The sequence below is a fragment of the Aristolochia californica genome, unplaced genomic scaffold, assembly GCF_029961685.1.
Source record: "Aristolochia californica isolate CCGP_79_NKW_82.1479 unplaced genomic scaffold, dmAriCali1.0.hap1 SCAF_9, whole genome shotgun sequence".
In the NCBI taxonomy this organism is placed as follows: Eukaryota; Viridiplantae; Streptophyta; class Magnoliopsida; order Piperales; family Aristolochiaceae; genus Aristolochia; species Aristolochia californica.
In genome coordinates, this window is record NW_027182290.1 from 7759338 (window position 1) to 7831426 (window position 72089).

At 39.2% G+C, this 72089-nt stretch overlaps 2 protein-coding genes across 2 annotated transcripts; both read right to left on the reverse strand.

The window, feature by feature from the left end:
• Positions 1-16222: 16222 nt before the first annotated feature.
• LOC137940609 (uncharacterized) lies at positions 16223-16696 on the reverse strand. The gene has a single exon (XM_068785764.1). It carries the CDS (start codon positions 16694-16696, stop codon positions 16223-16225), a length of 474 nt encoding a protein of 157 aa, XP_068641865.1.
• Positions 16697-25560: 8864 nt separating this feature from the next.
• On the reverse strand, positions 25561-56029 carry LOC137941460 (CRM-domain containing factor CFM2, chloroplastic). The gene is made up of 12 exons (XM_068786892.1): positions 55241-56029; positions 54450-54978; positions 54240-54370; positions 53212-53520; positions 52579-52735; positions 38272-38564; positions 38076-38135; positions 37867-37953; positions 31695-31817; positions 31374-31596; positions 26223-26353; positions 25561-26075 (listed from the first exon to the last, which is right to left on the reverse strand). The coding sequence occupies exons 1-12, from the start codon at positions 55901-55903 to the stop codon at positions 25845-25847; spliced, it is 2937 nt and encodes a 978-aa protein (XP_068642993.1). The 5' UTR covers positions 55904-56029; the 3' UTR covers positions 25561-25844.
• Between the last annotated feature and the right edge of the window lie 16060 nt (positions 56030-72089).

Sequence of the window (72089 nt, forward strand, 5' to 3'; positions counted from 1 at the left end):
GCTCTAGTTGTCATGACTATCTCCCTACCTTCTACCGTTGGTAATGAGGATACAACATAAAGCTTGAAGATGGAAAAAAAACTAGATTTCTCAAGCAGAGAAAAAAAATGCAAGCTAGATTATTTAGGGTGGCTATACTTGAAACTTGCAATAGGCTCACTGTTATCTTGTTGTTATTGTGCTAGTATTGGTATTCTTCTTTTCATGCAAGGATGTCAATAGCAACATATTGTTGGAAGATATGAATAAGTTGGAGGGTCATCGATGTAATTAGTATATTTTTTGTCTCTTCTTCACTCTTACTAGGGTGAAGGGTATAATTATAATATTGGTATTTTTAGCATCTATAAATAAAGTTTAAGGGGGAGGGTTTGGACTAAGGCCATAACCCTAATCCTTCTTCTTCCTCCTTCTTCCTCTTCCCTCTCTTCTTTACCCAAGATGTAATCTATAGAGTACTAAAAATTAACATGGTATTAGAGTAGTAATTTTAGGATTCCAATTATTTGTTTATCTACTCGGATTATGATTCATGAAGAAACTGATCGGCATGCAGGAGTTGCATGACAAATATAAGTTCTTTATCTTGTTCTTGGATCTGAAGCAGTAGATACCCCATGCTTCCCATCGATATTATAACTATTTTTCGTTGCTACTGCTAATCTGCAATTTCTTGCTATTCGTTATTGCTGTTAATCTGTTGCTAGTCTATAACTATGAACTCATATTATTTTCTTCTGCTATCATTTACTACTGTCACCAGCCATGGCTCTTGGGTAAAATTTCCCCCCCTAAGAATCCTACCTTGAATATTCTAATTCATGGTATTAGTTAGTGTCGGTGGCCTCTTTGTTGATCCCCTTGAATAAAATGATGATGATGGCGTCCTCATTGATCCCCTTGATATAACTGGTGATTCTACGTGATTGTTGCTCATCGATTCACAAGTTGGCTTCTAGATGTTGTCGAGTATGATTTGGCTTGATGGAGATCACTCTCTGAGCCAAGGCCAAATGGTTGGCGTCCACTAGCACACTTTACCTTCATTGAACTAGAGGGATATTTCACGCTGGAAAATTAACAAAATGATGTCAAGATTACAATAGATTACAACAAATACCAGCAATAATTGCAACTTCTGTAAAGATTAAATTTCTCAAAGTACTTTCTTCAATTTGTATTCGATAAAATCACTTCAGAGCAATGCCTATATACCCACTACCTAAAAGTATAGGAGTGTGTCAAACATCTAACTTCAGTCAAGCCTTTTATTCTTCACCCAAGAGATGATTTGTGTTTGAGCTACCCTTAAAAAGTGAGTAGTCTCTTTGTTGAGCCCTAAAGTTGGGATATTTTTTTCACCATTGAAATTGAGCGGAGTGTGTTTTAGACGATGACTGTTTTGATAGGTGTATGGAGCTTTGTCGTACGGCTAAGGGTGATTTTTCTTTTCTCACCATTATGATGTGTAAGCTAGGTTTCTTGGTAAAGAACAAAGAGATCTTTAGCTTGAGGGGGATAAGTATAAGAAGAAATACACGAAAGAGGTAACCAACAATGAAGAATTCCACATGTTACGATAATCAAGTTTTATTTGGCTAGAATATCCAAGGGGGAGACAAGATGAGAACAAGATGAAGACTACAAGCAAGATGTGAATAAGAAGAAAATGAATAAAATCAATGATTGTCCAACTTATTTATATCTTCCAACACCTATCTATTTCAAAAGGAAGTTCTTTGATTACGTGAATAGGAGAATATATTTACTTGATATTACCTTTTCATTATCTTGTTGTTATTGTGTTGGCATTGGTATCATCTGTTATCGTCCTATTATCATGGTGTAAAAATGACCACCAAAACCAGGGCTATTGAATGTATTTTTTTGGGGTACTCTCGTACTCAAAAAGGATATGTGTATTACAATCCTTCTCCAAGAGATGTTTGTTTCGAGTGATGTCACAATCTTTGAGGAGCAGTCCTTTTATCCATCCATTGGTACTTGGTTTTTTTGCAGAAAAATGAGTCTCCTAAGCCTATTGTGCCGATTGATGACTCAGCAACTCATGGGTGTGTTGATGTACCTCCTCCGCCCCCTGAAGCATTGCCCGTCTCTGCACTTGTGGCATCTCCAGACCTCTTTGAGGTAAGTTCTCTTTGTCCACCCCCTATTTTTTGTCCTCTATTTGATACATGGTTGATTGCTCTTCAGAAAGAACCTAGGGCCTACACACGACCTTCTACCTCTCACCCTATTGCTTATTTTTTATCCACCCATTGGTTATCCTCATCTTTTTGTAAGTTTATTGCCTCTATTTCTTCTATTGCTATTCCTCAGCCTTATGAGGAGGCCCTACAACATCCAGGATGGAAAACAACCATGTACGAAGAGATGACAACCCTTTATGAGAATCAAATGTGGCTCCTTATTTCCCTACCAAGTGGAAAAAAGCCAATGGGTTATAAATGTGTCTTCACTGTCAAACAAAATCTGATGACATCGTGGCTCGCCTTAAAGCCCGACTTGTGGCTAAAGACTATACTCAATGTTATGGGATTGATTATGAGGAAACTTTTTCTTCGGTCCCCAAGCTCAACTCAATTCATCTTTTATTATCTCTTGTTGCTAACTCACAATAGTTTGTCTTTCAGCTAGATGTAAAGAATGCATTCCTCAATGGCGATATTAAGGAGAAAATTTATATGCAGCAACCACCTAGATATGCGGTTGAGGGGGAGTTGGTGTGCCACCTAAAAAATCATTATATGGTTAGAAGCAATCTCCGCGGGCCTAGTTTGAAAAGTTTAGTCAATGCAATGATTCAATTCAAGTTCACAAGGTGTTATGTGGACCATTCCGTATTTGTCAAGCATATTGAGAATGGTGTCGTACTACTAGATGTATACATGATATTATTTTGACGGGTAGTTATAGCGATAGTATCAGTCAAGTAAAAAACAAGATATGCAATGAATTTGAGATGAAAGACTTGGGAATCCTTAAGTACTTTCTTGGTATTGAGGTTCTTCAGTCCGAGCATGGTACTATCTTATTGTTAAGGAATAGTCCCACATGGATTAGTGAGTAGAAAGATGTTGAGTTTATTAGTTGGAAAAGAGGTTTCCTAAGGGGGTTAGTCATTTTGGGATGGGCCTTGGACCCAACTTCACATAAAGATGACACTGATGTAAATAAGAAGACTTCTCATAAAGATGGCACTAATGTAATTAGCTTATGATTTATGTCTCTTATTCACTCTTACTAGGGTGAAGGATATTCTTGTAATATTAGTACTTTTGATATCTACAAATACAACTTAAGGGGGAGGGTTTGGATAAGTCCATTACCCTAATCTTCCTCCTCTTTTCTCCAAATTCGTCACTCTTCCTCTTCCCCTCCTAAAACCTTCTCTCCACAACTCTTCTTCTTCTTCTCACCCCTTTATCCTCTTCTACATTGATTATACATCATGGAATCCTACATTTCAACATGGTATCAGAGTGGGCAATGATCTGAGATTCAAAAGGATAAAAATATGGAGAAAAAGACGGGGAAGAAAGGGAGGAAGAAGAAGAAGAAGAAGAAGAAAAAAAATAAAAAAAAGGAGTTTCTCATTTTCCTCAAGTATTTATTTCTCAAATTTTTATATTTCATTGGATGTTTCACTCTCTTGCCGTATTTTTCATAAAGCAAATTATATACCATTGGAAAGATATCTAGTTTTAAACTAAAAAATAATCATTGAAATTAGATTTTTTTTAGAAAGATAAATTGACATCTGAAGTAGCAAAGGTAAAACAGCAGAAAAGTTTCGTATAGTAGCAGAAAGCCTCAACGTTCAAGTCATTTTATGCCATCAAGAATGAGACTTTATATGGAGAATTATATATCAAAAGAAATATCTACGTGGATTAGCACTTGAGCTTGCAAAATATTTGTTGACTTCAAGCTGGGATCATTGACATTATCTCCCAGCTTGAGGGGGGAGAATAGAAGGAGAAGTTGGAAGGATGAGCACATTGGAGATTGTTTGATTTAGTGATTATCAAACATCACTTGGTTCGACTTATTATTGGCAGTCTATTACTTGGCTTTACTCACTCACTCACTTTCAAAGCTACTATCTGCTATCTACTACCGCCTTGACTTCAACTTGATTATTACCCTAGATCATTACCTTGGATTATCCACAACTTATTACTTGGTGCATACCTTCCTTATTCAAGGATAGACTTACTGTAAATTATCTTATGTGTCCTTATTGCTCTTAAGGACTTTTACTACCTATTGGTTATCCGCTGCTATATAACTGCCTATTTGGTATGTGTTATTTGGGCCCAGACCCATTTCATCTGCTACTATAGTCTCTCTGATTGAGACATTAATATTGCAGAATGACTTCTTGATTGATGATTTTTGTCAGCATTGGTTATTCTGATGAAGAAGAAAGCACATATTGCCCAGAATATTGTCTTCCGGTGATTACCCTTTATCCCCTTTATTTGGTATTTTTACTCCTACCATTTGAGAGTCGGTCCCTTGTGAAGGGACACCGTGATGGAGGAATTTATTACTACACTTATGAGCAATGCCTATAAGAGTGTGCACAACATCCAGTGTGAGTCAAGTCCACAATTCACCCAAGAGGTGTTTTTTTTTTTTGGCTACCCTAAGAAAGTGGGTAAACTTTGTGCCACACAATAGGGCTACTTTTCCGCCTACGAAGTTGAGCGGAAAGTATTTTTGACAATGACCATTTGACTAGAGTGTGGAGCAATGTCTTACGCCTAGGAGTGATTTTACTCTCTCTTATATTATGCCAGTTGGGTCTCTAGGTTAAGAACAAAGAGACCACAAGCTTAAGGAGGAGTGTTGGAAGATATGGTGAACTGCTATTTTATACGAAAAGATCCTCAACAAGTTGGGCGTTCAGGATGTTCTCTCACCCCCAGCATAGGGGAGTGTTGGAAGATGGGCTCAAGGCCTACAGACCAAGGAGAAGGTCCATAGGCCCTCATAGTGATGACATTATGGTAAATAAAGAGTTATCTCATAAAGATGGCACTAATGTAATTAGTTTATGATTTATGTCTCTTATTCAATCTTACTAGGGTGAAGGGTATTCTTATAATATTAGTACTTTTGATATCTATAAATACAACTTAAGGGGGAAGGTTTGGACAAGTCCATTACCCTAATCTTCCTCATTTTTCTCTCCAAATTCGTCATTGTTCCTCTTCTCCTTCTAAAACCTTCTCTCCACAACTCTTCTTCTTCTTCTTCTTCTCGCCCCTTTATCCTCTTCTACATGATTATACATCATGGAATCCTAATTTTCAACACTTATCACAAAGAAAATTTGTTCTTGGCTTTCTTAAAGAAATAAGAATGATGGGTTTCACTTTGCTAACACCCCTATGGAGACAAATACAAAACTATGTGCTAGCTCGAGAGAAGAAGTACCAAAGGCTAGTTGGCAAGCTTATCTATATCACTGTAACTAGAATAGATATTTCTTTTACAGTCAGAGTGGTTAGTTAGTACATGCATAAACCTCAAATGTCTCATTGGTAGGCATTTGTGAGGATTCTCATGTACTTGAAAAAGGCACTAGGGCAAGGGGTCTTGCATTGACGGTCATTATATTTTTTCCATTGCTAGGCCCCAAAACACTTTTTCGATGAAGGTACTTCGGACACATTTCATTCTCTCGAGCAGGGACAATTTAGGGCCCTATTTAATGAAATTTCTCATTAATAGATTAATGTGACAGGGGGCCATTTTACTCTTTCTCAAACAGTAGGTTTTCGACGATTGATCCGAGAGGCCTATAAGAGAGAATAGGGGCGAGAGCGAGATGTTAGGGATTTCTATCTTCATCCCCAAGTCTCTCTCATTGATGAAGGGGGACATCTTCATCCATTAAACTCTTAGTATGCGTATGTTAGTTGACCCATCGAACGAACCCAACCTTCTATTTCAGATAGATAGATGTTGAGCTTAAATCGTTTTCCATATAAGTGTCATGGTTATTTCAATGTTGAAAGCCTTGCTGATGTGGATTGGGCTAGATCACCAGATAATAGAAAATCTACTTTAGGATATTGTACTCTAGTTGGAAGTAATCTTGTTACATGGAGGAGTAAAAAACAAAATTTAGTTGCAGGGTCCAGTGCAATAGTAGAATACAGAGCCATGGCACGCGCGGTAAGTGAGCTTCTATGGATTAAATTTCTTCTAGCAGAGTTGGGATTCCACAAAGAATGCTCTATGGAACTCTATTGTGACAATCAAGTTGTGATCCACATTGTCTCTAACCCAGTTTTTCATGAGAGAACTAAGCATATAGATGTGGCTGTCACTTTGTGAGAGAAAAGTTGTAAGCAGGAATTATAAGTTTTAAATATGTCTCAACTTATAGACAACTTGTTGATATATTCACGAAGTCAATCAACTCCAAAGTTCTCTCCACTGCATGTACCAAGTTCGGGATATACGATATTTTTCACCACTAGCTTGAGGGGGAGTGTTGAAAGATGTAGACAAGCTTAGGTGTTATTATTGTAAATATCTTATGTTTTTTGTCTCTTCTTCACTCCTACTAGGGTGAAGGGTATACTTGTAATTTATGTACTCTTGACATCTATAAATAAAGCTTAAGGGGTTTGGACATAATCGAAAACCTTAATTCTCTCCCTTTCTTCTCTCCTCTACGTGACCACTTATCCTCCTTTCTCTCTCAGTTGTCGTCACTTCTTTCCTCCTTCTCTTCTCCTCTTCTCCTCTTCTCTTCTCCTCCTTCTTCTCTCCAACACTCTAAGTTATGGATCTTGCTAGTATGGAATCCTGAAATCAACAGTTTTCAATCATAGATGAATAGAAACAAATAAATAAGATGTAAACACAATACACTTATACAACAATTCAATCAAGGCATATGGATACACAAATAGCTCTACACAACATATGTTTCCCTTCATAAAGACTTTAGATTTACAACAAAAAAATGTAAAATACATATACTAGTTAGTCTAGAAAGCATTAGGTGGAACTTTATGCCACTTCAAAATTGTTAAAGAATTAATATCATACTAGCACCACACAAAAATGAATCTCACTTTCAGCTATAATCTCTAATTTTTTTCTGTACATCATTATCTCACAACACATCAAACTAACAAGGTCTTTAAGACTTATGGGTTTAACCCTATAGATTTTCAAATATGAATCATGTATTTCAAAATTATAAGTTCAAATATACCCTAATTAGTCAGCTAAATGAGGTCCTAGTTCGTTTGCCCTTAACAATTTCCTAAATAAGGTTTTTACTCCTCACTGCATATGAGACAAATTTCCCCTAGTCCAATAGTTCCAAATCAAACGCATGAAAATATATTAAGGATTTCAATCATTATCCACCAATCAACATCTAGAAAGAGGTCCATATCATCTCGTTTGGCATCCCAAATGAGGTTCATACATTTAGAAATGCTTACTTGGTACAGTACAAAGTGTTGGTGTATAAGAGATATATTTGGGACAATTATAGTCTTCGGCTATATTTGATAATGACACTTTGCTTGACTATAAAGTTTGAGAATTGGGATCTGCCAACAGTTTGGAAATTGGTAGTGCACTTGGCCTTTGAACCTTGGGTTATGGTTTTGCCTTTAAAGCTGCCCCAATTCAAATGCAAAGCACTCTCCTTACTCTTCTTGGCTTCTCTTTTCTTTTGCTGACAATATTCTTCCTACGATTTGCATTATCTGGATGGTTGCTGGGTATTGCCATTTGTTGCACCTCTTCTCATAAGAGTTATTGCCAATAACTTTGTGATTAAGGTAATTCTATTATATTGCATATTACAATTGCTTTGTTATTGAAATTGTTACATTTTCTCAAGATTGATGGTATCAAGATTGACACTGTTACTACACTCCCTTGTGATTGTTTAGGGAAGGCAATTGAGTGGGTTTTTAAGAATTGAACTTGGCCTAGTACACTCCCTCTTCCAAGGGCATCAGAGAGTTTAGGAATGAAATCTCAACTGCCTGCTCCTAGAGGTACAAAGAGAGTGAAAAGAGGAGAAGGAAGCTCCCTTCCTTCCCTTTTCTTTGCTTTCTACAATGAGGTGCTCCTCTCTACTTGTACTGAGAGTTCCCTCTTCTAGACATGGTTGAGAGAGCAGAGGGAACCTTCCCTCCATTTGAAAAAAAGAAGGGAAACTTATAAATGTTTAACCCCACTTTATTGCCTTAGTTTGGTGAGTGGATACATAAACAAATTAGTTGTACATCTCTCTAAGTACTGCAATTGAGTATAACAAACAGTACTACTGCATACTCAAAATTTAAGTCATACAGGAAAATATGACTTGATGGGTTTTTCATGCGCACAGTAAACTAGCTTCAGCCCATTCTAATGCAATAAGGTGTTTAAGACGTAAAGCTTCTTATGTTAACATATTCATGTCAGAGTTTATAAATTTATACTTGATTTATAGTTTTTGTTTGGGTGATTATAAATTTGATATTGATATTTCATTTAAACTTGTGTGTTTTATTAATGAATAAAATTTATGCATAATACTATGCAGTGTTTATGAATAATTTTATGCAAAGTATATAGACAATTTTATGTAGGGTTCATGTACAAAGGTCATGCCCAATTTTATGTAGAAGTCATGCCAAATTTTATATAGAAGTCATGCCCAATTTTATGTAGAGGTCATGACAAATTTTATATAGAGGTCATGCCCAATTTTAAGTAAAATTTATGCATAAATTTATGTACAATATATTTGACATGTATTTTATACAAAATTTAAATGTAAGTTGGAGTTCGAACTCAATTAAAATTCTTGGCCTCGAGCTCGATTACAATTTTAGGCTCGAGCTCAAGTTTGAAGTATTAAATCAAGCCCAACTCGAACAAAAATAGGTTTGATCTTAGCTCGGGTCGATGCCACCCCTAACAGAGAGACACCCCTAAACGATATGTATATTGCAACATAGTATCTTTATAAAAAAGAAAGCCCTCTTTAACTCTCTTTAAGCATGAATGATTATCTTCACCATTTTGAAAGCCTTAGTATACTAGCGGGGAGGGGATGGTAAGGTAGGAAGGCCACCCTCCTCCCCATGCATACACAACAAAGGAGTTCCCCCATTGTCAATGGTAGATAGGGTGAAGGCTCCTCGTTGCAGAGGGGGGATCGAGGAAGTGATGCTTTTTTCTTTGTTTTTAATGCCATATATAATATACTTAATTATGACATCATAATGATATCATCTTATTGACCTGTGGACGGGAGAAACGTGTGTGTCGCGCTTCATGTTAATGATTCGAAAAAATAGTCTGAATCAGCTTTCCTTGATTTTTGCCTAATTCAATTACCTGACTTGATTCAAAAGAAGTGGAATTTATTCTACACTAACAGCTTAATCTAATTAAGTATATTATTACAAGTCATTAATTCTCTTATTTTCTGTGTTTTTCTCATTTGGGGGCACTAACACTGGAAACTGTTTTCCAGTGGACATGAACTCGTCCACACTAACCCATTTTGAAGATGAAGTTCATGCACATGATTGAAATGAAGATGAAGATGAACTTCAAATTTTATGTTTGTTGACTAACCCCCCTAAGGGGGGGTTAGTGCACATGACTCAGGACATGATCTTCAAGCGCATTACGCAGTTCATGTCCTGATGTCGTTAGGGGGCGCCAAAATTCATGTCATGTACATAAATATACATGAACCAAGAGTTCATGTCTCAAGAGTAACGGGCGAAAAGTGATTTCCGCCCGATTTTGAGAATCATCCACTTGACTCTCTCGCGCGGGCTCTCTCTGGCTCGACCGTCTCTGTTTTTTTTTTTCATTTCGATCGTTTCATCCCCGCACACAGACACTCTCCCGCAGCCCTCTGTCGTCTCCGTGAAGCCCGAGCTCTCTGCTCGCTCTCTCATCTCCGCCATCTCTCTCCAGTCTCCCTCTCTGCTACCTCCGTCTCTCGCTGCGAGCGTCCTTTCGGCATCCTTCTCCATCTCGAACTCGTTCTCCCTCTGAACCTCTCGCTCGTTTCTCCCTCTCTCTTATCCCTCCCGGCCTCCCTCTCTTCTCTCTGTCTCTTCTCCTTCCCCCTTGCGGCATCTCACTCCCTTCTCCCTCTCGCTCATATCTTTTCCCCCAAAATTCCCTCCGATTTCCTGCGATTTCCCCTAATTCAGTTTTGGTTTTCTTCGATTTTGACATTGGGCTTCAATTTCAAAATTTCCACTTCGATTCAGCATCGATTTTCCCAGTTCGGCTTTGATTTCAGTCATCGGCTTCGGTTTTCCCCAAATTTCAGAAGGTATGACTAAACCCTAATTTTTTTCTGATTAAATGAGTGTTGTATTTGATTTAATTTTAGTTCCAGTGTCTAATTTGGGGTTATTTGTGCATAATTGTGGGATTTAGTGTTACGGATTAGGGTCTAAAATTTTTATTAGGGTTAGGGTTTAGTGTTTTTAGGGTTTGGTGCTTTGTATTTAGGGGTTAAGTTTTTAGGGTTAAGGATTTATGGTATTGTTAGGGTTTAGGTTCTGGAATTAGGGTTTAGGTTTTTTTTTCAATTTTTTTCAGCTAAGGTTTAAAGGGTGATAGGGTTTAGGGTTTAGGGTTTGGGGCTTTTAGGGTTGTTAAGATCTAGGGTGTTTTGTTTAACTTCTGGAATTAGGGTTTGGGGTATAGGGTTTAGGAGGTTTTGGAGTTATGGGGTCTAGGGTTAGGGTTTTGGAGGTTTTGGAGTTATGGGGTCTAGGGTTAGGGTTTAGGAGGTTTGGGAGGTATGGGGTCTAGGGTTAGGGTTTAGGAGGTTATGGAGCTATGGGGTCTAGGGTTAGGGTTTAGGGTCTAGGGTTTTTAAGGTTCTCAATTACGGTTTACGGTGTTTAGTCCAATTCAAACAAGGTTGAGTCGCGTACACGGGCGTCCATTAGCCAACGAAATCCAACCCCCATCACTGACGAAGTACAGTTCGTAGTGACTGTGAAGTCATATGGGGCTCTACCAGGGGTGTTCGGTGAATTTGGACTTGATGTGTGTGTGTGTGTGTGTGTGTGTGTGTGTGTGTTTGCATTGTTTTGCATCTCCAATGGAAATAGTTGATTAGTTTTGGAATGTTTTAGAATGTTGTTTAAAAATATTGAAGTGCTATGGAATGCTTTTGCCATGTGGTGAGGAGATTCGGGTATTATAAATATCCACCACATGGTATTTTCTTATTTGTGGTTTTTGTTTCGTGACGGGTAATGGTAGTCTGATAAAGTTTTTTCCACGAGGACAATCTCGGATTTAGATTGAAAATGGCTGCAAGAAAACAACCAAGTGGTCGACCATATGACTTTTGGAGCTTTGAAGAAGACAACAAAAAGCTCGATCTTTTAGTCGAGCAGGTATATATGGGGAACAAGTTGCCCAATGGTGTTTGGAAGCACGTGGTATATACGGAATGTGTCAGTAAGTTCAATGAAGACGCTATCAATAAAAAAACTATTGAACAGCTTAAGAATCGAACAAGATCGTGGAAGAAAACATACCAAACGGTAACGAGTTGTCTCAACACTAGTGGGTTCGGTTGGGATGCAACCACACAATGAGTTACTGCATGTTATTCTGTATGGCAATACTACATTAAGGTCAGTAAATCATGATATATTGTAAAATAGTTTGTATTGTTTCGCATTACTAAGAATGATGTTTTATTCTTGTAAGAGCATAAAGAGGTTGAGAAGTATAGACAACAAGGTTGCCCCCTTTACGACAAATTGGCTATTGTAGTCGGAAACACAATAGCCGTAGGGAATGGTAGTACAACTCCTATAGATCTGTGTGATGAAATTATCCATGATGAGTTGGCTCCTATCCCGATGGATGAGCTCGACAATGTTGACATAGTTATGGGAACTCCACCGCAATTCAATAGTGGAAATGATTCAACAGCGGATCAATCTTGTGGAACTAAAGGGCCATCTTCACGTCGTCGTAGAAAGAGAAGCGAATTGCCCACTCAAGATAATAGACAATTAATTGATGTAGTTGGCCAGATTGCTAAAGCTATGAAATGTGTTATGGAGTATAAGGAACGCGATGTTGAAGAACCTTGGGTCAATGCCCTCATGGAAATTCCAGACCTGTCAGAGGCACTGAAGTATGACGCTCCTGAATGGATAAATACGCCAAGTAAGAAGACCATGTTTTTAAAAATGACAGTGGCGGAGCGGGTTAAGTGGCTTAATTATTGTGCAAACAAGTAATTGTAATGCGTTTTAAGTACAATATCTTTTTTGAAAAGATTGTTATGTATTAAAGACGATGTTTGAATTATAACATTGCTAGACTTATCAGTATGGTTAAAGTTTCTATTTTATATGTTTGTTGTCTTAATATATTATGTGGATAATATGGTGGATGAGTATTGATGTGAATATGATTATTGAGTTTGGATGAATAGGTTATGATTAAAGATTAGCTATTATTTTTGTTTATGACTATTTAGAAGTTTAAATTTGCAGATTCTCATGGATATTATGACAGAAGAAGATATGGATGTAATTATGATTGGATTGGCATGTATTATTGTCGTCATAGTAAAATACTATCTATGCCCTAGCAACAGAGGTGTACCACGTTCTTATGGGATGAATGGTCCGTTGTATTTGCAAAAGGCCTTAGACAAATCTCCTGTTAAATTTCAAAAAGTTTACAGGATGAATCAAATTGTATTTCACAAATTGGCAACAATACTTAATACCAAAGGGTTTTTATCAGCGACAAAGACCATCTCAGTGGAAGAACAACTTGCCTATTTCCTCCTAACTGTTGGTCAACAACAAGCCTATAGTGTCACAGCAGAGATGTTTGATAGATCGAATTGGTCCATAAGTAAATATTTCAACAAGGTGTTGGATGCTATCCTCAAACTTCACTCTGATTATATCAAACAGCCTTCAGAGCGAACACACTCGAGGATTTTAAACAATTCAATGTTTTATCCATACTTCAAGGTAACATCACTTGCCCTCTATTTAGATTACTATACAAATTTAGTCAATACTAATGGCTCCGCTTATATAATTAGGATTGTATTGGGGCTATTGATGGAACGCATATCAAAGCAAACATCCCGCTTGAAGAACAACCAAGGTTCTGGAACAGAAAGGGTTATCTCTCACAAAATGTGATGGCAGCATGTACATTCGACATGCAATTCACTTATGTACTAGCTGGATGGGAGGGATCAGCAGCTGATTCTCGTGTACTGAAGGACGCATTGACTCGCCGAAATAGACTATTTGTACCTGAAGGTAAATAATATATTTTATGCAGTAATATTTTATCTATTTTATCTTTAATATTTAATGTAGAAAATATTTGGTATTGTAGGTAAATATTATCTAGTCGATGCTGGTTATGCAAATGTACGAGGATTTTTGGCTCCATATCGAGGAACTCAATATCATTTGCAAGAATTTGGAGATAATATTCCTAAGAATAAAAAAGAATTATTCAATCGAAGACACTCGTCTTTGCGGAATACTATTGAGAGAACTTTTGGTGCTTTAAAAGCTCGATTTCAAATATTGAAAGGCACTCCTCCATTTTCTTTTAAGGTGCAGACAAAAATTGTCATTGCTTGTTGCATATTGCACAATTATATACGTACAGAGGATTACAATGATATATTTGATTTGGAAGATGATGATTCAGATGATGAGTTTGGTGGAGGAGGTGATGGGGTTCAATTACGTGCAACGGATGATACAGACAACGATGATAGCGATGGTCTTGTGGAAGAGGATACCCAAGTAACAAGCTTTCGGAGGCAGCGTGCATTAGAATCCACAAGAGCCGCAATTTCGAGATGACATAGCGACTTGCATGTGGAATGATAACTGATGAGTGTATCTTTTATTGTATTTGAACATGTGTTGTTCTTATGTACTAAACTTGTAATTTGATGATTTTAATGTTAATCACGAACTGCTTATTACAATAAAACTCTATTACATTAGTAATAAAGTTGTATATTTATTTATATATTATATTTATTAAATTTTATTACTATATTAAACTAGATATTTAAGTTTGATAAATAAAATATAGTTACAATATGTATTTGATCAATTGATTAATTTTAATTTTTTGGAAATATATTATCAATTAATACTATGCATATTTCGTTTTTAATAAAATAATTCTTTATTTACTCATTATATTTATTTTTTATTTATTGTATTATATTAGTGATTTAATAGTGGTAATATTACGTACAAATATATAGTATATTAAAGTTATGATTAAATCAATTTTTCCTCTTAAAACATTCATTTTTAGGCTATATTATAATTAATCATGTGCGTATTTCATTGCTTCACGTAATTACTATATTAATGCACAATAACATATCTAATTCAATTAATAAATATATTAATATATTTTAATTATACATTAAATAAGTTACTCGTGTAGTAATAATGATGGTTTTACCCAATTTGGGGTTTGAGGATTATGTTGTAATTATAAGTGTACTGTACAGGTTTAGGGATTCTCTTGTTTTTTATGTTTTTCTAATTAGTGGGCACTAATCACTGGAAATTGTTTTCCTGTACATGAAGGCGTCAACACTAACACTAATTCTTACCTGATCTTCATGTACATGACATGACATGATCTTCATGTTGGACATTACTTGATCTTCAACAATCCACTTTGGGGCACTAACCCCCCCTAAGTAATGCAGGAGTAATTCATTCTGGTTCATTTTGGACTTAACACCCCAACCCCCCCCCCCCCCCCCCCCCCCCCCACCCCAGTTAATTGACAAGTTACACCATTAATCATGAGTTAATAACTCAAATTCTCATGTCTAAAAAGAGTGGTGATCATTCTCCTCCTTATCTCCCATCTTTAGTGTTGGCCACCACTCATCTATAGTTTGTAATGACGATAGATGAAAGAAGATAAGTTAAGGGGGGTTAGTCCACAATGAACTTGAATTGAAGTGAATAATTGAATTGCACTAAAATGAATTGATTCAACTTCAACTCATGTTTGCGTGTTAGTGTAAATGAGTTCAAGTGGGGGAAAACAGATTCCAATGTTAATGCCCCCAGATGAAAAGTATAATATAAAGAAGAGAATGAATAACCTTTTATAATATACTTAAATATAACATATACCTATAACATATACCTAAACACGATTATTATAGGGGGGTTAACCCCCCTATAAGTGATTTAACGTGTAGTATTAGAATATATTAATATCCTAATTAATAAAAAATTATATTAAATTACTTAATGATTATAGTTTATTATAAATTAAAAAAAATAATTAGGAGTGACTAGAATAAATTATTAAAAATTAATAAAAAATTAAAAAATAACATAAAGAGAAAATAATAAATAAACATAATGGTTTAATTAATTATAGCAATTGTATAATTAAACCAATTAACGATTCCAGTTTATTATAAATTAATATATTAATTACGTGTGACTAAAATAAATTATTTAAAATAAATAAAAAAGTTAAAAATAACATAAGATATAGTTTAACATTAAAACTCACTATTTTAATAAAAAATAAAAAATGCATAATAAATAAATAAATATATTAATTTAACAATAACATAATATATATTTTTACATATTATTAATTAATAAGATATTAACACAAAACGTAAAACCATTTTTTTAATTAATTATAGCAATTGGATAATTAAACTAATTAATGATTAAAATTGATTATAAATTAATATTCTAATTACGTGTGACTAGACTAAATTTTAAACACGTGAAAAAAAGTATAGAATAACAAAAGTGAATATAATTAAAGAATAAATTATTTAACTGAACTGAATAAATAAATAAATAAATTATTTTATTAATAACAAACTATAAATTTTTTACTTAATTAATAATATATTTTTATGAAATAAAAATGAATAATTTAAATAATTTTTTTCAGAATATATATATAACTAAAACTTCAAAAAAAACATGCTTCAAAATGAACCGAGTTAATCCTCATAGTCCTCAATTTACTGCATAAAAGCAAATGTTTATGCCTTGGAATATAACAACGAGTTCGTGTGTTTAAAATCATCAACTTACTAGTTTAGTACATACGAACGACAACATACATGTTCAAAAGAAATAAAGTACAACTATTAATAATCACTCCACATGCTAGTCGTTATGGCATCTCGAAATTGTGCGGCTCTAGTGGATTGTAATACACAACGCCTCCGCATGGTTGTTGATAGGTTGCCTTCATCCCTAAGATCATCGCTATCTTCATCCTCATTTACACCTACTAATCGGACCTCATCACCTCCTCCACCAAGCTCATCACCTGAATCATCATCTTCCAATTCAAACATATCATTGTAATCCTTTTTACGTACATAATTGTGTATTATGCAACAAGCTATTACAATTTTCATCTGGATCTTATAAGAAAACGGAAGAGCGTCTTTCAACATTTGGAATCGAGCTTTTAAAGCACCAAAAGTTTGTTCAATAGTATTCCTCAAAGATGAGTGCTTTCGGTCGAATAACTCTTTATTATTTCTAGGAAGGTTGTCTCCAAATTCTTGTAGATGATAACGAGTTCTTTGATATGGTGTCAAAAATCTTGGCATATTTGCGTAACCAACATCGACTAGATATTATTTACCTACAGTACAAAATATTTTCCACCTAAGATAATTGAAGATAAAATAGAACAAAATTACTACATAAAAATATATTATTTACCTTCAGGTACAAAGATAGGGTTTCAGTGAGTCAATGCGTCATTCAGTACACGGGAATCAGCTGCTGATCCCTCCTATCCAACAAGTACATAAGTGAATTGCATGTCAAATATACATGCTGCCATCACATTTTGTGAGAGATAGCCCTTTCTGTTCCAGAACCTTTGTTATTCTTCAAGTGGGATGTTTGCTTTGATATGAGTTCCATCAATAGCCCCAATGCAATCCTAATTATATCATTTTAATTAATACAAAGTAACTCTAAATATTAATCTAAAATTGTTCATTAGATGCCAAGTGATGTTTCCTTAAAATACAGATAAAGGATTGTTTAAAATCTTCGAGTGAATCCGTTCTGAAGGCCGTTTGATGTAATCAGACCGAAGTTTGATAATAGCATTCAATACCTTATTGAAATACCTACTAATAGTCCAGTTTGATCTATCAAACATCTCTGTTGTGACACTCTACGATTGTTGTTGACCAACAGTTAGGAGAAAATATGCAAGTTGTTCTTCCACTGAGATGGTCTTTGTGGGTGATAAAAATCCTTTTCTATAAAGTATTTTTGCCATTTTTTAAACACAATTTGATTCATCCTATAAACTTTTTAAAATTTAACAGGTGATTTCACTAATGCCTTTTCGAAATAAATCGGACCACCAATCCCACAAGGACGTAGTGCATGTCTATATACCTATGACTGAGATAGTATCTTCCCATCATGTACATAAGACATGTGAATGCTATCATACTTACAATCCTGTTTTTGTTTTCCATGGAAACCTGCAAATACAATCACCACAACCACAATGACGACTACAAAAATAATTCTTGTTTCTTCCTAACACAAAAACATGCCCTTATCTTCAATTATAACCTATTTTTAATCACACCTATATCCAAATCATATCTAATCACACATCCACAATATTCATCCACACAATAAGAAAACAACAATCATGAAAACTCAAATTTTAACCATAATAACATTCATAATATATCAATGATATGTCTTATAATGTCATAATTAAAAAAAAACATAATTAAACTTCAAACCAATCGTCCCAAAATAGATAGTGTACTTGAAACTATTGACTACATTTCACTAACACAATATTTAAGCCAATTGAGTCGTCGTTCCACTGGCAGCTTCGTAAACAATTCTTTCTTCATTTGCGTATCTAACAATAGAGGAGCGCGAAACATCAGCTCATCTGGCAGATCCGGGATTTTCGTGAGGGCTTCATACCAATTATCTCCAACGATTTTAGGTTTTATAGCTTCATGCAATACCGTGGTAATTGAGTTCATTGTATCAAGGAACATGAAACTGTCATTGGTAGACTTTTTCGTTTTCTTTCTACGACGACTTGAAGTTGACGGGTTATGTTATGGACTCAATAACACTGAGTCATCTACTTTACTTTTATTATTTATGTTGCTTTTGAATTTCGAATTTTATTGATTTGTAATAAGACTTAAAGGTAGGGCTGGAATTGGGTTTTATAACCCTAACCTATGTTGATGTTAATTACCCTATTTAAGGGTAAGAATGGAGAAATAAAGCAAGTTCGGAATTAGCATAAACTAGGGTAATTTAGGTTCTTGCTAGGCTCCCTATTCTAGGGTTCGTAGCGTGAACTCTCTTGGTGGTTTCCTGCATCCATTGGGGAGTCTTTGAGGAGATCTTGGAAGGAAAAGGAAGAGGAATCACCCTTCTCTTCCAAGCTGCAAGAGCAATCTATCTCTGCCACGAACCAACAGCAAGAGGGGGAGGTTTGCGTGAGCCTTATCATCAAAGGAGAAGGCTTTTAAGTTGTTGGTTGGAGGAGATCTTCAAGGGGTATTTCTGATTACCTTTTCCGTGTTTGGAAAGGTCTTCTCTGGTCTCTTTTACGTATAAGACAGTAGATGCATGGTTTTAGGGATTTATACCTGTTGACGTGAGTTATAAAATAGGGGTTTCATATCTGAGTGGTTAAACATTCCTTTAACTTGTTGGTTGCATCTTTAATTGAGAAAAGGAAACTCTTTTTCAATCTTAACGTAAAAGGAGAAGTAGAAGAGAGTTCTTTTCACAAAAACGTGTTAAGAAACCCTCAAACAGTGCTGGATCATTATTCAACTCGACGAGTTACTAGATCCATGGCTAGGGACTAAGGGTGGCTTCGAACCGAGCCGGCTCGCGAGCCGCTCGAGTTTGGCTCGGTTTCGGCTCGGTTCGAAACGTTATATTTCGAGCTCGAGCCGAGCTCGAACTCAAGGATGGGCTCGTTTACATTAACGAGTCGAGCTCGAATAGAGCCCGATTCGGCTCGTCGGCTCGCGAGCCGACTCGTTAATATAACGAGCGATTCGGGATCGGGGATCGGGATACCTCTTCGATTCGGGAAATTTCTCTGCGAAACCCATACCTCCGTCTGCCATTTCCATGCCGTTTCAGCGTGATTTCTTGCAGAAATCGCTGTTCGTCGGCAGGTATTCAGGGGAAATGGGGGATTTGGTCTTCAAATCCCTCGTTCTCCCTCTCCCTCTTCGATTCCTCGATTTATTCCTCTACGATTTCTGTCTTCCTTCCTCTTCGATTTCTTTCTCGTCTTCCTCTTCGATTTCTGCATCCAAGCTTTTCCTCGCCGACGAGACGAAATCGACGGTCCGACGGAAGGAGGTAAGATTTTTATTTAATCTTTCTGTTTTTTTTTCGTCGCCGAGCTAACCTAAAAAATCTCTAACTCTCTCTTCGTTTCTCAGCTTCGTTTCTCAGCTTCGTTTCTGAGCTTCGTTTCTCAGCAGTGTTCCTTCATTATTGGAAAGCTTTTTTGGATATCCGAACTGCACACTCTGTTTCTGTAAGCAAACTCAGCTCTGTTTTTTTTTTTTTTTTCCCGATATTTCCAGCTGACAGTTCAAATACACTCGGTAAGAAATCATTTTAAGAAAACTGGTATGAATTTTATTTCATGATTTTGAGTGTTGATACTGTTTGATTTTTTGAAATGCTGAGTTCTTGATTTAAGGGTAAAATGTAAGAAGATCATTTTATACAGATTGCATAAGGTTGACCTATTTTATTCTCTTAATTTATTTTTTTGCTTGAGTGTGCCATCAATTGCATTCTAGCTGGTTGAGAGCCAGGAAACTTCATACTGAGCTAACATTCAAGAAGGAAAGGAAGGGTGGGGGAGAAAAATCCCCCACTTTGTCATTTGTTATGTTTTTGTATATCTCAAAATGACTTACTAAGCTCAATTGCTATAATGTTTGGAAAAAAATAGTTGGTTGGTTGTCAATGATTTTTTTGCTCAAATTCCATTGTTCTTCATAAATGAAGTTATTATTCTAGACTTTCAAATATTTTTATGTTGTGGGATCTTGTTTCTTTTTTGCCTTCTTATTTTTAGGTGTCTGGCCTCTTATAAAATTTTGTATGTTTATCATATATTTCAGCAATAAACATCAATGGTATTCAAATTGTTACTTGATATATTTTAGCAATGAAATTTTATTTCATGATTTTGAGTGTTAATAACATATTCTGTTCAATAATACTCTATTATAGTTAATGGAATCAGGAGCTTTCTTAATTGCATCCAACTTCTCTTTATTATAAAAAAGAATAAAAAAAGTTAGTTTTTGTCATTCTTTCTTAATTCTCATTGAACTTATATCTACTACTGTTCTTGGTATAGTGGGGTATTGAGGTTGAATTTCATTTCTTTTCATTTTTATCATTAATTTCTTGGTATTGAGGTTGAATTTCATCAGAATATTAGAAGAGAATGTTGGTGTGCTTATTTCCTTATCTTAGAAGTTTTTAAATTTATATATAAAAAAAGGATCGGTATATTGGACTGGAAACTATTGGGTGCAGGGCTACTGGCTCAAAGAGACCCCGCTGCATTGAAAGACAAGGGTCGTTCCCGATTGTCACAATGTCACGTACCTTCCTCTAAGAATAAACAAGTATCTTAAATTATCTGTAGAATCTTTGTTGTTCAGATAACTTTCTTTTCTTTATGTTTTTAATTTGTAATTTTGTTTTTTTGTAGAAGTAAGAATGTCAACACCTCCTCAATTGACATCAATAATTAACACTAGTTCTAGTGTAACTATAAATAGTGACTCAACTCCACCAGAGTCACTACCCTCTGTCATAGAAGTGGGCCCAGATGAAATTACTATAAATGAGGATGAAGGTGATTCTACTCATACCTCCAAAAGACAAAAAAAGTCTCATGTGTGGTTGGAATTCAAAGAAGTATCACTTAATGGTACAAAAAAGGCTCAGTGTGTTCATTGTAAAATCAATTTGAGTGTTATTAGTAGTGGAGTGACTACACATATGAGTCGACATTTGAAACGTTGCACTAGTAGAAAAGTGGCAGTGAGAAAACAAAAAACCTTAAACTTTCAACCAGTGGGAGCGGGGTCTAATGTTGATCAGAGTCCATCTGGACTTCCTTTTATGGATTTTGGAGGAAATTATGATCAAGCTAAAATGAGAGTAGTCATTGCTCATTGGATTCTTATGCATGAGCATCCATTCATGATAGTAGAAGAGGAGGGATTTAATTTTTTAATGAAGATGGCAAATATGAATTATGAGAAAATATCCCGGAAGACTATTAAGAAGGAGTGTATGGAGGTGTATGAGGCAGAGAAAAAGAAATTGAAAATTTTGTTAAAAGAGATTAACAAGATTAGTCTTACCACGGATCTTTGGAAGTCTCAAAATCAAAAAATTGAATACATGGTTATTACTGGGCATTTTATTGACAGTAATTGGAAGCTACAAAAACGAGTCTTGAGTTTTGTGCATGTTCCTCCTCCTCGTCGTGGCGTTGATATAGCAGATGCTATTTACAAGTGTTTGAAAGAGTGGGAGATTGAAAATAAAGTTTTTAGTATTTCAGTTGATAATGCTGCATATAATGATGTTTGTATCAGAGTTTTGAAACAAGATTTTTCAAGGAAAAAAAATTTGGTGTGTGGTGGAAAGTTGTTTCATGTGCGTTGTTGTGCTCATATTTTGAACTTATTAGTCCAAGATGGTCTTGTTCAGATTAAAGATATCATTGATAATGTGCGTGAAAGTGTCAAATTCATAAATCTGTCTGAGGCTAGACTTCGCACTTTTTTCTGAAATTGTACAACAATTAGAACTTGGTGAAAAGATGTTGGTTATTGATTGTCCAACTCGTTGGAACTCTACTTATGACATGTTGTCTTCTGCATTAAAATTCAAAGATGCATTCTCTAGATTTAAAGTTAGAGAACCAACATATGATTGTTTGCCAAGTTTTGATGAATGGGAAAAAGTTGACATGGTGTGTGAGATTTTAGAAGTTTTTAATGCAGTTACAAATATAATTTCTGGGAGTGACTACCCTACTTCTAATTTGTACCTTAGTGAGGTATATAGGGTAAAAGAAGTTTTGGATTTTCATTCTACAAATGAAAATGTTTTCATTAGGACAATGGTTAGTAGAATGAAAGAGAAATTTGAGAAGTATTGGGGTGAATGCAATTTATTGATGGCTGTTGCTTCAGTTTTGGATCCAAGGGTCAAATTAAAGTTGATCGAAATGTGTTTTCCAGTGATATATTCTATGGAGGAAGCTACAATGAATATAAATTTAGTTCGACGCACCTTATATGAGATCTACGATGAATATGTATCCTTATATAATGTGGATATTAGAAATGAAGAGATTGTTTCAAGTACTAGTAGCTTTATGGGTGTTTCCACAAGTCGTAGGCCTTCATCAAGTTCAGGTTGGTCAAAGTTGATGAGTTATATGAAACAAAAGGATGCAGTTAATTTACCAAGGTCAGAATTGGAAATTTATCTTGAAGAAGGTGTATATAGTTGTGAGGAAACTTCACAATATGATTTTGATGTTTTAGAATGGTGGAAAGTGAATCATATGAAATTTCGAGTATTATCTAAGATGGCAGCAGACATCCTTGTAATTCCCATATCCACAGTAGCTTCAGAGTCTACATTTAGTGCTGGTGGTAGAGTAATAGACTCATATCGTTCTTCCTTGGCACCAAGTACAGTTCAAGCTTTGATTTGTGGCAGTGATTGGATTCGGGTTCTTCACGGTGTAAAGAAAAATCAAAAGGTGAATTTCTTTGATCAATTATTTATTATGATATTTTTTAGTATATTTTTTAGTTTTATTTATTAAAATTTTGTTTTATGATTACAGCCTGAGAAGAAGAGTGTAGAGATAATGCTATCAGCTACATGATTTTTCATGTTTCTCTCATCATGGTAATTTTAATATTTTTAACGACATTAAGTAACTAGTAATGGAAGAGTATTTTTTTATCTGACAATAACTAATTTTATTTTTTTGTTTTTGTCGTAGGTGGAGATTTTGCTCATGCAGGGATGTATATTATTTTCTAGCATTAAGAGAAACAATTATAATTTGTAATTTTATAATGGATTTATAGTTTTTATTTGGGTGATTGTAAATTGATAGTGATATTTTATTTAATTTTGTTGTGTTTGATTATTGTATGAAGTTTATTTATAATATTATGCAGTGTATGAAGTGTTTAGACTATTTTATGAAGTGTTTATGGAATGTATAGATAATTTTATGGAGTATTTATGGAGTATTTATGTAGTGTTTATGGAGTGTTTATGGAGTATTTATGCAGGTATTATGTACATTGATTATGTCCAATTTTAAGTAGAGGTCATGCCGAATTTTATACAGGTATTATATACATAGATTATATTCAATTTTAAGAAGAGGTTATGCCTCAATCTTATACATGTATTATATATATAGGTTATACTTAATTTTTTGTAGAGGTCATGTCCAATTTTATGTAAAATATATGTATAATTTTATATATAATTAATTTGATATATATTTTTTGAAAATTTTTAAATGTATGTAGAGGCTCGAGTTCGGCTCGAAGCTCGGCTCGAGCTCGGTTAAGATTTTTGGGCTCGAGCTCGATAACAATTTTAGGCTCGAGACGAGGCTCGGCTCGAAGCTCTGCTCGAAATATTTAAATCAAGCTCGGCTCGAACATAGGCAGGTTCGGGCTCGGCTCGGCTCGATGCCACCCCTACTAGGGACCATAACAGGTTAGCACTTTGAGACTCATCAGGTGCCGACTCATTCTCTATAAAAAATGGTGAAAGAGTATCTCTACCTAAATCGACATCCTCGAGCATGTCCAAGTGTGAATTTTCTTCCTCATGTTGGACATCATTGCACATGTCTTTGTCATTTTGACTTACTGTCCCCATGGCTATTGAGTTTCCCTCTACCAAAGCCAATTTTTCATAAAATCTATACTTTTTAGCTTATTTATGCTCCTACAAGAATAAAACATCATTTCGACAGCTTGGAATAGAGTTCTAGTAGTGCGAAAAACATACAAAATGATTTACAGTACATCATAATTTACTGACCTTGACATAATCTTGCCATACAAAATGACATGCAGTAACTCGATGTGTGGTTGTATCCCAACCGAACCCACTAGTATTGAGACAACTTGTTATTGCTTGGTAATAACTCGTTTTCTTCCATGATCTTGTTCGATTCTTGAGTTGTTCAACTGTTTTTTTATTAGTTGCGTCATTGAACCTATCGACACAGCCCAAATACACCTCATGCTTGCAAACCCCATTGGGCATCTTGTTCCCCATATTGACTTGCTCAACCAAGAGATCGAGCATTTTGTTGTCATCATCGAAGTTCCAAATGTCATATGATCGAGGAGTTTGTTGTCTTCTTCCAGCCATTTATAATCTAAATCCTAAAAGGTCCTCATGGAAAAAAAAATTATCAGACAACCATTACCCGTCGTAGTAACTAGGGACACACGGAAACAACACCAACAAAAAAAAAAAAAATACCATGTGGTGGATATTTATAACACTTCAAACATATTCAACAACATTCTAAAACATTTTAAAATTAATCAAACTAATTTCATTGCAGATGACTAGAACAATGCAAAAACAAACTCATCAAGTCCAAATTCACTGAACACTCCTGGTAGAACCCCATATGACTTTGCAATCACTACGAATTGTACATCGCGACTCAGGCTTGTTAGAACTGGACTAAACCCCCTAAATCCTAAACCCTAACCAGTAATACTACTGTCTTAAATCTAAGAGGGGTGAATTGCATTGCGTGGGCACACTAAAGGCTATTTTTTTTCTCCTATTAAATATTTATTTAAAATTCTTTTAAAAATTTACTTTAAAATATATGAAATTTTAGATATATTTTACAGAGGACTGATCCAATACGAAAATCTATTTGGTACTAAACATGTAAAACACTATCTCAGGCCGTTCAATCATGATCAATAACTATCTCAGCCATCCAATCAATGAATCGGACGGCTGAGATAACCATTTCACATATTTCGCACCAAATAACTTTTCTTATTGGATCAATCATAATATTTTACATTTGCATATATATATATATATTGATTCAAGATATGCGGAACTCACCTGAGTTGTCGATCGCTATCTATTTTCTCTCTCCATTTTTCACTTTCCCAATTATGCACTTCATGAAGATGTTATCTTGAAAATTTTAAAAAACCTCAGACAAACTTTTGGCCCAGTTCTCATTTTGATTTCCTCGACGAATTTCTGAGAAATATAGTTCTTTGCCCACCTAACAGTTTCTGGTAAACCGTGAGATGTAAAACTTTGAGGGGAAGATGAATGGTACAAAATATACCCGGCCGAGCCATAAACCCAATACTCAATTAAAAGAAGCCTGTCTTAAAATTAATTTTTACATAAAATTGAAAACTTCCTAAATTTTTAACTTTTTCCAAGGCTCATAATACAAAGCCTCTATCTAACAATAGGATCCAAGAGCCCAACAAATCGACATGCTCTCTTATGCTAGCACAATCTCTCATTCCATCTGGTGCACAGTGACGAAAAATGTCGAGAGCCCCACAAGAAATGGCCAAAAAAGATATCTTAAATCCAATATTATCTCATAAATCACCTGCGTTTCTCCTACCTGGATACCTTGGCCTCCTCTTCATTTGTCTGCAATCCACATTCAAATCTAATGGCAGCCATCAGATCAGGAGAAACAGCATCCTGCGCCAATTTGTTCCCATCAGTGGATGGCTTTCTTTGATTTTTCTTTTCCTTAAGACGCCTAGGCTCTTCCTGTCCTCCCCCACCCCTGTAAAGTATTACTTTACTGGGCTCTTGGGACACTAGCACAGCACCCGTTGCTTGCTGCAGAAAGAGAAAAAACCAGTTATTTTCTGTCGTGACATGTGCAGGCAGAAGATAAAAGTAGTTCCAGTGATTTATTCCACAATACTCCAAAAAGTACTTATCAGAATGAAAGTGATGAAAAGTTTCGAATGCTGAGCAAATAACCTCAAGTTTGAAAACAATTTCCTTCACAGAAGTTCCCTTTGCTCTGCCTTTCACATTCACTATAGCCAAAGGGTTCTTTCTGAAGTGAGTTTTGATGGCTTTGGCAACTCCAGTAACGACATTGTTCCTTCCTGATTATGGCAACAGAAAACAATCAGAATAATTCTGCTCTCACATTGAAAAGGAGAGCAGTTAAAGTTACATAAATTCTCACATGCACTAATCACATGAAGAGCAACACTAATTTCTGAATGATTATATTCATCACCAACATTATCAAAACAGTTGATCACCAACCCAGTGAGGTGACATGGTTCATTCAAACTCGGTTGAACTGGATTCAAACTGCCGATGGACTAGGAATGACATCATATGATGTCATTTAAAAAACGAAAAATTGGGGTATAACTTCTCCCCACCCTGTCCCTTTCAGCTGCACTCCCATGTTTGTGAAGGTGAAGAGGGAAAGCAGAAGACCTGGTCGAACCAATGAAAAGACTAGGTCAGCCAGATTTTCCCTTCAACATTCATCAGACCTGGACAGGAGACTCAGTCTAGCTGAACCTGGTTCAATTGGCCAGTCTAGTCTGGGTTTGATAATACTGTTCATCAAAATGCAAATAATAGAATATGATAAACAGAGAAGTTTGATAAAAGTCAACTAGGAAGTAAAAATTAGCTACCTATGATTTTGAGTGTTCCCAAAAAGATCTATAAAGTAGTTGAGGTTAGTTGACCACCAAGTTTTCCTCTTACATTAGTGAATATTGATATATCCAGTGAAATATAAAAAGCTGAGAATAGTAGCATGAATAACTGATATGCACATTTTTTTAATGAATGGGGAATGCAAATGATATACATAGACAACTGAGCACAGATAACTCCATCAAACTTACCTGAATGAAATCATTCATTTTAAGCCAGACATGCAAAATGCTGACTTATACAGAGTGGAATTTTTGCCAAACTGGTAATTCTGTTTACTATTTTGTGCCTATATATATATATATATATTTGAAATAGTGTTGAGTTATATAAAAAGCCTCAAAAGATAAAAATTACATGGAAGGGGAACCTTCCCAAATAATGAGAGATTGCAGGGATGTTCCAATTTTAGCTAATGTATCAGCCGAGGAATTAACTGATCTAGGAATATGATTTCATGTACATGAAATAGTAGATAGAATGTCCGATATAGAAGAAATGGTGGGCCAATGACGCCAAAGGGGGGAGGCCGTGCTAGAGCACCAGCTAATAACAACTCTGGAATCCCTTTCAATAAGTAGCTTTCCATGAAAACAGTCCTTGAAAATTTTTAACCCATGGAGAAGGGCAATCACTTCAGCGGTGTTGGAGTCAGCAATAACAACCAGCCCCGCATAGGAAAGAACGGTTTCTCCTCTGTGGTTTCTGAAGACTCCACCCGCACCCGCCGGTCCCGGGCAACCCAAAGCACTCCTGTCAAAATCCAACTCGATGCAGTCGCTAGGAGAAGGCTCCCATTCTTGCATAGAAGGCACCTTTTGGGGATCCGCCATATGAGCCAGGAGACTCCAATTCTAGCAAAGGGATACGCTTGCATGGGGGGCAAATTCCTTCTTGGTGTGAAGCCAGCTAGAGATCATACCCACGACGCAAGAGACAGTGCTTTCTAGGTTGCTGAATTTGAGGTTGAATCGCCGTTTGTTTCTCTCTAGCCATAGACACCACATGATATGGGCAAGGCAAGCAAGAGAAGACGGTTGCGGAATCTAGGCAGTCGAGTCCCCAAAACCATCTGGAAAGTGCCGAAAAGGTCCTAATGAAGGCCCAACTGAATGACAATTTTCTGAAAGATCTCCATCCAAACCCTCCAAGAGTAGCAACAGTGAAAGAGTACATGTTGAACGGATTCCTCACAAATGCCGCAGAGAGGGCAGGTTCTATTGGGGGCGGTAAAGCCCTACTTGTGGAAGTTGTTTGTAGTGAGGATTTGTTCCCTAATGGCTGTCCATATGAATTTTTTTATCTTATTTGGCGCAGAGAGTTTCCAGGCAAGTTTGGCCTTGTGCTCAGGCATGCTGGGGTCATCCTCCCTAATCTGGGAATAAGTTTGAGGCAACCGAGAAGATACTGTTGATGCTAGGCTTCCAGACCAACTTATCGTGCACCCGGTCCCAAATGATGACACTGCTAAGGCTGGATCGAAGCGAGTAGAAGGTTGCAGCTTCTTCATCATTCAAACCCCGACGAAAGAGAAGGCTCCAAGACTGATTATTCCACGAATCAGCCACCGAGCATGACAAATCCAAAGCAATCCTACATAGCCCATGGTAATCCTCAATAAGAGGGCAGGGACCACACCACTCATCAGACCAGAAGAGAAGAGTTCTCCGATTCCTAGGATAGAAAGATGTCGCAGTCTTTAAAGTGGGGAGCAGCTTGTAGATGAATTTCCATATTTGGACAAACAGCATGGAGCTTCTTCCTCTCTCCACCAACAGCCCGATTGTGCCTATATTTTGTTCCTCACATCTCAGGCTAGTTATCTAAGAGGGGAGTTATTGTTTGTGAGAGAGAAGTCAAACAATACTTTGGGCTAGAAAAGATCGTTTCTAGTAGTTGTCCCACTACAACCAATAATTTTGGGAGAAACTAGCCCAAATTCAACATGCTATGAGAGTAAGTCTGGGCCTACTTGTTTTAAGTGGCCCACATCTATTTGATTTATCTAGGTGGGTAAAAAGTCCCACTATTTTGTGTGCCTTAGTATGCTTGTTAGTTGGCATAATCTGGGCCACCCAAAGTAATGTGGGACTTTCCTCCCATCTTAGATAAATAGCATGAGATGTGAGGAACAAATATAGCCACAAAATAGTAAAATATTTTACCAGTTTGGCAAAAATTCCACTTTATCAAGTCAACATATTGCATGTGGGTAAAAAGTCCCACTATTTTGTGGCAATAGTATGTTTATTAGTTGGCATAATTTGGGCCATCCATGATAGGTATTATTGCCTTTCACTCATCTACGAACTTTTTTTTTGAGAAAGAGATGAATTCATTAAACCTGAAACAATAAACAAGATTAGGCAAGCCTCCCCCTTACAAGAGGAGCATGGAGGGAGGCCCCTTGCTTAGAACAACCGTCAGCAATAGAATTTGCAGATCAGGAAACATGGGACCAAATATAGGTAATATGGGGGAGAATGGCCAAAATGGAGTAGTAAGCATCCTAGTGACGCCATGGCGGGGGAGAGGGAGAGGAGAACTATCCAATGATCACCGCAGAGTCTCCCACAATGTGGAGTGGCCCAGAGAAATGCTCACGAAAGATGAGGCCTCTGAGGAGGGCCTGAAGCTCAGCAATAGTGGAGTTTGTGATGCCCATAGGACCGGAATAGGGCAAAAGCTAGGTACCGTCCAAGTCATGGAAGACCCCACCATAACCAACCAAACCAGGGTTGCTGAGGGAGTAGCCATCAAAATTCATCTTGATGTAGCCCGGGTCAGGGGATCGCCATTCCTGCATCACTGGAGGCTTCGACAGGTGTCCCAAATGGGCCATGGTGCTCCAATTTTCCCTGAGCGAGAGCCCATAGAGAGTAGAGAACTCCTCCCTGGAGTGGAGCCAAGAAAAGATGTGGCCTATAATAGAGAAGATGACCAATCACGAGAGAGATGTTTGGTGTTAAAGCGCTTGTTGTTGCGTTCAATCCAGATGCTCCAAGGGATGAAAGCAATACAGTCAAAGATGATCACTCTCCCCAATTTAGGGAGGGGAATCTCATGAAGCAAACGCCCAATCGAGAGAATGTCCTTTGGCAGGCAAAGTTGGATACCGAACCGATAGAGGATGCTCATCCAAACAGACCATGAATAAGGGCATGCAACAGATAGGTGCCGAGAGGTCTCCTCAAAGCCACACAAGGGGCAAGAGGTGCACACTGTGAGATTGTTGCGGCGATGAAGGTTGACAGCAGTGAGGATTTTGTTGAGCCTAGCACTCCAAAGGAAGAATTTTATCTTCAGGGGAGCAGAGAGACGCCAAATAAACTCCACCTCATGCTTGGGGGTATCTAAGGTCCAATCCTTGATGAGGGAATAGGCGGATGAGATTGAGAAAATACCACTTGCTTCAGGCCACCAAATCATCGAGTCCTCCAAAGAGTCACGGAGTCTAGAGTTGGAAATCACCTCAAGGAGTCGAGAGGCAAGCAAGGCATCCACATCATCCAATCCCCAACGCAATCGGAGATCCCAATTACCTAGACTCCAGGCATCCGCAACTGACATACAACACTGCATGGAGGCCCACAAAATACTGCCAAATGAGCCCTTCAGAGGCCTAGAGCTAACCCACTAGTCTTCCCAAAAGCGGATTGAGCAACCATTTCCAACATGAAAGCAGATGCCCGAGTGGAACAATGGAAGGAGAGGAAAATACCATAAGATTGGACTGCTCAAGTTCGCATCTTACATTTACTCCCTCTGCCAACATCTTTAGTTGGATAGATTTATTATAGACCCTAACATTGGAGAGGATGAGACATCTAGGCTTACATTAGGAAAATGCATGCAGCATAAAAGTTGAAGAAACCCACCTTTAAATAAAAATCAGCTGATATTCTTATATTTGCAATGATTGATCCAATTTTTTTATTTTTTTTTTAAATGTAAATGATTGATCCAATTACTGACTAAGTATGAATACATATCCCAATAGAAGTAGTATATCAAATTTAACAAGAGCAACGAAAAGAAACTGGAGATGATAAATGTTGACTCTGTGATGAAGTCAAATCTACTAGGAAATTTCAGAGACATAACTAAAACCAAGATCAATGGTGGTGGCAGAAGCTACAGACTGAGAGGTCAGGATAAAAAGATTCAGTACAGGACCAGAAACTATTAAAACATGCAGCATGGAAAACTAAGCATAGGCTCAAGATTGTGATTATATGTAACACAAGATTTTCATGGTAAAAAAGTTGTAAATCTAATTAAAACCAATGGAACAAAACAAAGTATGATCATTTAAAAAAATAACAGAGTATGATAATTATTTTTTTCTCTATTTTGTTGTGCAAGTAAAATGCTCATTTGCCCATCTATTTTTTAAACTACATTGATTTGCTCATCAGTTACAGGAGGTTCCACAAAAATTACCAATTGCAAGAACTGGATACTTTTTTATCTTAAGGGCTTGCTTTCGTAACAGAAGCCTTTCTTTATTGGAAAGAGGTGGTGCTTGGAAGGGCATTTCAACATCAGGCTCGTCTCTTTGCTGCTCAACGTAAAACTCAACTTTATCATTGGGAACATTGTAGAGGGATTCTCGCAACTTGTTTGCACAAGCATCATCTTCAACATCGTTATCAGAATGTTCTTTCTGTTATTCCAGGAAACATTAAACCGAAATAAAAAACTGAAAAAGGGGTAAAAGACAGTGAGGGAAAAGAAAGAAGAATTATGGCATGCTAGTATTACTTCCATATTCGGAGAATAAGATGTATGGGCATGGTCAGACTGGCATTCCACTTCATCCAAAAGCAAAGATTCTGCCTCTGCAGACTCGCCTTTATCTCTGGGAAAAGAATTCTGCACCATTTCCTGTCCAGAAGAGAATTCAGAATTTTTAAAAACTAAAAGACATGGAAAATTGGCAGACATTCAACTGCCAGATATTTCCAATCAGGATTAATTATTCTCACTGCCTTGAAAATTGAAAAAATTACTCTCATGCCCCTTGATTTGAAAAATTAATACTTTTTTTTTTTTTATAAATGATGAGAATTTCATTTAACGAAAAAGAACAAGAGAACAAGAAAAAGAAGAACAAAATACTGGCCCCCCAACTTGGGGCAGCAACAGACAACAATCACTATAAAATGTTCAGCTTCAGTAGAATCACACACCCATGGCAGCAGAAAATACCCATAAGATCTGTCTCGAACAGACCCAAAGGCTACCCCACCTCTCCTCCAAGGCCTGGATTCCCCCCAGAACTCTTATCAAAATTCATCTTCAGCCAACCCTCCATAAGAGGTAGTCCCGCGCCCAACCCCCCCCGCCCCCGTTCTACAATCTACAAAGCCCAGACAATCACACAAAATGCTGGTAACCATAGCTCCTTCCCAAACTTGCATAAAGTTCTTGAGAAAAACTCAAATAACAAGTCTAAAAAAAGAGTTTTTTTTTAAAATGATTAGCGGATCTCGGAATATGAGACCAAATACAAGAAAATTGAGAGGCAATATCTAGAATCTCCCGAAAAATGTCCCAATGGCGCCACAAAGGGGCAGATGCACAATTACACCATCCAATAACCACCTTCGACTCTCCTTCAATGTGAAGAGGGTCACTACAGTAGTCTCTAAAAATACAAAGCCTGTTTTTTTTTTTTTGAGAAGTAAGTGTGAATGTATTACTGAAGAAAAAAAGATTACAACCTAAAAGCTAAAGAGACATTTCCTCCACAACAAGGTGTTGGAGGGAAACGCCTTTTTTAGCTTGAGCATCAACTAAGTGAGAAGACCATGAAGCTCAGCCGATGTTGAGTCAGAAATACCTAACGGGACAGCATAAGAGAAACACTAAATACCAGAGGGATCCGAGATAACTCCCCCAAAGCCAGCAATCATGGGATTACGGAGAGAAGAACCATCAAAATTCAACTTGAGGAAACTAGGCTCCGGAGGGGTCCATGCCATGCCTGGGACCTTGGCGTCAATCCGCATCCTTGCCAAGTTGCTCCAATTATCTCAGATGGAGGAACCCAAAAAGGAGGAGAAGGGCTTCTTAGTAAAGAAGCCAAACAGAGATTTGGCCCGACACACGATCCACAACCTCTCACCGGGGATTCACATTTAGCATCAAAACGCTTGCGGTTGCGTTCATTCCAGAGTCCCCACTGAAGAAAACCAGTACATGCAGAGAGCATCAACTTTCCCAGCCCAGGAAGGGGAATACTAGCAAGCAATTTGCTGAAGGTGATCAGATCCGCCGACATACAGAATTGCAGCCCTACCTTACAAAGGATGAAAGTCCACACTATCCATGTGAAAGAACACTAGAGCAGGATATGGCTGGTGGTTTCGTCTTCTTTTTAAATCAATACTCTTGTCCCTTGGTTTTATGACCAGATTTGACAATTAAATTAACCAATCCTTTGTAATAATTAACTAATTAATTTTTTTTGTTAGAGTTAGGGATATTTGGTGATTGTACTAAGATATTATTATGTCTTGATGTGCTAGTTACCAAGAGGTTAAGGTGGGAAGCCCAATAATGTAATTTCTATCATTTTTATTACTGTTTATGGTTGTAAGTTGTATTAGTGTCATGAGGGCAATATAGTCTGTTAGAATCTACACACGAGTATTTTAGCCATTTCCCCTCTCTGATATACACAGCTTAAGTTAGGTATAGGATATGTATCATGTTACAAACATGTGGTTATGTTTGGATCAATTCTGAGTTGTAATACTTAAGTTATGGCTGTGGAGGTTATGAGGGGTATCATTTGTAATCTTACTATGATTTCACTAAAGGGAATAAAATAGAAGAGGGAGCTTGATTTTCTGCCCCAATGAATGCCACTCACACACTTGTCTCTCCTCCTTTCTTTTTTTTCTCTTCTTCTCCTCAAGCATACTCTCTTACATGGTTTAGGGTTTAGGGTTTCTTTTGTAATTCACTTAAGCTATTTAATAAGAAGGATTGGGGGTCAACTAGACACCCCAATGAGACGAATTAATGCAGTCTCTTTCTCCTCTCTTCTTCTCTCCTTTTTCTCTCTTCAATCTTTCTCCTTCTCTCTATTTACACAGTATGAGAACTGTGAATCCACCTGAGGACGAGTCTAATTAGAGCTTCATCGAGTTCTCTAGAGGGAAAGCTTCAGCCTTTTTCTGTTGATCGGTCTAAGGATTGTTTCCTCACTGTGTACCAGAACCTTCAAGGTGATGGCATGTGCTGCAAATTAGGCAGCTCTATGTGTTTCAATGACTCAACAGAGTTGTTTTAAGGTCTTCTCTTAGAACTATACCTGTGCACCTCTCCAAGTGTTGCTATTTTCTTGCTTGGATCAACCAGTATTGTGCCTATGGCTACTCTTAGAACTATACCGGCACACCTCTCCAAGTGTTGCTATTTTCTTGCTTGGGTCAACCAGTATTATGCCTATGTCAGCATGTTAGTGAGTTGAAGGTCATCTTGCCTGCATTAGTTAGTGAAGATTGGTCTTCCTGTGTATGTGCTGAGGTAATTAAACCCCAGGTGCGCTGGTGTATAGGACCTACAAGTGGCTATGCAATTGTAGAGCCTCAAATAGTTTACGTGTCTTATGATGTGAGATTGGAAAGGAGCTCCGGTAATGTTAGCCCAGTTGACATGACTCGCACTGAAGTATAAGATTAGAAGGATATCCTGGAAAGACGAATCAGTTTTGTCGTCGAAGGATGACCTAATCGCAAATGTCATTGGAATGGGGTAGCAGATGTATGAAGTGCATGTAATCTATTATTTAGGCAAGTGACTCTCCAAATAATACAACCACCTCTCTCACGCGCAGAACCAATTGTCCTCTTTGTTGTGAGGTCCTGAAATAGACAATGAGTAGGATAAAAAGTTTGAGAACAATTCATAGACTTAGTTAATTGGTCCACTAACAACAGATTTAGAGGAAATTTAGGAACTAACAAAATAGACTAAAGAGACAAGAACGATATAGAGATAACAATACCAACACCCTGGACTGAGGAAATAGACCCATCAACTAAATTTACTTACTTTAAATGCGATGTCACTTTCATGTTAGAAAACAAGGAGGACATATCTAACATATGAGCAGTAGCTCTAAAATCGATAACCCAGGTAGGAGAAGAGGACACATGAAGAGTGGACATACTTGAAGTAGCCAGAGTAGTAGTAGGAGTAGGAGCATGAACCATAGATGTTGAGAATGAACCAACTGATAACTAAGCTAAACGATGCATAATTTGTTGTTGTTGCTCAAATAGTTGTTGTACCTCATCAGCTCCCCCTAAGGGGACAAAAGCAACAACCTCTGAGATTGTTCCACTAGTCTCATGGCTGGTAGAGTTTACCCAAGCAGGTTTTCCAAATTTTATCTAACATCTATCAAGTAATGGCTATTTCATCCACAATGGACACACTTTCGCTCGGACTTACCATCACCTCTACCTCGACCTCTGCTTGAACAGTCTCTACCTTTACCTCGCCCAGAACCTATCTGACCTCGAGATGAATCTACTGGGATAGGACTAGGGCCCAAAGTATTAAGTGCAACGGCATCTATCACCTTTGGATACCATAGTTGTTTCTACCATCACAATTCAATTAAAAGTAGTGGATAATGAAGGTACCTCTTCTGAAGTTAAGATTTGTGCCTTTTTATATCATCCATCAAGAAATTTCACCACCAGTAGTGGGTTCTATTGTTTTCTTAATTCCAACTCATCTGTAGTGAATGGATAATATACATTAATTTCTTTCTAGAGTCCAACAAATGCATTGTAATATTGTGTAACAGTATAGTTACGGCTTGTCAAACCAAAGAAATTGGTGTACAATTCATAAACTCTGGATAAATTGCTCTCTGGAGCATACAGATACTACAAAAAAACTCACATAGCATTTGTTGTTTTACAATGCATCACTTAATTCCCTAATGTTGAATCAATATTGTTGATAATCCAAGTCATAACTTGGTTGTCTTCAACTTCCCAATCATCAGTCGTTGAGATTGGAGGATCATCTCTGGTGTACTTTGTCCTCCTTCCCTTCAAGAACATTCTCACTGACTTGGTCCAAATAAGATAATTTGTTCTTGTCAACTTCTCAAATGTCATCAACAATACATCTTTACCATCAGATCCACCCATATTGCTAGATGGTACATAAACTTCACCCAAATCAGCCATAAAGTATAGAATCACCAAAAATATTCAATTTCAATACCCAAATACTTTTGCAAATTCCAAGATGTGGACCCTACTTCATAAAAAATTAAGGTTAGGGTAGGGATGAGATGTTTCCAAACCTAGGGCAGACATCAACATGCAGACTGATGACACAAGCACAGGTCTAGGGATAGTTGATGCACATCCCAAGATCTCTAAAAAAAAAGCCCTTTTTGGACAATCAAAGCATGGATAATCCTTTAAAGGATGATACAACAAGTAACCCTAAGGTTATGGTAGAACAAAAGAGAAAAAACTGAATTTTTACTAACCAGTCACCTAGGAGATTTGAAAAACCTTGATTTTGTGAAGATGTCCAGGTAAAGAGGAGGTTTTCTGACTAAGATGTACTCCCAACAACGATTACTGCTCTGATACCATATGAAAAGTATGAAAAATCTAGACAGAGAGAGAAGGAGAGAGAGAGAGAAAGAAGAGAGAAAAAAGGCACAGGCTCTGAATGAGCTGCATTGGGGGTTGTTGTCCACAACCCCCAATACGATTTATTAGGTTTTAAGCCATAAATTACAGAAATAACAAAAATGCTCCCCTTACATAGAAAACATATTCCCTTTTAACTCCCAATTTACTCTTTCTATGAATATAAAAATTTGTACATTGACTAAATCAAATATGCTGAACAAGATAGTGCCATAATATAAAATAATTTTAAGTTATATCCGATTATGTAAAATGACCAAAATACCCTTGAGCTGATTTTTTCACAATTATATTTGCCATCATAAGAAAGTCAATCATAAAAATATTGATTAGAATGAAAGACTGTCTAACCAGAAAGTCTAGCAGAAAGATATGAAATATATGCTTATGTAGGTGAGACCTATTCTTCTTACTCTTAGTCCAATGATCTTATTTTAGGTTAATTAGCTCTTTAAGGATACTTGGTAAAAATACTCTATCCTAATACTGTTTCCTTTTTTTTTTTGGAGGGGGGAAGTATATTTGAATCCAAATTTAGATATTTGTTTGTGGAAATCAGTTAGGGCTTCATGCAGTCCATTTCTATTTGTTCAGTCCAAGTGGGCCTTTTTTCCCTACAAGTCCAATTAAAGCTAGATCTTATTCTAGTTGCAGCGCATTTAGGGTTGGTTAATTATCACTTGGCTCCATTTAATTTCTTGCTTAATAATAGGCTTAACTGTGTTAGTTCTCTCTATTACTTTCTTCTTCCTTTGGATCCTCTACTCAATGAAACATCTGCCCTCACCTAGCCATGATTAATCATGATAGAGAATCTTCAAAAGAAATTGTGAAAGATTAGAGAAATCTGAAACTGAAAAATGCTGACTTAAAAGTTGAGGTTTTGAATATTATAATTCCTCTCATAAGGACTATAAATTACATGATTTGAGCAAAGCCTAAGACGAGAATTCTCATCACCAGCGATCAAGATGAAAAACATTACTAACTTTGAGAGACAAAAAAGATGAATATAAAAAATGACTAACAGAAAATTCCTAGTCTGAAGAGAGAGAAATATATACTAATAATAGCAGACAAGAACCAATGTGCAATAACTTCTCTTATCATATCAAAACAAAATAATATCTCTCTGCACTCTTTCCCTTCCTCTCCAGCTCCATCCTTATTTCAGATATGAAGACAAAGATGTTTCATATTTTTAACATCAAATAAATTCTAAAGATATTCCTCACCTCAACATGTGGCTGCTCATGGATTAATTCAACAGGATCACTAGTTTTAAGCTCCTCTTTTGATCTAGCAGCCATCTCATCTTTCTCCTAGCTCAAAAAATAATTACATGCAATAAGTCAAAAGAATCAATATAATTGATCAAATGAAGATCCAGCAGAAAATACAGAACTTTCAAAAGCAGAAAAAGAAATAAAATATCCATACATACCAATTTCTGTTTTAACCGATTTATATTGCGGGCCAGCTTCAAGACATGAAGCTTCAATGACTGCATCAGTTAAGTAGTCAGTATTGTGGGCTACAAATTTCATATTTGACTTTCAGTAAGCATATACTTTCTTCAACACTATATTGGAACAAAATGGTTTTCAATAGCACAAAGAAAAAGGAGAAATCAACCAAACCTCATGACGTTGGGCCTCCAAAGAACGTTTCATGGCTTCTCTTTTGTTTAACAGAGTTTGAGGTCTCAAGTTAGCAGGCCTCTGATAATTCTTGCCCCTATATACAATAATTGCATGTCCTTTATTCACTCTCTCCAATGCAACCAATATTCCCCCACTTTCAGCTTCTAGTGCCTGAGCAGTTCTGTGAACTTCTTCAACACACCTATCCTTGCAAATTATCTTGACAAGTTCCCTGTATTTCCAGTGAAGGTGCATATTTTCAATTGTTCCATCAAAAATTCCCCTTCTACCTGAAGATGGACAAGAAAAGAGTCTGTCAAGTACATCCAGCTTTTCAAAATTTTAATAAATAAACTGAGGTTTCGAACAAATGGCAACAAATTTAACAACTCTCAGAGATATACAAATAATACATAGAGCCAAGCCTTCTCAGAAGTATTATTTAATACTGAAAAATTGGTGATTTGGGGAGAAAATAGAAGAGAAAATGGATTTCTGGAAGAGAGGCAGCTTTGCTGCCTTGGAATCCGAGCCAGAAAGGCTTTTCCTGCTTATTTATAATCAAGTTTTTAAGTGAAATTTTACAATAGGACAAAAATGCCCCTCAATACTCAAAATTACATCTCCTAAAATATATGTCTAAATTGAATGAAAATTTAACTAGAAATAAAATAAGAAATTTTCTTTCTATTAGCCATACTATAAGAGAAAAATGTAATATTGAAAATCTAAGAAATGACCAAAATACCCTGAACTTGTATTTTAACACTCCCCCTCAAACTGGAGAGTAGATATCAAACAATCCCAACTTGTCACTAAAGGATACATGTTCACGTCTCCCCAAAGGCTTGGTAAATATATCTCCCAACTGGTCTGAAGACTTTACATAAGGAGTTACCACATTCCCCTGCATAATTACATCTCTAATGAAGTGGTAGTCAACCTCTATATGTTTCGTCCTCTCATGGAATACAGGGTTGCTGGCAATAAAAATGGTTGCCTGGTTATCACAATTCATAACCATAGGGTCAAATAATATAAAACCAAACTCAAGAAGCACAGACTTAATCCACATAAGCACTAACTGTATGAGTCATTGCTCGATACTCGGCCTCTGCACTGGACCTAGCCACAACTGTCTGTTTCTTACTTTTCCAACTTATCAGGTTGCCTCCAACAAAACAACAGTAGCCTGATGTAGAACGTCTATCCATCTTATACCTAGCATAATCCACATCAGAATACCCGAGTACATCAATTTTCCCATTATGAGTATACAGAAGACCTTTTCCAGGTGCACCCTTCAAGTACTTCAAAATCTTCTGAGCAGCTTCTGAATGGACTTTTTGAGGATTTTCCATGAACTAGCACACAACTCCCTTAGCAAATGAAATATCCGGCCTAGTAATTGTAGCATAGATCAGTTTACCTACTAACCGTCAGTATTGAGTTTTATCCTTGAGTGTAGGACCCTAGGTGTCATGTAGATTATGATCAACTTCCATGGGGGTGTCTATAGGTTTAGCACTTAATAAATCATACTCCTGTAACATATCCAATATATATTTTCTTTGAGAAAGAACAATACCTCGCTTGCTACGAGCGACTTCCATGCCAAGTAAGTACTTGAAAAGCCCAAATCCTTTGTCTGAAAATGTGCGGCCAAATATTGTTTAACTTCTGTAATACCATCAAGATCATCACTAGATAACTCAATGTCATCTACATAGACAACCAAAACCACCATACCAGTCTTCCTTTTAAGTAGGAACATAGAATGATAACAATGACTCCTATAGAACCCAAATTGTAGTACTACATCACTAAACTTTTCAAACCAGACCCGTAGACTTTGTTTAAGTCTATAAATAGCCTTCTGCAACTTACACACCTTTTTGTCTCCCTTTGAGCAACATAACCAGGAGGTTGCTCCATATACACTTCCTCATGTAGATCACCATATAAAAAGGCATTCTTCACATCGAGTTGAAAGAGAGGCCAACCCTTATTAACAACCACAGATATTAAGATACGTACCGAAGTAAGTCAAGCCACAGGAGAGAATGTCTCAAAGACATCAACTCCAAAAGTCTGCGTATAGCCTTTCGCTACCAGCCAAGCTTTGTATCGTTCAGTAGAGTCATCGACATTATATTTGATAGTATAAACCCAATGACACCCCCACAATAGCTGCTCCTGCAGGTGGATCACATAGATTCCATGTTCCCCGAGACACCCAAGCACTCATCTCATCATCCATAGCTTGTTTCCATTCTGGAGAGCACAAGGCTTCCTGCACTGAACGAGGTATATGGGAAGTAGACAATGACTTAGCAAAGGACTTGAAAGATGGGGACAAAAAATCAAGTGACACATATTTGGATATCGGATGAGAAGTACAAGACCGTTTACCTTTTCGTAGACTAATAGGCATATCCAAATCAGAGACAACAGAATCTACAGGCAATGAGGAAGTTGGTGGATCATGAGAAGAGAACTTTGTAGAGGTAACTGCTGGAGGCACTACAGGAGTACAAGAGCGACGGCTGTATACACGAAGAGGCAATGAAGAACTCTATGACGCTGGTACATCCAAAACTGCAATAGGAATAGGACAATCTAAAGAAGATTCAGGTAATATAGGAAGCTCAATAGATGATGAAATATATAGAGTATGTTCAAAAAATGTTACATTGGTTGACACATGTTTTCCGTCGAACAAGATCATAACATTTGTACCCTTTTTTGTTGACTAGAATATTCCAAAAAAACACATTTGACAGACTGAAGTGACAACTTATTGACCGAAGTTCCAAGCATATGAAAAAAACATGTACAACCAAAAATACAAGGAACCACACCAAACAATTTACAATTGGGTTTTAAAATCTGAAGTGGAACTTGACCACTCAAAACAGTTGAGGGCAAACAATTAACCAAGTAGCACAAGTTAAAACTGCATCTCCCCAAAAAAATTTAGGAACATTCATATACAATAATAGTGTCCTTGTAACCTCAAGGAGATATCTATTTTTACGTTCAGCCATCCCATTTTGTTGTGGTGTATAAGGGTAAGATGTTTGATGGGTAATACCATGAGAATCACAAAATACAGAAAATTTAAGGTTAAGATATTCCAAACCATTGTCAATACGAAGTACATGAACACATGCACCAAATTGATTTTTTATTTCATTGAAAAAATTGAGGAATACATCAAATACATTGGACTTCTCCCGTAGGAGATACACCCAAGTGACTTTACTGAAATCATCAATGAACGACACAAAATACTTAAAACCAAATGGGCTAAGAACCCGACATACCCCATACATCAAAGTGGACTAATTCAAACAACTTGGTGTTTTGACTAGAACTAATTGAGAAACTGGAGTGACAATGTTTTCCCAACTGACAGGATTCGAAATCAAATGAAATATCGGCTGGCAGAGAAGGAAAAGACTGACGCAACTTAGCTATTGAGGGATGTCCCAAGCGCAGATGCCACAAGTAAGAAGAATCTGTAATAGTGAGAGCTACAGCTTGAGAAACGGATACATCATCCAGCATGTAGAGCATTCCCTTCTCATGTCCCAAACCAATCATCCTCTTCATCTGCAAATCCTGGAAAACACAAGAAGTAGGATAAAAGGTTACTAAACAGTTTAAGGATTTAGTTATATGACTCACAGACAAGAGATTAACTAGAAACTTTGGTACAAATAAAACAGAATCTAAGGATATTTGTGGAGTAGTGCGAACTATACCCTCCCTCTGAATAGGAGAGGTGGATCCATCAGCTAAAGTAACTCGACGATATGAATGAGATGGACTAATGGATTGAAATATAGAAGGCATACCTGACATGTGTGTAGAGGCTCTTGAATCAATGATCCAAGAGAGGGAACGAGATACATTTAGTGCATTCATACCTATATTAGCCATCGTGGCACTCACTGAGGAAGAAAGAGTCTCGGTAGTCTAAGAAGCAGTCGATGAAGCAGTCAGTTGACCCAGTCGTTGTAATAACTGCTGAATTTTCTCATACAATCTAGTGTGTGAGGAGGCGTCTTTATCTGTGACTATAGAATTGGCCCCAAGTAGGTTTACCAAATTTTTCCCAGCATTTCTCAGAAATATGATTAGTCCTACCACAATAAACACATTTTCGATCCCCCCGATCATTTCGGCCACAACCACGGGTTGTGTAAGAGCGACCTCTATTTCTATTATTACCACCATGAAACAGACCGTCAGGCTTACCAACAGAAGATTGAAGGTTAAGAGCAGTTGCTTCTGAGAGAGCTCCACCTAACTCATTCTTATTTACAACTGCACCTTCAACTCGAAGAATTTTATTAAATGCTTGCTCAAGAGTGGTCACATCATCATTAACCAACAATTGGGCTCTAATAGCATCATACTCATGCCCCAAACCATCCAAACACCGGGCTACTTGAATCTTATTTTCTTTCTTACAGATGTCTTCAACATTCGTAGTAAAAGGATGGAATGTATTAATCTCCTGCAGTTAGGGGTGGCATTGAGCCGAGCCGAGCCCGAACCTGCCTATGTTCGAGTCGAGCTTGATTTAAATATTTCGAGCCGAGCTTCGAGCCGAGCCTCGTCTCGAGCCTAAAATTGTTATCGAGCTCGAGCCCAACGAGTTCGAGCCGAGCTCGAGCCTCAACATACATTTCAAACTTTTCAAAAAATATATATCGAATAAAATGTATATAAAATTATGCATACATTTTATATAAAATTGGGCATGACCTCTACATAAAATTGGGCATAACCTATATATATAATATGTGTATAAGATTGGGCATAACCTCTACTTAAAATTGAGCATAATCTATATATATAATACTTGTATAAAATTCGGCATGACCTTTACTTAAAATTGGGCATAATCAATATACATAATACCTGCATAAACATTCCATAAACACTCCATAAAATTGTTTATACATTCCATAAACACTTCATGAAATTGTTTATACACTCCATAAAATAATCTAAACACTCCATACATTGCATAACATTATAAATAAACTCCATACAATAATCAAACACAACAAAATAAAATAAAATATCACTATCAATTTACAATCACCCAAATAAAAACTATAAATTATTTAAATAAAATCATATTACTATTACATACTTACTAGAAAATTACAAGAAATATTTTAAATTTTTCTTAGGAAAATTAAATGGACCTCTTATTGCCTTTTCTAAGGAAATAAATAAAAATTAATAATTAATCTAATATATTATTATACTTATCGATAAAATTTTAATCACATAAAATGTCAAACACAAAATTACTATGAAAATTGCCTCATGCTCAAAGTATTATATCATCAACTGTCAAATACTTATTCAAAATTTTTCTATATGGTTTTCTTAACCATCTTGGCAAGAAAATCTTACTTGAAAAATTATAGGATTTTTTAAAAAGAATTTATAATTAGAAAAATATTTTGAAAAAATACGAGGCACTAATGGTCCCTATATTTCTATTAAAAATGGTTTTTCAACATTTATTGAAAAAACTAGTCTCTGGAAACGTATTTCTACTAAAATATCTTTTCAATTTATTTAAGAGCCATGAGGAAGGGACAAAGAGTTTTTTTTTTTCCTTGTTTATGATCTCGCACGTAGGGGTGGCTTTGAATAAATTATATATAAAATTATGCATACATTTTTAAGAAATATAATGATAGGGGAGGTTCAGGATTGAATTTCAATAATGGATTAAAATGCACCAATATTAATATTTTTTACTCCAATTGTTGTCTAGCTTGTTTTGTAATTTTTGAATTTGGCCATAATTTATTATGGCCTCCTTAGTGCCCCTAGATAAAAATTTATATTCTAGGAAAAACTAAAAATATTTTTCCTATGATACATATTCCCAAAAAAACCTTTAAATAAAATCTTATTACTATTAGTGACTTATTAGAAAATTATAGGAAATATTTTAAAATTTTCTTAGGAAAGTTAAATGGACCTTTTATTGTCTCTTCTAGGGAAATAAATAAAAATTAATAATCAATCTAATATATTATTATACTTATCGATAAATTTTTAATTAAATAAAATATCAAACACAAAATTGCAATGAAAATTATTTCATGCTAAAAGTATTACAACATCAACTGTTAAATACTTATTCAAAAATTTTCTATACAGTTTTCTACCCCATTTTGGTACAAAAAATCTTACTTTGAAAATTATATGATTTTTAATAAAAAATTTCAATTAGAAAAGTGTTTAAAAAAACATGAGACACTAATAGTTTATAGAAAATTATTTCTATAAAATTTATTTTTAATTTTTCCAGAGGAAAAAGTTTTTTTTTTATTTTATGATCTCGCACGTGCGATTTCGCACGTGCGAGATCATCTTCTCGCGAGGAAGGGGGAGATTATTTCTCCCTTGTTCTGGTTTTCCGCCGAGACGACCCCGAGGGAAGGGGCTTACGGCGCCGGGGAGGATTTATCGTCGGAGATGACGGCCACGACGGAGTCGGCGGCGACGGAATCGGCGGTGACGGAAGCGGCGGCGACGGAAACAGAGGCGACGGCGAGGAGAGGAAGAAATCGAACGGACGGACACAGAGGCGGCCGGCGAGCAGCTGCGACGGCGGTATAGACGCCGGAGAATAGCTACGACGGCGGTAGAGGCGGCGACAACAACCGATGGGAGGGGTCGGCGGTGACGAGGGGGGGGGGGGGGGAATTTTTTCCCCCCCTCGCTCTCGCTCTCGCTCCCGCTCCCGCTCCCCCGCTCACTCGCGATCCCGCACCGATTCATGCCGATCCGACTCATTTCGAGCCGGCTCGCGAGCCAACGAACCGAACCTAGCTTCGGTCGAGCTCGGCTCGTTAAGGTAAACGAGCCGATTTCGGTGTTCGAGCTCGGCTCGAACTCGAAAAATGACGAATCGAACCGAGCCGAGCCGGCTCGGCTCGAAGCCACCCCTACCTGCAGTACTCCCCTCATCTCAGTGAAATAATCTATCATTGATCTACCTCCACGCTTCATATTAAAGAACTTCACATATAACTCATAGATCCTTGATAAATTGCTTTCTTGAGACAAAATGGAAGCCAATGTAGTTCACATTACCTTAGTAGTATTGCAACTCAAAATTTGATCACTAAATTTGGATTCCATACTATTGACCAACCAGGTCATTACTAAATTATCTTCTGCCACCCAATCTTCAGTAACAGGTATCAGGGGATCATCATTTATATATTTTGCCATTCTTTTGGCCCTCAAATACATCAAAACTGATCTAGACCAGTTGATATAATTCGATCCATTCAACCGGATCGTAGTTATCTGAATAAACTGAGAGAATTTCACATCTGAGCTCTCAGCAATCCTTTGGACAGCAGCCCGTGTGTTGGAATCAGCTATTAAATATCACCAAACATCACAATTCAGTACACTAGAGCATCAATTAACCAAAGGGAAGCACTTTCCCCAAATTTCAATATTTGCGTAGTCAAGTGGGCCCCACACCAAATTCAATTAGGGCAATGCAATACCCAATTCATTCAATTTAGAACCAATAGTGATCAATTCCAACAATTGAGACCATAAATCAATGAAAGAATGACCTAATTGTAAGAAATCAAGATGGCGTAGGCTATACGGATGATGACGCAAGCATTAGGTTAACGACACAGGCATATTTGAGAAATTTCCTCAAATTGGGATCATTAAATACTTCTAAATCCCAACATTTAATCAAATAGAAGCAATAATCATTAGCCAATAGGCTAAGATAGGCAGAAAAAGGAAAAAATAAGAAATAAGCAAAATACCCCTGAACTTGTATTTTAACAAATAGGTTGATAACAACCACTCATCACATGCTTTAAAGATGTTAAGTAGGATCAAATTTTTTTAACACAAACAAGTTTAGGTCTATTGTGCACACTAACAATCTAACAACAGTGTGACGGCAAGTCCTATAACATCATCCTTTTAGCTATATGTGATTGCTGAATGATTCCAAGTTAAACACAATACAATTGCTAAAAAGGACTGAGTTATTGAGTAACACTAATTTGGTCTCATGACATAATCTGGTGTAGTTGATGTTGTATGCAGAAGGATATCTATGTCATTTTATGTGCTGAAGTGATTCTGTCTAGTAAAAAAAGTGATTCTGTCTAGTAAAACTTTATCCTTCGCTTACTTTTTCTCTCTTTTTTGCTTCTTCCTTCCTATTCTTCCTTCAGTCTTCTCTTATGGTCCCATAACCATTAATTTTCTTCTCTCTTTTCTATTTATTTTTTACCCTTGCAATAATAATAATGGAACCATCATTTTCCAGGTACTTGTGTTTGAAAATGCAAATTAAGATATAAGCAAGCCAAGTTGTTACTCTGTCAATAACCCAGTAGGGCATCAGAGTTCCTTAAGCACATCAAGCTGCACACTAACAGGTTTAGTGAAAATACAGAAAATCCATCATCAAAGGCTTTGTATGCAAAAACAGAAGATTGCATATCTTTGTGTAATGAGAGAAGCATAAATTTTTTAACAATGTAAAGCCCAAGAGGCATTTCAGTTCTTTTAAGTATTTTGTGTTACATGGTTTCCCTCTCTCTTAGGTTCATTTAATGTGTGTTAAGAGAAGTTTATACACTGTCTTTCTTGAATTTGGAGTCATTAGGAATATGTAATAAGTGAGAGGGGTATACTTGAAAAATGTATTGTTTTTAGTTTAAGTGAATATAAACTCTCATTCTCTCTCTCTCTGATACAGCACAAACAAACACACACACACACACACAAATACCATTAGAAATAAAAAGACAGAAAATAAGCTGATACCTGATCATCTTAATAATAATATTTTGTCACCTAGACTTGTTTAGTTATTGTATAAGCTAATCTCTGCTTATCAGGTTTGTAAAATAGTAATAGGATTGAGAATTGAGAAGAAATAGAGAGAAAGAAAAGTCTTGATAGTTTGTATCCAAATAGAATTTAGGGAGATAAGGTTCCATCTCAACCCCTTCCTTATATTTCATTTAGCAAAAGCTTCTGTGAGAACAGAGGTTTAAGCCTCACTTAAGCAGTACAAAAAGAAGAGAAGACAAAATACCACTACATCTACCAGGATATATGCACTGATTATATAAGAAATATAAGGAGCTATGATGACAAAACTTCCCCTGATGATAGAAGGACAAAAATGTCCATGATTATAAGTCCTCTAATGTAACAAACTTCAGGTAATAATAAAACACAGAGAGGAGATTGAGTGGCCCTAATAGTTGATTCTTGGCCAACCTTCTATGTCCTCCTCCTATTGATGTTCCTCTTAATTCAAGTTGTCCTTCTTCTTCTTTCTATCGATTTTCAGTATCTTCCATATACAAAAAAACAGACCCAAATCTGGTATTTGAAGTGGTTCTTCCTCAAAACCTTGTTTTCCTTGTTTTCCTCTCTTTTTGTGAGGAGATCAGACTTGCTGGTCCATGCAAAACCTTAAATCCCTTCCTTTTACTTTTCTCTTTTGGGTCACAGGTAATGTCCTAAGGGGCTGGTTTTTGTTGTGTAGCTGAGATCTTCAATATGAATCTGTGAAATTGTAGAAAGGTCTCTCAGTCCTCATGTAATCAGCCCCAGTTTTCCTTCAAAAATCCCTTTTCGGCAAATAGTGAGAAATGATTCATGAAGGAAAGGGAGCCACAGAGGAACCCAATAAGAGGAGATAAAAAGCAAACTAAAAAAGAAAAGATCATGAGGAAAGCTACATCAGATGAAGTAGCAAATCAAAGGAAAAATTGCATCAGAAGCCTAACAAGCATAAACAAAAAATGAATCACTAGGGGTCAAATGTGAACATGTCTCCAACAAAAAGCTCTTGTGGAGATATCCTATTCCAAGTGAGGGTATCAGCCAGCTGGTTGACCTGGTGGAGAGTATCAGACGTGTGGCCAGCAACTGATTACTACCTCCATGTCACCCTCAACAGTAACTGGAAGGTGAATGAATCACATAAGTTTCTCAAAGCCTGAAGGAGGGCAAGTAATTCAGCTATAAGTAGAGCCAGTGATCCCCAAAGAGAGTGAAGTATACCCATTTCATCCTCCTAGTATAATCACAAATACACTTCCACCAAATGGACTTGGTTTACCTTTTCAATTAAAATTTAATTTTACTACCCTCGCTGGTCAAAAACACAATTTTGTGCCTAATTTGAGCTTAGGATGGATTTTTTGTGACAGCATAAGTCTGGTCCCAGTAATAATTCTGAACAAATTTTGTTAAAATACAAGTCCAGGGGTATTTTGGTCATTTTTTTATATTCTCCACATTACATTTTTCTCTTATAGTATGACTATTAGATAGATAATGTCTTATTTTATCTCTAGTTAAATTTTCATTCAATTTAGACATGTATTTTAGGAAATATATAATTTTGAGTATTGAGGTGCATTTTTGTACTTTTGTAAATTTTCACTTAAACCCTGATTATAAATAAGCTGAACGGACCTTTCTGGCTCTGATCCCAAGGCAGAAAAGCAGCTCCTCTTCCAGAACCCTTCTTCTTCTTCTATTTTCTCCCCAAATCACATATTCTTCAAATTCATTTCCTTTTCTTTTAACCATATCCAGTGGAGAGAATTGACTTTGTATTTGAAGTGCCAATTGGGAAGGAAGATAGTTGAACCACCTAAAGGAAAAGTGGCAAGTCAAGTCTGTTAGAACCAGGTGAACATTCAAATTATATCTTTAGAATTGAATAGCAATATTTTTTATGCTGAGAGGGATTCACTACATGACGGCTCTTTATGAAGTGTAGTATATTTTGGATAATGTCCTCAAATGCAAGAAGTTTGAGGAGTAGATAAGAAAGGATAGTCCAGTTATGTTATGGTAGATTATTATTGAAAAATAGGTGATTTGGGGAGAAAATAGAAGAGAAAATGGATTTCTGGAAGAGAGGCAGCTTTGCTGCCTTGGAATCCATTTTCTCTTCTATTTTCTCCCCAAATCACCTATTTTTCATGGTATCAGAGCAGTAACGCAAGTCTTGGGCAAGTTTCTTTGGATTTTGTGGATCTTCTCTCCATTTTTAGCAATTTCCTTGAAGGTTTTCCCCACATTTCTGGACTGGTAGGTAAAATTTTCATTTTTTCCCTTTTTCTGCCTATCTTAGCCTATTGGCTAATGATTATTGCTTCTATTTGACTGAATGTTGGGATTTAAAAATGTTTGATGATCCCAATTTGAGAAAATTTCTCAAATCTGCCTGCATCGTCAACCTAATGATTGCGTCACCATCCATATAGCCTTTGCCATCTTGATTTCTTGCAATTAGGTCATTCTTTCATTGATGTATGGTCTCAATTGCTGGAATTGATCACTATTGGTTTTAAATTGAATGAATTGGGTGCTGCATTGCCCTAATTGAATTTGGCGTGGGGCCCACTTGACTACGCAAATATTGAAATTTGGGGAAAGTGCTTCCCTTTGGTTAATTGACGCTCTAGTGTACTAAATTGTGGTGTTTTTGGTGATATTTAATGGCTGATTCCAGCATACAGGTTGCTGTCCAAAGGATTGCAGAGAACTCAGATGTAAAATTCTCTCAGTCTATTCAGATAACTACGATCCAATTGAATAGATCAAATTATGTAAACTGGTCTAGATCAGTTTTGATGTATTTGAGGGTCAGAAGAATAGCAAAATATATAAATGATGATCCCCCGGTACTTGTTACTGAAGATTGGGTAGCAGAAGATAATTTAGTAATGACCTGGTTGGTCAATAGTATGGAATCTAGATTTAGTGATCAGATTTTGAGTTGCAATACTGCTAAGGCAATGTGGACTACATTGGCTTCCATTTTGTCTCAAGAAAGTAATTTATGAAGGATCTATGAGTTATATGTGAAGTTTTTTAATATGCAGCGTGGATGTAGATCAGTGACAGATTATTTCACTGAGATGTGGGGAGTACTACAGGAGATTAGTACATTCCATCCTTTTACTACGAATGTTGAAGACATCCGTAAGAAAGAAAATCAGATTCAAGTAGCCCGGTTTTTGGATGGTTTGGGGCATGAGTATGATGTTATTAGAGCCCAATTGTTGGTTAATGAGGATGTGACCACTCTTGAGCAAGCTTTTAACAGAGTTCTTCGAGCTGAAAGTGCAGTTGTAAATAAGAATGAGTCAGGTGGAGCCCTCTCAGAAGCAGCTACTCTTAACTTTCAATCTTACACAACCGGTGGTCGTGGCCAAAATTATCGGGGGGGTCAAAAATGTGTTTATTGTGGTAGGACTAATCATATTTCTGAGAAATGCTGGGACAAATTTGGTAAACCTACCTGGGTCAACTCTATAGTTACAGATAAGGACACCTCCTCACACACTGGATCGTATGAGGAAATTCAGCAGTTATTACAGCGACTAGGTCAACTGACTGCTTCATCTACTACCTCTCCTACTACTGAGACTCCTCCTTCTTCCTCAGCGAGTGCCACGATGGCTGGTACAGGTATGAATGCACTAAATGTGTCTCATTCCCCCTCTTGGATCATTGATTCAGGAGCCTCTACACACATGTCAGATATGCCCTCTCTATTTCATTCCATTAGTCCATCTCATTCATATCGTCGAGTTACTTTAGCTGATGGATCCACCTCTCCCATTCAAGGGGAGGGTATAGTTCACACTACTCCACAAATATCCTTAGATTCTGTTTTATTTGTACCTAAGTTTTCAGTTAATCTCTTGTCTGTGAGTCATATAACTAAATCCTTAAACTGTTCAGTAACCTTTTATCCTACTTCTTGTGTTTTCTAGGACTTGTAGACGAAGAGGACGATTGGTTCAAGACATGAGAAGGGAGGGCTCTACATGCTGGATGATGTATCCGTTTCTCGAGCTGTAACTCTCACTACTACAGATTCTTCTTACTTGTGACATCTGCGCTTGGGACATCCCTCACCAGCTAAGTTGCGTTAGTCTTTTCCTTCTCTGCCAGCCGATATTTCATTTGATTGCGAATCCTATCAGTTGGGAAAGCATCGTCGCTCCAATTTTCCAGTTAGTTCTAGTCAAAGCACCAAGTTGTTTAAATTAGTCCACTCTGATGTATGGGGTCCATGTCGAGTTCCTAGCCCATTTGGTTTTAAGTATTTTGTGTCGTTCATTGATGATTTCAGTAGAGTCACTTGGGTGTATCTCCTGCGGGAGAAGTACGACGTATTTGATGTATTCCTCAATTTTTTCAATGAAATAAAAAATCAATTTGGTGCGCGTGTTCATGTACTTCGTACTGACAATGGTTTGGAATATCTTAACCACAAATTTTCAGTATTTTGTGATTCTCATGGTATCAAAGCAGGTACTCATATGTGGGCCTGCACCTAAACTATCCACTTGTAGAGCCACAAAAGAGGACTTACACCTAAACTATCCACTTGTAGAGCCACAAAAGAGGACTTACACCTAAACTGCCTACTCCTAAATTATCCAAGTGTAGAGCCACAAAAAAGAGGGTCTACACGTGAGGGGAGATTAGTACAATTATCATTACATGCATTAGTGAAAATTTTTAAGTATCAAGAAACAAGCACAGGCATGCGGGTAGCTGTTCATCACATCTATTAACTTGTAAGAATGTCTCCTGAGTTTATGAGTTTAAGATTTATATGATAAGGTTATTCATTGTCAAAAAGATGATAGGAGTTTAAGTAAGTATTATAGTTCCTTGAAAGGCCTATTCGAAGGTATACATGCAAAATGACAATCAGCTCTGATGTCAACAGCAAAAGCACAGAGATGCCAGCAGACTGAGACAGACAACAGAATTGAGAGAGCAGATAGAAGCAAGTATGAGAGAGGAGATAATGAGATCTAAGGCATTATATGCAACCTATTGATTAGGTTACAAATAGATACAACTAACTTAAGTGGGCCTGAGTCCATTTTAAGTTAGTCAACGACTCTTAAATATTCAAATAGGAATGTTGAAAAATTCCCAGGTCTCTTTCGAAAGTTTCAAAGCTAACTGTTCACATATTTTTTACAATGTTGAACTTTGAACAAATGGTAGATAGAGACCAATTTACAGAAGACTCACCAAAATAAATCAAATGGGTCTTCCTCACATGGTTAGTCCAAGTGACAACAAGAAAGTAGTCCCAACAATGTTCTTTCAATGTGCTCACAGAAGACAGAAAATGCAGCTGCATACATTTAAAAAATGCTGGAGGAGGAAGATAACACTACCACTAAATAGGGCACTCACCCATCAGTAAGAATGGCTTCATTCTTAAGCCAACCTTCCGAAGCATGTACCTCTCTTCTTCACTAATGCCTTCCTTATCGACTTCAGGTTTTCCAGGCTCAGCCATCTCATCTAGCTCTGTGAGAAGATTCTCCGCTTTGGCTTTTTTCTCCAGCGCCTATGTATGAAAAATAAGTATGAGGCTAGTATGAAAATCTTGACATTTCTATCAGTGTATAATTAACAGTCCTTTGAGGATGACCTACCCACAAGACGAATCACAGCTTCACTTGCTACATACCCAAATACAGCAACTGAGAAGTGCCATGGCAAGTAAAAGAGCTCAATGAGCCCCTCAGTAGGAGAATCCTAGCCATCTATAAAATAGAAGTTTACATATTGGTGTCTACACTTCATGAAAGAAGCTCTACCAGTGCATCACTAGAAGTTAAAAGGATGTTTAGACCACAAATCCATAGGCACACTTCAAGTGGTTGGCCATGAATTATCACATGCACATACCACTTGTACAGTTGGGCAATCGTTAGCTCATGAGTAAGCTTCTCCAAGAGGACAACTAAACTCTATAGATGTAACCTCCCGTCCATAGAACAAATAAACAGCACATAGTGAAATTTCTTAAAGAATTAATACCAGTGATAGCTTGGCCTCCACACTTCTAACTGCTAAGCCTGTAGACTTCAATCTTCTATCAACATTGAAACAGCTTTCTTTTTCGTTACATGCCTCATGCCGGTGTTCTGCAGAGGAAGGCCCAACAGTTGAATCTTTTGGTGAAGTGAAAACAGATGAATGTTTATCTGTAACCAGCTTCTTAGTGAGTGTAATGTTCTTCCTTCGTTCTTCTATTGCAGCAGAAACTGCAGGCGGTAGGAAATCTTTCCCTCTATAGAAGGTAATAAATTCCCTATCTCTTGACAAAAGGGTTCCACCACTTAGCCACTGCAAGAGTGAACCTTAAAATAAATATATGTCTCTGAAAGAACTACAAAAAAATGTCACTGCAAGTGCATAATCCAAAATTGATCTAGCATAGTTTACTAGAAAAATTTAAGTATTCTCAAAAATACCTAACAATACCGCTTCACATTAATATCCCTGTTAATAATCCGGAAAGCAAAAAAATACTTTGCAGGTGTTCCATGGGCTCAGACCTAAACTAACTTTAGCCAAAAAGAAAATAAGAAAAGAAGATCTTTAGAAAACGCATGATCTAAGGGTGAGGGTGCTCAGCAAGGGTTGTAGTAGCTAAATTATGTGCATGTATGAACTATATGCAGACACAAAGTTGAGAGTATATTAGAGAGAGAAAAAAAGAAGTTCAGAAAAATTTATTGGAAATAACAAATCTAGTGAGAATTTTTTAAGTCAATGACACCATTATTCCTCAAGAAAACTTAACTATTCTTCCCAGACTTATTTTGGAATAAGCTTCCACAAAGGTAGCAATTCTTAGCTTCAAACAAACAAACAAATTGCATTATTCTTGTTAAAAACAGTTGTGACACATTTGCTCTTTTAAAATTTGAAACGTCATGTCACAGAAATAACACAAGTTAATAGTTTTCATGGCTAAAGGAAAGATTAGATTTATTTATCTATGATCAGCATCCACACCATAAACTCTTATGACTAAAACAACAATATGCCTTGTTATCTACCTTCAGCTCCTCTGCCATGATCCTGCTATTAGTGTTCTGCACTCCTCTTTTAACTGCAATTTTGGCAACCTCACACTTCTCCCAGAGCTTGATCATAGCCGCTGCAAGACCTTGAAGTTTCCTATTCCTTCCTATAATTCAGGAAAGCAATAAAGAAAATGGTCATTTGGAAAAAGGACCCAACAAAAACAATTAGTAATTAACACTAACCCAGTGCGAAATGGCAGGGCAACGGCCTCGCAAGTCTTCTTAAAGTGGTCATCTCCCGATCAGTCAACTTGGGTTTCACACCATATGGAAGCAGCCGAAATGGTTTTCGATACCCAGGTATAACAGCTGGTAAAAGGTCAGCATCAACAGGAAGAGGGTTATATCCCCACCAATCAGTAAATCGTGGACCCAGTCCATCTATCAATCTGTCAGCTTCAGCCTCAAGTTGGGCTTCACCAGGGAGCTGGAGCCTTACTCTGTTTGGGGACCCCACTCCAAAAACAAAAGACGGAGGCACTGTGCTGGACAAAAGAGCTCTGGATGATGAACCTGCACTTTCAGTATGAGTTGAACTTTCCTCCTTTTCATATTCCTGTTCATCACTGGTTATAGGTTCTGAAGACAGTTCTTTTTTCAGAATTTTATCTCCTGTAGTCGTTTCAGAGAAGTAAGGATATACATAGTTAGTTCCTCTGTACAAAATAATGACAGATCCAGACCTCCAAATCACCAATCCTCCCGTTTTTCTCTGAAAATAGTTCAGCACAGATAGTGTCAGAGAGAAGCCCTCCCTAAAGAATGTGTAGACAGTCATTATATTGGAATGAATTTACACCTACAGACTTTAAACTAGTTTAATAAGAATGAGATCCTTTTCAATGGTCACAACATTGGAATGAATTAACTCATACAGACTTTAAACTAGTTCAATAAAAATGAGATCCTTTTCCTCGAAGGGGAAAGTAGATGGGAAATAATTAAAATATTCTATTTAAACAGCATAGCCAAACCTCTAAGATCTCGTGAGTCCGTTTCATGTTCGTTCTACACAGATCCTCGCACCTAATTTTCACGAGCTCCGACCTCCTCCATCTCTCGTGTATTCCATTCACAATCCCCTCGGTAATTCCCGCTTTCCCAACTTTCAGCCGCTTCTCTAACCTTATGCCGATGCTCTGCAACCTCTTCAATTCCTTTTCTGGAATCGTCAGTTCCGCCACTGTAGGAGGTGACTCTCGCTTCTCTTTCTTGGCCAGTTCCTTCTCCCTCCTCTTCTCTTCCGCGGCCAATCGTCTAATGGCATGGTATTTCCCAAAAGCAGGTCCTACTCCGGGTTCAGGAACAGGGTTGTCCGGTGAGCTCCAGCTACCGTCGAGAGAGTAACCCACATGGCTGGTGGGTAATTCGCGGGAGATGAAGATTTCGCCGGGAGACCCCGGACCAATCAATGGAGAGCCCTTCTTTTCTTCCGCTTCGTGCGATACATAACCGAGAGAGCGGAGCTTCTCGGTGATTCTTTGAATAGCGGTTTTTGATAGCGTTTCGGGGCTCTTTGCGGTTTTCGGAGGATCAAATTTTTTAGAACAGAGGATTTTCAGAGGAGAAAATGAGAAGGGTTTTTCAGGGGTTTGGGGGGAGAAGAATGGGTGAGGAAGATAGTGAGGTAGCAACATTACTAAATTTGGACTGAAACAACGTTTAACAGTAGATTTTGTACCTGTTGTAATAGCAAATCTGCAACATCTGTGCAATCCAACGACGACAGAAGATCAGGTTTGAGAGGAAACCATTGCTGAAGATTTTGGGGGGAAGAACGAATTGGATAATAGGATGTTCCCGTACCTGTACAGTTTTCACCGTTAACTTGCGCTGGACATGTCCACGTGAGAGCAACCGAAAAACGTGTGTTTTGAAAAATATTGGTATTCTCTCTCCACTTATCCGTGGTTTTCATCACCGAGTGAATGAATCTTACGTTGAGTGGATTTGCGTTAGCGTGTGCCTCACTCAAAGGGAAAATTAAGTCTCCCTCTATGTTGATATTTATCTCTTCCGAACTTACCAACATGCAGCAAAAAACTAAGGCTCCATCGAGACTTACAGAAACCGCAGCAGAAGAGAAACAGACAAGCTTTTCGGAGACATCTCGGCACCGAGAGAAAACTAGAGGTAAGCTCGGGACTCTCGATGTCGGGAGAAAAACAGAGGGAGGCTCGGGTCTCAACACCGTGAGCACTGCCACTCGGTGCACCTGTCGGAACAGAACAAGTTCAGGTCACGGCGAGAAGGGAAGAAGAGAGATCTTGGGTGGCTCTCGTTGTTGCCGGAGAAGAGAGAGTTTGTGGGACTCTCGTTGTTGCTATAACCGAGCGACGTCGTCGCTGTTGCTGGAGAAGAGAGAGTCGTGGAGGCTTGGGACTTTGGACCTCTACGTCGGTGTGTGCAGCAAGTGGGTGAAAGCTCAGGACTCAGATACAGAGGAGCTTTCTCACTGTCGCGAGGTTTCGGGGCTGTTGCCGGAAGAGATTGGCTCGGGTTTTGAAGTTGTCGCCAGAAGAGACTGGCTTGGGTTTTGACGCTATCGTCGGAAGAGATTGGCTCGGGTTTCGGGTTTGTCGCCGAAAGAGACTAGGTCAGGTTTCGGTGTTGTCGCCGAAAGAGACTGGCTTGGGTCTCGGCACTGTCGCCGAAACAAGGAGGTGTTCCAGGTGTTGCTGGTAGAGGTAGCAGGGAGGTCGTCTCGGGTGTTGCTGGTAGAGGTAGCAAGGAGCCGTCTCAAGTGTTGTTGGTAGAGGCAACAGGGAGGCAGTCTCAAGTGCTGCTGGCAGAGGCAGCAGAGAGCCGTCTCAGGTGCTTGTAGAGGTAGCAGGGAGGTAGTCTCAGGTGCTACTGGTAGAGGCAGCAGGGAGCCGTCTCAAGTGTTGCTGGTAGAGGAGGCATCTCAGGTGCTGTTGGTAGAGGCAGCAGGGAATCACTATTGTGAGAGACAATGTTGTTGTTGCGAGAGATAGTGTGACGACGCTGCTGCTATAACAGATAAGCCTCTCTATTTCATTGTGATTCCTCTAATTTGAAATGAATCCTTTGCAGCTCCCGTGGATGTTGGCAATTAATCGAACCACGTAAAATTTGTGTCGTACCTTATTACTTGTCATGTTATCATCTGCTTTTCCCTAACAACTGGTATCAGAGGTGAGGTTCGGGTCTGAGGGAAAACAATGGCTAGAGTGAGATGAGAAGATTGGATGACCTACCAAAGGCCACCGTGCAGTGCAGAGATGCGAGTGACGAAGAGAGTGGGTCCAATGCACCCACTCCTATTATTCCGCAGTCATATTCAGAGTCGTCCACTTCTGTAACTGCAGTTTGTAGAGTTACGAAGAAACCTTGCTAGATGAAAAGTCTAGCAAGTGGGAGCTGACCACAAAGGGTGTGACTTTGAGAAAGTGAAGTTGTGTTCTAATTCAGCTAGTCTTCTAGGAGGAAGACAGGGGCAGTGAGTTGCAGAGGTGGAGGAGATCATGTTTGAGGAAGAGAGCGATGCAGTTGGTGTACCAGTCTCCAAGTGGGAGAATTGTTGAGTGGTGGAGCCTGGCCCACACCACTCGAGTTTATTTTCATTAGTGTGTGCCTCACTCAAAGGGAAAATTAAGTTTCCCTCTACGTTGATATTTATCTCTTCCGAACTGACCGACACGTAGCGAAAAATAGGGCTCCATCAGGACTTACATAGACTCCAGTGGAAGAGAAACAGACAAGCTTCTTGGAGACATCTCGACGCCGGGAGAGATACAAAGGGAGGCTCGGTCTTGGCGCCGTGAGCATTGCCGCTCGACGCAACTATCGAAACATATCAGGTTCGGGTCACAGCGAGAAGGGAAGAAGAGAGAGCTCGGGTGACTCTCGCTGTTGCCGGAGAAGAGAGAGTTTGTGAGACTCTCGTTGTTACTGTAATCGAGCGACGTCGTCGCTGTTTCTAGAGAAGAGAGAGTTGTCGATGCGCAGAACTTCGAATCTCTGCGCCGGTGTGTGCGACAAGTGGGTGAAAGCTCGGGACTCAGATACAAAGGAGCTTTCTCACTGTCGTGAGGTTTCGGTGCTATCGTTGGAAGAGATTGGCTCAAGTTTCGACGTTGTTGCTGGAAGAGACTAGCTCGGGTTTCGGAGCAATCGCCAAAAAAGACTGGCTCGGGTTTCGACGTTGTCATCAGAAGAGACTGACTTGGGTTTCGACGCTGTCGTCGGAAGAGACTAACTTGGGTTTAGACGCTGTCGTCGGAAGAGATTGGCTTGCGTCTTGGTGTTATCGCCGAAACAGGGAGGCGTGCCAGGTGCCGCTGGTAGAGGCAGCAGGGAGCTGTCTCAGGTGCTACTGGTAGAGGCAGTAAGGAGCCATCTCAGGTGCTACTGGTAGAGGCAGCAAGGAGGTTGTCTCAGGTGCTACTAGTAGAGGCAGTAGGGAGCCGTCTCAGGTGCTACTGGTAGAGGCAGCAGAGAGGCAATCTCAGGTGCTGCTGGTAGAGGCAGCAAGGAGGTCGTCTCAGGTGCTGCTGGTAGAGGTAGCAGGGAGCCGTCTCAGGTGTTGTTGGTAGAGGCAACAGGGAGGCAGTCTCAAGTGCTGCTGGCAGAGGCAGCAGGGAGCCGTCTCAGGTGCTGCTGGCAGAGGCAGTAGGGAGCCGACTCAGGTGCTGCTGGCAGAGGCAGCAGGGAGCCGTCTCAGGTGCTACTGGTAGAGGAGGCATCTCAGGTGTTGTTGGTAGAGGCAGCATGGGGTCATTGCTATGAGAGACAATGTCGTTGCTCTGAGAGACAATGTGATGTCATTACTACTGTAACAAATAAGCCTCTCTATTGTACTGTGATTCCTCTTATTTGAAATGAAATACTCTGTTGCACCCATGTACGTAGGCATTTGCCGAACCACGTAAAATTTGTGTCGTACCTTATTACTTGTCTTGTTATCATCAGTTTTTCCCTAACAACTGGTATCAGAGCTGAGGTTCGGGTCTAAGGAAAAATGATGGCTGGAGAGAGATGAGAAGATTGGATGACCTACCAGAGGCCACCGTGCAGTGCAGAGATGTGAGTGACGGAGACAGTGGGTCTAGTGCACCCACTCCTATTATCGCATAGTCATATTCAGAGTCATCCACTTCTGTAGTTGCAGTTTGTAGAGTTATGAAAAAACCTTGCAAGATGAAAAGTCTAGCAAGTGGGAGCTGGCTACAAAGGGTGTGACCTTTGAGAAACTAAAGATGTGTGCTACTTCAGTTGGTTTTCTAGCATGAAGTCAGTGGCAGTGAATTGTAGAGGTGGAGGAGATCATGTTTGAGGAAGAGAGCGATGCAGTGGGTGTACCGGTCTCCAAGTGGGAGAATTGTTGAGTGGTGGAGCCTAGCCCACACCACTCGAGTTTATTTGCGTTAGCTTGTGCCTCACTCAAAGGGAAAATTAAGTTTCCCTCTATGTTGATATTTATCTCCTCCGAACTGACCAACACGCAGCGAAAAATAGGGCTCCACTGAGACTTATAGAGACTGCAACGGAAGAGAAACAGACAAGCTTCTCGGAGACATCTCGACGCCGAGAGAAAACCAGAGGTAAGCTCCGGACTCTCGGAGCAGGGAGAGAAACAGAGGGAAGCTCGGGTCTCGGGGCCATGAGCACTGTCGCTCGACGCAGCTGTCAGAACAGATCAGGTTCGGGTCGCTGTGAGAAGGGGAGAGAGAGAGCTTGGGTGGCTCTCGCTGTTGTCGGAGAAGAGAGAGTGCGTGGGACTCTCATTGTTGTCGTAACCGAGCGATGTCGCACTGTTGCTGGAGAAGAGAGAGTCGTGGAGGCTCGGAACTTTGGATCTCTGGGTCAGTGTGTACGGCAAGTGGGTGAAAGCTAAGGACTCAGATACAGAAGAGCTTTCTCACCGTCGCGTGGTTTCGATGTTGTCGCCGGAAGAGAGTGGCTCGGGTTTCGGCACTGTTGCCAGAAGACTAGTTCGAGTTTCAGAGCTCTCGCTAGAAGAGAGTGGCTTGGGTTTTGGCACTGTCGTCGAAAGAGATTGGTTAGGGTTTCGGCATTGTCGCCGGAAGAGACTGACTCGGGTTTTGGCGCTGTCGTTGGAAGAGACTGGCTTGGGTCTCGGTGATGTCGCTGAAATAGAGAGGCATTCCACATGCTGCTAGTAGAGGCAGCAGTGAGCCGTCTTAGGTGCTGCTAGTAGTGGCAACAAGGAGCCATCTCAGGTGCTACTGGCAGAGGCAGTGGGGAGCCGTCTCAGGTGCTACTCGTAGAGGAGGAGTCTCGGGTGTTGTTGGTAGAGCCAACATCGAGTCATTGCTGGGAGAGACAATGTCGTTGCTGTGAGAGACAATGTGACGACGTTGCTACTGTAATAGATAAGCCTCTCTATTATATTGTGATTCCACTTATTTGAAATGAAATCCTCTGCAGCTCCCGTGGGTGTAGGAAATTTTTCGAACCACGTAAAATTTATGTCGTACCTTATTACTTGTCTTGTTATCATCGATTTTTCCCTAACAACTGGTATCTGAGCTGAGGTTCGGGTTTGAGGGAAAACAATGGCTAGAGAGAGATGAGAAGATTGGATGACCTACCAGAGGCCACCGTGCAGTGTAGAGATGTTAGTGACGAAGAGATTGGGTCCAGTCCACCCACTCCTATTATTCCGCAATCATATTTAGAGTCGTCCACTTCTGCAGCTGAAGTTTGTAGAGTTACAAAGAAACCTTGCAAGATGAAAAGTCTAGCAAGTGGGAGCTAGCCACAAAGGGTGTGACCTTTGAAAAACTGAAGTTGTGTACTACTTCAGTTGGTCTTCTAGCATGAAGACATGAGCAATGAGTTGCAAAGGTGGAGGAGATCATGTTTGAGGAAGAGAGCGATGCAGTGGGTGTACCTGTCTCCAAGTGGGAGAATTGTTGAGTGGTGGAGCCTGGCCCACACCACTCGAGTTTATTTGCGTTAGCGTGTGCCTCACTCAAAGGGAAAATTAAGTTTCCCTCTATGTTGATATTTATCTGTTCCGAACTGACCGACACGTAGCAAAAAATAGGGCTCCAACGGGACTTACAGAGAATGCAACAGAAGAGAAATAGACAAGCTTCTCGGAGACATCTCGGCGCCGAGAGAAAACCAGAGGTAAGTTTGGGACTCTCGGCGTCGGGAGAGAAACAGAGGGAGGCTCGGGTCTCGGTGTCGTGACCATTGCAGCTCGACACAGTTGTCGGAACAGATCAGGTTCGGGTCAGGGTGAGAAGGGAAGAGAGAGAGCTTGGGTGGCTCTTGCTGTTGTCGAAGAAGAGAGAGTCTGTGGGACTCTCGTTGTTGTCGTAACCGAGCAACATCGTTGCTGTTGTTGGAGAAGAGAGAGTCGTGGAGGCTCGAAACTTCAGATTTCTGCGCCAGTGTGTGCGGCAAGTGGGTGAAAGCAAGGGACTCATATATAGAGGAGCTTTCTCACCGTCGCAAGGTTTTGGAGCTATCGCGGATGAGATTGGCTCGGGTTTCGGCGTTGTTGTTGGAAGAGACTGGGTCGGGTTTCGGCGTTGTTGTCGAAAGAGACTGGCTCTGGTTTCGGAGCTCTCGCCAGAAGAGACAGGCTTGGGTTTCGGCATTGTCGCCGAAAGAGACTGGCTTGGGTTTTGGTGCTATCACCGGAAGTGACTGGCTTGGGTCTCAGTGTTGTCACCGAAACAGGGATGCATTCCACGTGCAACTGGTAGAGGCAACAGGGAGCCGTCTCAGGTGCTGCTGGCAGAGGCAGTAGGGAGTCATCTCAGGTGCTACTGGCAGAGGCAGCAGGGAGCCGTCTTAGGTGTTGCTGGTAGAGGAGGAGTCTTAGGTGCTGATGGAAGAGGCAGCAGTGAGTCATTACTGTGAGAGACAATATGACGACGATGTTGCTATAACAAATAAGCCTCTATTGTATTGTGATTCCTTTGATTTGAAATGAAATCCTCTATAGCTCCCGAGGACGTAGGAAATTTTCTGAACCACATAAAATTTGTGTCATACCTTATTACTTTTCTTGTTATCATCGGTTTTCCCTAACAATTGGTATCTGAGCTGAGGTTTGGGTATGAGAGAAAACGATGGCTAGAGAGAGATGAGAAGATTGGATGACCTACCAAAGGCCACTTTGTAGTGCAGAGATGTGAGTGACGAAGAGAGTGGGTCCAGTGCACCCACTCCTATTATTCCACAGTCATATTCAGAGTCGTCCACTTCTGCAGTTGTAGTTTGTAGAGTTATGAAGAAACCTTGCAAGATGAAAAGTCTAGCAAGTTGGAGCTGGCCACAAAGGGTGTGACCTTTGAGAAACTGAAGTTGTGTGCTACTTCAATTGGTCTTCTAGCATGAAGACATGAGCAGTGAGTTGTAGAGGTGGAGGAGATCATGTTTGAGGAAGAGAGCGATGTAAAGGTGTACCAGTCTCCAAGTGGGAGAATTTTTGAGTGGTGGAGCTTGGCCCACACCACTTGAGTTTATTTGCGTTAGCATGTGCCTCACTCAAAGGGAAAATTAAGTTTCCCTCTATGTTGATATTTATCTCTTTTGAATTGACCGACACGCAGCAAAAAATAGGGCTCCATCGGGACTTATAGAGACTACAACGGAAGAGAAACAGACAAGCTTCTCGGAGACATCTCGGCACCAAGAGAAAACCAGAGGTAAGCTCCGGACTCTCGATTCTGGGAGAGAAACAGAGGGAGGCTTGTGTCTCAGCGCCGTGAGCACTGCCGCTCGACGCAACTGTCGGAACGGGTCACGGTGAGAAGGGAAGAGAGAGAGCTTGGGTGGTTCTCGTTGTTGCCGGAGAAGAGAAAGTCTATGGGACTCTCATTGTTGTCGTAACTGAGCAACGTCGTTGCTGTTGTTGGAAAAGAGAGAGTCGTGGAGGCTCGAAACTTCAGATCTCTGAGTCAGTGTATGCGGCAAGTGGGTGAAAGCTAGGGACTCAGATACAGAGGAGCTTTCTCACCGTCGCGAGGTTTCGGTGCTATCGTCGGAAGAGATTGGCTCGGGTCTCAGAGTTGTTGCCGGAAGAGACTGACTCGGGTTTCAGAGCTCTCGCAAGAAGAGACGGGCTTAGGTTTCAGCACAGTCATCGGAAGAGATTGGCTTGGGTTTCGAAGTTGTCGTCGGAAGAGGAAGAGACTGACTTGGGTCTCGGCGATGTCGTCAAAACAGGGAGGCGTTCCATTTGCTGCTGGTAGAGGCAGTAGGGAGCCGTCTCATGTGCTGCTGGTAGAGGCAGTAGGGAGCCATCTCAGATGCTACTGGTAGAGGCAGCAGGGAGGCCGTCTCAGGTGCTGCTAGTAGAAGCAGCAAGGAGGCAATCTTAGGTGCTGCAGGTAGAGGCAACATGGAGCCGTCTCAGGTGCTACTGGCAGAGGCAGAAGGGAGCCTACTCAGGTGTTGTTGGTAGAGGAGGTGTCTCAGTTGTTGTTGGTAAAGGCAGCAGGGAGTCATTGTTGTGAGAGACAATGTCGTTGCTCTGAGAGACAGTGTGACGACGCTGCTGCTGTAATAGATAAGCCTCTCTATTTTATTGTGATTTCTTTGATTTAAAATGAAATCCTCTGCAGCTCTCGTGGACGTAGGCAATTTGCCGAACCACGTAAAATTTGTGTCGTACCTTATTACTTGTCTTGTTATCTTCGGTTTTTCCCTAACAACTGATATCAGAGCTGAGGCTCGGGTCTGAGGGAAAACGATGGCTGGAGAGAGATGAGAAGATTGGATGACCTACCAGAGGCCACCGTGCAGTGCAGAGATGCAAGTCAGGGAGAGAGTGGTTACAGTGCACCAACTCCTATTATTCCGCAGTCATATTTAGAGTCGTCCACTTCTGTAGCTGCAATTTGTAGAGTTATGAAGAAACCTTGCAAGATGAAAAGTCTAGCAAGTGGGAGTTGGCCACAAAGGGTGTGAGCTTTGAGAAACTGAAGTTGTGTGCTACTTCAGTTGGTCTTCTAGCTTGAAGACAGGAGCAGTGAGTTGTACAGGTAGAGGAGATCATGTTTGAGCAAGAGAGCGATGTAGTGGGTGTACCTGTCTCCAAGTGGGAGAATTGTTGAGTGGTGGAGCCTGGCCCACACCACTCAAGTTTATTTGCGTTAGCGTGTGCCTTACTCAAAGGGAAAATTAAGTTTCCCTCTATGTTGATATTTATCTCTTCTGAACTGACCGACATGCAATGAAAAATAGGGCTCCATCAGGACTTACAGAGACTGTAGCGGAATAGAAACAGACAAGCTTCTTGGAGACATCTCAATGGCGAGAGAAAACCAGAGGTAAGCTTGGGACTCTCGACACCGGGAGAGAAACAGAGGGAGGTTCGGGTCTCGGCGCCGTGAGCACTGCCGTTTGGCGCAACTGTCGGAACAGATCAGGTTCAGGTCACGACGAGAAGGGAAGAGAGAGAACTTGGGTGGTTCTCGTTGTTGCCGGAGAAGAGAGAGTCAGTGGGACTCTCGTTGTTGCCATAATCGAGCGACATCGTCACTATTGCTGGAGAAGAGAGACCCGTGGAGGTTCGGAACTTCAGATCTCTGTGTCGGTGTGTATGGCAAGTGGGTGAAAGGTCGGGACTTAGAGATAGAGGAGCTTTCTTGTCGCAAGGTTTCGGCGCTGTCGCCTGAAGAGATTGGCTCGGTTTCGGAGCTATCGCCAGAAGACACTGGCTTGGGTTTCGGGGCTGTCGCCGAAAGAGATTGGCTCGGATTTCGGTGCTGTCGTCGGAAGACATTGGCTCAGGTTTCGGCGTTGTCGTCAGAAACAGGGAGGCGTTCAAGTGTTGCTGGTAGAAGCAACAGGGAGTCATCTCAGGTGCTGCTGGTAGAGGCAGTAGGGAGCCGTCTCAGGTGCTGCAAGTAGACGCAGCAGGGAGCTGTCTTAGGTGCTGCTGGTAGAGGCAGTAGGGAGGCCATCTCAAGTGCTACTGGTAGAGGCAGCAGGGAGCCGTCTTAGGTGCTGCTGGTAGAGGCAGCAAGGAGACAATGTTAGTTGCTGCTGGCAGAGGCAGCAGGGAGGCCGTCTCAGGTGTTGCTGGTAGAGGCAGCAGGGAGCTGTCTCAGGTGCTGCAGGTAGAGGTAGCAGGAGGCCATCTCAGGTGTTGCTTGTAGAGGTAGCAGGGAGGCCGTCTCTGGTGTTGCTGGTGGAGGCAACTGGGAGCCGTCTCATGTGCTACTGGCAGAGGTGGCAGGGAGCCCTCTTAGGTGCTACTGCCAAAGGAAACAGGGAGGCAGTCTCAGGTGCTGCTGGTAGAGGCAACAGGGGGCAGTCTTAGGTGCTGTCGGTAGAACCAGCATGGAGGCCGTCTCAGTTGCTGCTGGCAGAGGCAGCAGGGAGCCGTCTCAGGTGTTGTTGGCAAAGACAGCAGGGAGACCGTCTCTAGTGTTGCTGGTAGAGGCAGTAGGGAGCCTTTTCAGGTGCTATTGGCAGAAGCAGCAGGGAGGCACTCTCAGGTGCTACTGGTAGAGGCAGCAGCGAGCCGTCTCATGTGCTACTGGTAGAGGTAGCAGGGAGGCACTCTCAGGTGATGCTGGCAGAGGCAGTAGGGAGCCGTCTCAGGTACTGCTGGTAGAGGTAGCAGGGAGCCGTCTCAGGTGCTGCTGGTAGAGGTAGCAGGGAGTCGTCTCAGGTGCTACTGGTAGAGGCTACAAGGTGGCCATTTCAGGTGCTACTGGTAGAGGCAGCTGGGAGCCCTCTCAGGTGCTGCTGGTAGAGGCAGTAGGGATGCAGTCTTAGGTGCTGATGGAAGAGGCAACAGGGAGCCATCTCAGGTGCTGCTGGCAAAGTTGCAGGGAGCCATCTCAGGTGCTACTGGTAGAGGAGGCGTCTCAGGTGTTGTTGGTAGAGGCAGTAGGGAGTCATTGTTGTGAGACAGTGTGACGACGCTGCTGCTGTAATAGATAAGCTTCTCTATTGTATTGTGATTCCTCTGATTTGAAATGAAATCCTATGTTGCTCCCGTGGACGTAGGCAATTTGCAAACCACGTAGAATTTGTGTCGTACCTTATTACTTGTCTTGTTATCATCGGTTTTTCCCTAACATCTTACATCAGTAAAGGAGACGAGTGACAATATGAAGCGGCATGTTTGAGGATTCTCTCCCTATTATCTCCCCAACCCAATTCAAAACTCTTACCTTTCCCGTTGTTCTTCTTCCTACGATGGTCTCAAACTTGTGGACGTTGCCACTGGTCCTACTCTTCCTGGATTAATACTTGCCATTGCGTGCCCAAGTAGTTTTTATGATTCTTGATTGTTTTAAAATTTCTGTTATTTCATCCCAAGTGTATGTCTTCTTAACCTGTCCATTAAAATGTTGGTAAGTCATCGTGTTTAATAATAGCATTTGAGGAAATGAATTCCCAACAAGCATTAAGGGCTACTTACCAACCTAGCAAGGAGAAGCATCCTACTTGTTGCTCTCTGGTTTGAAAGTACTGTCCTTGGCACAAGGATACAATTGAGCTAAGAATGTGTAAGTTGGCGAGGGGAAATATCATCCATCAACCCGATTCATATACACTTTTCAATAAGCTCATCACTTTTTCTAAGATAGTAGAGAAGCATTCTACGATAGTTGCATTCTTTAGTGAACATGGCTGATCCAATACGAAATGTTATTTGGTGCGAAACATACAAAAAATTTATCTCAGCCATCCAACCACGATTGGACGGCTGAGACAGTTGTTTCGCATGTTTCACACCAAAAGGTTTTTCATTTTAAATCAGTCCTCCTGTAGTGAATTCACATATGTTTAATGGCTTGAATCTCCGAAAGTTGAGGCCCTTCTTATGGAGAGATGTCGTACTGTGTACAAAGCTATAATGAGCTGTCTATAAATTTGTTAATGTGATTGTAGGAAATGATTTGTTTCTGTGATTCTTTTCCCTGATTTTAGGATCTAAATTAGACCTAATTTTAGGATGTAATGTATTTTAAATAGCCACTATTAGGAGAAGAATACATCATCGGAAAATCATTCTTTAAAACATTTTGTTTGACATGGTATTAGAGCAGGAGAATCATTCTCCCATTGCTGAAAAACAGAGCATCAGCTCTGTCCTGTAGCCGAAGAGCAGAGCAGCCACTCTGTCACCTAAAACAAAGACACAAGTCCGCTCTTTAGTCGTCATGAAACCTGCTTTATTTCTGAACGTCACCGATGACGCCAACGACGGCACCACCTGCCCGAACGTCACTGACAACTGCATGACAAAACCGAAGACGCTCTGTCGTCGCCATGAACGAAGAAGATGTTGTTGCATTCTTTTCTTTGTTAGTCGCCGTAACACCAAACCGCCCACTCTTTTCTTCGGTCATCGTCGTGAACGAAGAAGACAATCGCACCATCAATCCGACAAAGATGGAGGCACACTATTGTCTCTTCTGCTGTCGCCGAAGACGAAGATGTTGGTACGAGGAAAAATTTAATCATGTTAACTTAGGTCTCGTGGTTTTATTTTCTCTCGTACAGCGACCCGAACTCAGACCGGGACCCGGACTCGGACCGGACCAAACCGTTTTGACCCAAAAACAGGAAGCAAACCGGTTTGAAGAAAAAAAAACCTGAGTCAACCAACTGACAGAAATTGATTGCTACCACTACAGGCGCATCAACCGAATTGTTCTCAGCACCACCACCACCGCAAATTATCATACTCCAAGATAATTTTGCCTTTCCAACTAGAATAATCCTTGATGAGACCACTTATCCATTATGATCTCAGATCATGGATATGCGTATTGGTGATCGCAAAAAATCTAGATACCTCATCGGAGAAATAAAAAAACCAGAATCTGGAGATCCCAATCTTAGAGCATGGATTACAAAAAATCAAAGAGTGAAAACCTGGCTTATTGACTCAATGAGTTCGTCGCTAATGCAGTGATTTATTCACCTCTCCACCGCAAGGATATATGGGAAGCCATATCAAAAACATTTTATGATGGATCAGACGAAACCTATCTATTTGAGTTAAACCAGAGATCTTTTCCTACCAAAAAAATGGTAGACCATTATCAACGTACTATATTGAACTGGTTGCTATTTTCCAGGAGATTGATTATAGAACTATATCTCAAGAAGGTACAGTCAAAGTGCTAATCCAATTGCACTCTGCGATGACTAGGCTTCGAGTTCATATTTTTCTCAATGGGCTTGACTTTGAGTTTGATCAGGTTTGGGGAGAAATCTTGCGAACTTGATTTGGAGAGTACATATGCATATGTCGGAAGAGAATATTAACAGAGACAGCCAATGGGGAGCTATCGTCCAATCTTTGAGACCTCGGCTATGCTGGTCAACCAAACTCAACAAGGATCATCAAACAATCAAAACACTCAATCCTTTGGAAAAGCTAACAATCGAGTACGCACCCATTGCGGGGAGAAAGGTCATTCACAAGAGCATTGTTATGAGATTATTGGTTATCCGAAGTGGTGAGATTTCTAAAAAAAACCACGTAAAAAGATTGTTGGGAAAGCTATGGTGACATCCACGGAAGAAAATCAGCAATTGCATATGACAAATGTTGCCCATCCAGGTATTATCGGTAAAACATTGCTATTCTCTGTAAATTCTAATAATAGAACTTGGATTATTGATACAGGTGCATCCAATCACATGACAAGGGATTCCAATCAGTTACAATTTGTCCTACCTTCTCCGCAATCTGTTATTTCCACCACCAATGGTAGTACCTCTCCTATTACTGGGGAAGGATCTATTATATTGTCTAATAATCTTACATTAGATATTGTCCTTGTGGTTCCATCTCTTGAATACAATCTTTTGTTTGTTAGCCAAATTACTTTAACTCTTGCTTGTACTGTAACATTCTGGCCCTCATTTTGTGTCTTTCAGGACATTCTAACCCAAAAAAATCTTGGTTATGGTGTTAGATGGGGCAAACTCTACTATTTGGAGTTGACAGAGAATGGGGGATCGAAAATCAGTCAAGTAAATCAAGTTAACAGTGAAGACAATGCTCAAGCAATTATATGGTTATGGCATCGAAGATTAGGTCATCTTTCCTATGGTTATCTTAAGAAATTGCAACCACAACTTTTTTTAGGTTTGAATGATTTGGATTTTCATTGTGACACTTGTGAACTGGCTAAGAGCCACCGTATCTCTATGCTTTTTTCAAAAATTTTATGACCCATCATGGAATTCGTCATCAGACCTCATGCACCTATTCCCCCAACAAAATATGTCGCCTACCTCATCAATCGAACACCTTCTTGAGTAATAGATTTTTGAACTCCCTGATTTTCATTCCCCATCTTCCGAATCTTGAACCCCAGATTTTTGGGTGTACCACATATGTTCATATCACAAAAATCTTGCGAAATAAACTTGATCCATGTGCCAAATGATGTGTCTTTGTTGGCTACTCTGAATTTCAAAAAGGATATCGGTGATATGATTCACACACCCGAAAGATCCATGTGACTCTAGATGCCCCCCACCCCCATGAATTAGTGCTTTAGTATTCAGGGGGAGTCTCTTGGAATTCTCCTTGGGGGGAGAGTTCATGTGAAGAGAATGTTCAATAAGAGAATAGCGGAGGTGCTGAGTTTATTGAGTTAGAAGTAGTGAATGAATTTTTTAAGTAACCAGGTCATCATGATGTGCAACAAGACTATGATCACAACCATGAAGCCGAGAGTAAATCATTAATTTCTCCTGAAGAATCCTTAGAGTTGCCTCCGTCTGCACCATCAACTGAAGAATCAACCCAGAATGTTCCTCGTCAGGTAAATACGAATCTTGTGTTTGATGAGTCTAAGGAAACATGTGTTCCTACAGAAAATATAACCCCTACATATCCATAAAGGTTGAATAAGGGAGTTCCAAAAAAACAGTATGAACCTAATCCTGAAGCCAAGACCAAATACTCAATCAACAACTATATATCCTCCCATAGGTTGACTAAATTGTATGCATTTACTGTTGATTAATTATCCAAGGTTTATATTGCTAGTAATGTACATGATGCATTAGTTGATCCAAAATGGAAAAAAAGCGATAAAATAAGAAATGTAGGCTCTACAAAAGAATGCCACATGGGAACTTGTTCCACAACCTAAAGGAGTGAAGACAATTGGATGTCAATGGGTGTTCACGGTAAATCTCAAACTGAATGGAAGAATTGAAAGATATAAAGCTCGCGTAGTTACAAAAGGATATATGCAAAGGTATGGGATAGACTATCAGGATACTTTTGCACCAGTAGCTAAGATCAATACAATTTGCATTATTATATCTATAGCAGCAAATCGAGACTGGCATATGCAATAATTTGATGTTAAAAATATTTTTCTCAATGGAGACTTAGAAGAAAAAGTCCACATGGAGCTATCATCCGGAGTTAAAAGTTGTTCTTTGTATCAAGGTGAGGTCTATAAATTGAAGAAGTCATTGTACGGGTTGAAACAGTCACCTAGAGCATGGTTTGGGAGATTCTCGGCGACAATGAAGGAGTTTGGCTATAGGCAAAATAACTCAGATCATACTTTGTTTATAAAACACAAAGAAAGAAAAGTAACAACTTTAATTGTGTATGTTGATGATATGGCCGTGATAGGAGATGACCCATGTGAAATGCAAGCTTTACAGGAGTATTTAGCCACTAAATTTGAAATGAAGGATCTCAGACAACTTAAATATTATTTGGGAATTGAGGTTGCAAGATCAAAATATGGAGTCTTCCTTTCACAGCGAAAATATGTGTTGGATCTACTAGCCAAAACCGGAATGCTTGATTGTAAAGCAGTAGAGACGCCCATGGAAATGAATCATAAGCTCAGAATTCTCCCAGATCAAACCCCATTAGACAAAGTGCGTTATCAGCGATTAGTTGGAAGATTAATCTACCTATCAAACACAAGGCCATATGTAACATATGCAGTGAGCGTTGTGAGTCAACTCATGCATGCACCAAGTGAAGAACATATGGAAGCGGTTTATCGGATCTTGAGATACTTAAAGAGTGCTCCAGGAAAAAAGTTTGTTATTCTAAAAAAAAGGTATCTCTAACATTGAAGGATATACAGATTCTGATTGGGCAGGTAATCAGACAATCAAAATATCCATGTTAGGTTACTTTACTTTTATGGAAGGAAATCTTGTCACTTAGAAAAACAAAAAATAGAAGGTAGTATCAAGATCAAGTGCTTAAGCTGCATTTCGAGGCATGACTCATGGTGTATGTGAGTTGTTAAGGATAAGGAATATACTGAGAGACTTAAGGATTGAATACGCTGAACCTATGAATCTCCATAGTGATAACAAGGCAGGCATCACAATTGCACAAAATCATGTTCAACATGATCGCACTAAACATGTTGAAGTTGATCGTCATTTCATCAAGGAGAACCAAGATACAAAGATTATACAATTCTCTTTTATTCAATCTGAGAGTCAGCTGGCTGATACACTCACGAAGGCAGTATTGTCAAACGCCTAGCCAATACAACTCAACAGACCGGTCTGTTAAGTGTGGAAAGCCAAGTACCTAACCTATCAGTGGTGAATGGGACCACTTGGTGAAGGGAACCACCTAGCTTTGACACCCATCCCTTTCCTTACTGCTTCCGTCGGGATTCGAGCGCAGAACGTGGTGCCCAGCTCTGATACCATGTCAAACGCCTAGCCGATACAACTCAATAGACCGGTCTGTTAAGTGCGAAAAGCCAAGTACCTAACCCATCAGTGGTGGACGGAACCACCAGCTCTGACAAGTATCAAGGCATTTCATGGTATAATTGACAAGTTGGGCATGACTGGCATCTATGCACCAACTTGAGGGGGAGTGTGTGC

What these genes read in the sequence shown, in the direction of transcription:
- LOC137940609 (XM_068785764.1), bottom strand. Translation starts at nt 16,696, where the DNA reads ATGCCAAGATTTTTGACACCATATCAAAGAACTCGTTATCATCTACAA.
- LOC137941460 (XM_068786892.1), bottom strand. Translation starts at nt 55,903, where the DNA reads ATGTTGCTACCTCACTATCTTCCTCACCCATTCTTCTCCCCCCAAACC. An exon ending in TCATGGCAGAGGAGCTGAAG is followed by an intron (nt 53,521 to 54,239) that starts GTAGATAACAAG and finishes TCACTCTTGCAG; the next exon opens with TGGCTAAGTGGTGGAACCCT. An exon ending in GTATCCAGTTCTTGCAATTG is followed by an intron (nt 26,354 to 31,373) that starts GTAATTTTTGTG and finishes TGCCATAATCAG; the next exon opens with GAAGGAACAATGTCGTTACT.